Source organism: Neophocaena asiaeorientalis, unplaced genomic scaffold, assembly GCF_003031525.2.
Source record: "Neophocaena asiaeorientalis asiaeorientalis breed wild unplaced genomic scaffold, Neophocaena_asiaeorientalis_V1.1 scaffold848, whole genome shotgun sequence".
NCBI lineage: Eukaryota > Metazoa > Chordata > Mammalia > Artiodactyla > Phocoenidae > Neophocaena > Neophocaena asiaeorientalis.
The window spans coordinates 433,978-506,066 of record NW_020172362.1 but is presented as its reverse complement, the minus strand read 5'-3'; the positions used below and the strand labels follow the sequence as shown (position 1 = coordinate 506,066).

Sequence of the window (72,089 nt, the reverse complement as noted above, 5' to 3'; positions counted from 1 at the left end):
TCTTCTCCAATTGCACCCTGCTTTTTATTTTAAGTTCTTTAAGTTAAATACATACTTGGTTAGCCAAAGATTTTTCATAACACCTTTTCTAGGAAATCACTTTTTTCTCTGGCTAAGAGTTTTGCAACGTAACTTAATCTTAGGAAAACCAAACCAAACCAAACCAAACCAAACCAAAAAGAAAGAAAAAAAAAACAGTGCTGTGATGCAGCCGCCTGTGCAAATGCCATTGCCTTGAAAACTGACAAGGGCAATAGCCTAACATAAACCCTGTGAAGGGAAAAGGAGGTCGCCAAATCACCCGGCTTTGTAACTAGTAGAGCCAAGCCTCATTTACTGGTCTGTAAAATTCCACAGTGCTTGTCTGTAGACTCTGAAACTTCTTGGAGCTGTGAGGAGCCTTGACAATTATCTATGAGAAAACAGCCCCAAGAGAAGCAAGTTAGGACTGGAACCCACACTTTCTGACTTTTAGCCAGATGATTGTCTACAACAAATCATCTGACTTTTAGCCAGATGATTTGGATCTGGAAGGATCCAAAGATGAGGGTTTTAACTGAAGACAAGCAAGGGCAAATTAGGAAGTCGTGTCAAAAGTCAGAGCACACTGGCAGTGAGAATCACTGTTGAGTCCTTCTTATGTTCCAGGCACTGTTCTAGGTGCTTTACATGGTTGGAGAACTTCTATCACTGGGCAGTGAGTCAACTCACCAGGTTATGTTCCAATAACAACCCCAAATCTCAGTGACCTTATAACACAGTGGCTTATTTCTTGTGTGTTGTATGTTGGTTGTCATGGTTGAGGTTCTGTTCTACATGGCTTCTTCATTCAGGATCCAGCATGAATGAGATGACCCTATTTGAGATAGATCAACCTTGTGGCAGAAGAAAAGGGGTACAATGACCCTGAAAGCCTCTGCTCAGTCATGGCATATGTCATTCAAATTCCACATGTCAAAGCAAGTCGTAAGACCAAGCCTGATGCCAATGAAAGGAACACAGCAAGTCATGTGACAATGTGTGTGTGTGTGTGTACTTTTTTAACATGAAAGGCAGCAAAATATTTGAAACAATATTGCAATCTACCACAATGGAATCACCACTTCACATTTATTATCTCCTTTAATCTTTATAAAAAACCTGTGAGGTAGGTAAAAATATCATTTGATATTCAAAGTTTATACAACACTTAAGAGACAAAGCTGATATTGGAATCCAAGCAGTCTGGCTCAGGAGCCCACACTTAATCAATAGGCTTGCCACTTTTCATACTAAGATGTCTTTAATTCGAGAACCCTCTGACACGGTTCCCCTCTCCCCCTCTCCCTCTATCAACTAGTAAAGCCTGCCTAATGCCCCACGCAGAGACTTCAGCCATCTGTTATTTTTACCTGCATTGCCACATTCACTTATTTATTCAAAAAATAGATATGGAGCATCTGTGAACATGACATGATACAAAGCAGTAGGCAGAGAGTGGTTACAAAGATAAATCAGAAATAGATGATGGGCCCTATTCAAAGAAACCTACTCAGGATATATATAATTAAAATGCATGGAATACAGTAAGAAATCATCAGCACGTATGGACCTACTGCTAATTGCTGTGGGGACGTTACAAGAGATTTCTTCTGAGGAGGGAGGCCTAGAATAGGATGGGAGAGGGGCATTTACTTTGGCCTTTGAAGGAGGGGTTGGGTATGAAGATGTACATGGAGGGGAAGGAATGGGATGCAGGAAGATAGGGCCTGGGGGCTGCAGTGGGCAGCAGAGCCATTAGTTCAAGGCACACATTCAGCTGGGGCCTCAGAAGACTCTGTGTCCCGTCTCAGCAATACATACCCTGGCAAAAGTACAGAAGACCTTGTTACCCTATTTTAAACTGGTTCCAATACTGGGTCACACTGCCTATAGTGACCCAGAAGGAATATTTTTATAACTCCTGTGATTATCTTTGAATGGCACAATTATATTCCATTGTGTTTAATAAACATGAAAAGCATTATTATTATTATTTTTTTTTTGCGGTACACGGGCCTCTCACTGTTGTGGCCTCTCCCGATGAGGAGCACAGGCTCCGGATGCGCAGGCTCAGCGGCCATGGCTCACGGGCCCAGCCGCTCCGTGGCATGTGGGATCTTCCCGGACCAGGGCGCAAACCCGTGTCCCCTGCATTGGCAGGCAGACTCTCAACCACTGCGCCACCAGGGAAGCCTGAAAAGCATTAATTTGATAAACATTACCTTCTAAAATTAATCAAGCATTTAAAAATCGTGTTTTGGTTTTTCTTCATTTTAAAAAAATACACCAACAGCCTCAAAAAATGAAAGCAGATTTTATATCTTTCAGTGCCCAACAGGCTCTACAGTAAAAAGCCTGGTGGAAAGAAAGTTATATAATTTTGGCTGGGAAAATTGTTTTCATTCATTCAACCAACAAATATTTAATGAACACTTACTATAAACAAGCCTTGATTCTAGGTATTGGGGATGAATCGGTGAACAAGAGGCACAAATTTCTGCCCCCATGGAGTCTGCTGAATAAACAAAGATTAGTGAAAACCAAAAAACTAGATGCACATTTACGGAGGAACTGAACCTTGATTGTCAAGCTGACTAGTCTCGTTTTTCTTCTGAAGACTGTGGGGTGTCATCGAAAGTCTTCCACAAGGAAGAGAGAGGTACACAGCCTAGTCTCTGGTAGGAGCAAGGTGGTTTAGGCCAGAAGTATATAGAATGGGCTTTGGCACCAGATGACCCTAGCTTTGAAGTCTGGCCTGACTCTTCTTTTTTTTTTTTTCGGTATGCGGGCCTCTCACTGTCGTGGCCTCTCCCGTTGCGGAGCACAGGCTCTGGTCGCGCAGGCTTAGTGGCCATGGCTCACGGGCCCAGCCGCTCTGCAGCATGTGGGATCTTCCCGGACCGGGGCACGAACCCGTGTCCCCCGTGTCCCCTACATCGGCAGGCGGACTCTCAACCACTGCGCCACCAGGGAAGCCCATGGCCTGACTCTTAACAGCCGTGAAGTTTTGGGGAGATTGTTTAACCTCTCTGAGCTTTAATGGCCCCATCTGGAAAAGCAAAAATATAACCCCTAACTTGCAGGATTAAATAAGATGATAAATATAATGCACAGAACACAGACTGAGCTCTTAATCACTTTTTGTTGTAATTGTTATGGTTACATGGGAGATGAACTGGCTTGGGGTATGCATTTGAAATAATTGCAGGACATCCAAAGAGAGATGTTGAGTGGACAATCAGAAAGATGGGAGGCCTTACACAAGCCCCTAAATTAATAATGACAGTACATTCATGTCTATTTTGTGAGCATTTATTGTGCTAAACACTTAACAACAGTTAACTCAATGAGTTTCCCAGCAAGCCTATAAGGAAGACATGGTTGTCACCACTATTTTATGGTTGTTGTTTTTTTTTTTGTCACCACTATTTTAAAATGAAGAAACAGATTTCGTTTCTAAACTTAGCCCAGTCTACACAGCTGATGAGAGGCAGAACTTGAATTTGGGTCCCCTTGACTTAAACATTCAAAGTTTGGACTGGCAAATCCAGAGGTGGCACTTCATTTAGTTTAAGAATAGTTAACTCCCCTGCCCATCCACAAGGCTGGCCCTGATTCTCCTGCTGTGCTTTTTTTTTTTTTTTAATTATTATTTTTGGCTGTGTTTGGTCTTTGTTGCTGCACGCGGGCTTTCTCTAGTTGTGGCTACTCTTCGTTATGGTGCGCGGGCTTCTCATTGCGGTGGCTTCTCTTGTTGTGGAACATGGGCTGTAGGCACGCGGGCTTCAGTAGTTGCAGCATGCAGGCTCAGTAGTTGTGGCTCGCGGGCTCTAGAGCGCAGGCCCAGTAGCTGTGGCGCACAGGTTTAGTTGCTCCACGGCATCTTCCCGGACCAGGGATCGAACCCGTGTCCCCTGCATTGGCAGGCGGACTCTTAACCACTGCGCCACCAGGGAAGTCCCTCCTGCTGTACTTATGAAGGGAACCACCCTGCCCATCTGAAGAGCACCTTTTGTGGATTGGAGCAGATTTTGTGGTTCCACTCAGATACTTACAATCACTGACAGCTCTTTTGGCTCTGGAAAGGCACTATATCTTTCTCTAGTAATTTTGACCAAGCTCCTTGGGGCTGGGAGCCAATGCAGTGAAAATATACTATACTAGCCCAAGAAGTCAAGACCCAGGTTCAATCTGGGCCTTCACTATTTACTACCTGTGTGATTTGGGGAAAGACCCTTATCCTTTTTGAGCCTGTCTCTCTCCCTCATTTGCAAATCATATAATGACCCCAGGCTCAGATCAAAAAACAGAGAAAAATAAGGTGGTTTGCAGAAGGAATCACAAAGTAAATAGTGGCTGTTCCCTGTGACGTTTCTGTCCTACTGGTGGCCAACTGGAGGCATAGGGACAATCTAGGCTCTTAGCCCCCAGAAGATTTTGTCAGTCTTGAGCCACAGAATGCTCCCAAGGGAAACATCTCGCCTGACCCTTTAATTAGACTCCTTGAACTTGTGTACCATCTATTTCAACTCTTCTTTTGTTTCCCAAGGGCAGCTATATTGAGTCATTTTTCACTCAAGGAAAAGTGTCACATTCACAGTTCTGCCCCTTCTATTTTGATGTTAATTTTAGCATTACCTGTGCATATTACAGGTTTCTGATCCAAAACAAGCCCTACTTAGGATAGAATGGAGGCAGCTCTCTGACTGACTTAACAGTTTAATATCAAGCTTTGCCATTTCTCAGTGAACAGATTCTGGCAACAAAGTCTACCGTGGTGTTCTTTTCTAATAATTTTCTGTGTGAGGATCTGACAAATTGGCTTCCAAAATCCATGGCACAAAGGTGGCATCTGTCAGCTAGTATTTGGGAAGAATTTGATATGATCAGAAGAAAGCATGCGGCAAATTGTTCTCTGTATAAGTCAGGGAAGCATGACTTTGTTTCTCATTCTAAGTCAATCTCTTAAAAATATTAAGTCATTGCAGAGAGCAGAGACCTGCCTTTTCACGAACATCCACTCCTCACTTACACTGTCTCACAAGCAGGCATTTTCTTGTTTTTCTTTCCTTTTCCTTGAATGTACGATCTGGCCTGTCAAAGAAAACACCAAAATGCCAGAGCAGTCGAGCGAATAATCGGCATTTAGGCCGGGCTCTGCCACATTTTCTAGCCAGAAGGACGGCAGAGTTGAATGAGTGGGGTCTCTAGAATGTGGCTTTGTTCAGCAGGGCTGCCAAGCATTACTATTCCAGCCCTTAAGCCTGTGCCAGACTGTTAATGTCTTAATGCTTATTCAAGTGTCAGGGAGTGCTGGCAGATGTCAGGGAGAATGGGAGGCTGTCAATAAGGAAATTACTTACATTCACAGGGTGATTGCCGCAGTCTGTCAGGTAGCGTTTGGGAGGATGTCAAGCTGAAAACGAGGAAGCAGAGAAAAAAAGAAGGTGGCAGCAAACAGCATTGGGGGAGGGTCCTTTTTTTTTAATATAAATTGTTTCAAGATATTTTATTTGCCTTTTATTTCTAGAGCTAAACACCAGATACAGCAGTCATAGGTCAAGAAATAAACAAGCAGTTGTTTCCTATTTCTGAAGACCTTAAGGATTAAGCGTTGCATGGCTGGGGGCTTTTGTTTTTGACACACGACAAATAATTCAAGCTCTTGCCTGAGAAGGCCGCAAGAGTCAGTTCCCTGGTCATCAGGAAACACATATGGTTTTCCATACATTCTATATTTCATTAGGCAACGACTTACTCACTACCTGCTATGTGCCAGGCATGGTAGGTAACCCAACAGCTCCATGTACACAGAAATGTATCTAAAAACACATTCTTGAAATGCTGGGGAGGCAAAGCCTTCCTCTTTGCTGTGTGGTTTTCAGATTAAGAATTTGAATCAAGTAGAATCCCACCCATGTACCTTTGACAGCGCCTGCCTGTCTTCTTGCCTGTGTGGGGAGACTTGGGGAGTAGAGCTTTGGAGAAAGAGGCTTAAAGGCCATTTTGCCTTTAAAAGCTTCTCTTAGTTCCGGATTTGCTATGCTGATTCTATTTATTGCCTCCTTGTGCCTGTAAAGCTCTGTTCCTGTCTTACTGGTCTTTATAAAGATCAGTAAAGACCCCATCCCTCTGTGTATGTATATGTGTGTGCTTGGAAGTGGAGGAAGCAAAAATACTGATGTCCTTGGCCAATACAACAGTCTAATGATAAGGGGGGAAATGCACATGTGGTTATAAAACTTACCTTTTGTAAGTGAAAGGATGGGTCCCTCAGAAATACCCTGGAAACGTGAGACCCCTCTGATGTTTATCCCCGATAACGAGAAAACCACCATGGCATTTAAAGGGCATATGGCAATTCCATTCGTAGTTAATGGTGGCTTTTTAAGGGCTGTCTAGGCTTAACTTCCCACATCTGCTATTGTAACCTAGCTCCCTTTAATATCTTATCAATAGAAACTCTCCCAGAGGAATAGAAGAGAGGAAGTAAATCACATGTGTTAGTTGTCTTTGGACTACTTAAAGAAAAGCAAGTATTTTATTGATGGATACTCCAAGGTTGAAGGTGCCCAAGAATACAGGAGTCAAGGACAGGGAACTTCCTCCCACAGTACCTGAGTCAACTAAGCTCCTGAAAGATGCTGATGCAAGGACTGGACTCGATGGGGGCGAAACGGGCTGGGTGTAATGGGCTGAAAGCTGAAGTCTAGACTTAGCCTGGACAGAGAAGTGGCCCAATGGCTCCCATGGGCCCCTCCATGCCTGCCCTCCTGTCCCAACTGTTCAGATGACTCGGTGTGGAGTTTGGATTCTGGACAAGAATGTACTCAGTCCACATCATCATAGCCCCTCAGGAGCACCCCGACCCCTGCCACTCCAGCTGTGTACTCGTGGATTTCCAGGGCACATACCGCATACTTTCATGCCCTAGTGGTGGGTGAGGCCCCTGGCCTTTGGAAGTGTCCTCTGAACCTTTGAAGTGCTCTCCCCAAGGGGGCATCGGCAAATTTCTCTCTGAAAAATGTGGCATTACTTAACCCATCCCCCGAGGCATTCTTCCAGGGACACCTCACATTTCAGGAAAGAGTAATCATTTCTATCAGCTGAATTTACAACAGCTTTCCTTCTTTTCCTTGCTAAGTTGAAGCAGAGAGCATCAGGATGGATGCTCTGTGATCCGTATATCAGCTTTGAAACGTCTTTCCTCTTTAGTTCTACAGGTTCTTTATCCTCACCCCCTCCACCTTTACACACCCAAGTAAAGTCAGTCTAACCCCATCTCCTATATGCTGCAATATTAAGCTCTGGGTAAAAGAGCATATCAATCAGTCAATCAATCAATCAACCCAGGACTAAAGCTGAACGAAATACCTAAAAATACAGGAAAACATGCTATCAGCCGACCTAAGCAATATTAGGACAAAATTCTGGAGGTGTCAGTAAAACATTATCAAAGCACTAGGTTTCCTGTATGCATTTATTTTCCCATTTGGTTACTTACAATATACTGCTCGTTTTACTGAAACACTCGATTTTTAAAAACTTAAAATCCATAGCATTTTCAAAATATTTTCTTTTTCTCCCGTCTTTCTACTTTTATGATTCCTATTATTATAAATCTTTGTTCCTTTTATCCTGTTCTCTAACTGGATACTGGTCAGGGAGTAATGAGAAAAATGAAAATAACGAGGCCAACTAATTGTGTCATTAATTAAGTACTTACTAAGTACTGGGTTAATCTCTTCACATTGTCTCACTAAGATTTTAGGACAATCCACTACCCCTATGTTACAGGTGAGGATTGAAGCTTAGAAATGTTAAACATCTCAAGGTCTCAGGTTTTGTAATCCCAGCTCAAGGTCATTTCCATGGGAACCACCCTCAATTAGGACATATACCTCTTTAAATGTTCTTATAATCATATAATATCTTGTACCTTTCCTTCATACTTCTTATGAGAGTTTGTAATTTTACATTTATTTGTATAATTATTTGATTAAAGTATTTCTCCCCACTACACTCTGATTCTAGGATAGCAGAAGCCATGCCTATTTTTGCTATTACTGAGCCTGGTACATAGTAGGATTATAATACATACTGAATGAATAAATAATGAAATGACTTAATTAGTGAATAAATGAGTCTTTATCTAACCCCAGAATTTGAGAGTTTTAGATTAGGCAGCAAAATTGCTTTTTTTTATTAAGCAAAATTGCTTTTTAAATGAAGTCCTAGGTGACAGAATATGCAAAGTGCTATATAATATGCCACACTGAGAAGTACTAGCTCAATGGCCTAGGTGTGAATCCCAGCTCCACCACTTTCTAGCTGTTTGATCTTGGACAAGTTACTTAACTTCTCTGTGTCTATTTCCTCATTTGCAAAATGAACATAGTAATAAAACCCACCTCATACAGTTATGAGGATTAAATGAATGTGTGCATTGTGCTCATAGAACGGTGCAGAACAGTGCATGGTGCTTAGAACGTTCTGTGTATACATTAGATATTATCATTATTCAGGAGCTTACTTAGTACAGAAAAATAAAATGCCCCAGGCTAATTTCACTCAAAGACTCCCATGTGATAATGTTTATTCATTGGCTCAAACCCCCTGTTTTGGTCCTTCTTAGAGGAGGATCCTAAAGGTGTTCATCTTAAAGATGTGGCCCCAGGCTTTTCATCTCAAACAGAAAATACCCAACATGAGTTCATCTTGAGATTTTTACTAATCTTTCACCTTTTAAGTTCAGAAAGAAAATACTTAGTGAAATTATTTAAAAATTGTGAGCGTGTATTATAAATATCCCTTTAAAAATATCTAATGCTCTCCCAACTGGGCCCAAATCCTCTACAATCTTTTATCAATGATCATAGAATGAGGCAGAGTGATCAGGGGCCTGACCCAGAGTCCCACAGTCCCAAATTTCATCACAGCCCTGCCACCGATTAGCGGTCTGGTCCTGTGTAAGTCTGGTAACTGCTTCTTGTCATGTTTCCTCAACTAGAAAGTGGAGATGATATTTACTAGATGGTTGTGAGGGTTATATGAGATAAAGTTCTACAAGCCCTGGTAAGTCAGAAATGCTTAGTAAAAGTTTTCTTTTCTTTTTTTTTTAAAATTTTTTATTGAAGTATAGTTGACTTACAATGTTGTGTTAGTTTCAGGTGTACAGCAAAGTGATTCCATTTTATATATATATATATATAAAATATATATTTTACATATACTATATATATTCGTCTTCAAATTCTTTTTCCTTATAGGTTATTACAAAATATTGATTATAGTTCCCTGTGCTATACAGTAGGTCCTTGTTGGTTATCTATTTTACACTGGGTTGGCCAAAAAGTTCATTTGGGTTTTTCCATAAGATTTTACAGAAAAACCCAAACAAACTTTTTGGCCAAAAATATACAGTAGTGTGTATCTGTTACTCCCTTCTTATTTTCCAATAAACATCCCAACTAGGACCTGGACCAATACCCTGCTATCCTTTTGTGCCTTCTCTACTCACTTCTTAATGTTTCTCCAGTCTTCCTAGGACAACAGTCATCAGGTGGCCCTTCATCATATTTTCCATGTGCTCTCAAGGCTCAAAGTGACAGAAGTACTAGTTAAAAGAAAAATGAGACATTCAATGAAAACACCTGAATGGGAATTTGTCTTCAGGTCTGCTCTGACTGGCTACTTGGGTTTGAGCAAGTTATTTAACTTTTCTAGGTTTCCTGTTGCCCATCTGTGAAAACGAGACTAATTCTCCATGAAGCATATCCTGGAATTGCTTTTTCCTTCCTCTGCCCTATCTGTTTAGATCTGTGTCATAACAGCAGTAACAGTAGTACTGTTTTCAATTTACACTTGCCAGAATCTTTCATATTATTTGGTCACCATATCGAAATTCTGAGGTTTTTCCAGTTGGACACTATCACTCCATTTCCAGATAAGGAAAGTAAGCTAAGACAGGGAGAGGATATATGACTTGGCAAGGTCACAGAGATCCTAGAACACAGATGTATTTGACTGTGGTCTGTCAGACTTCTATGGTACATGGTATGCATTGCACTGGGCCAAGCGCTAGCAATAAAACAACAGTCCCATACGTTTTTGGAATAGAATACACACACAAAGATAACTGATATCTGAAGGTAATAGATGTTAAGAGCCAAATGAGTAAACCACAATTCCTTTTCATCTTATTGATTAGCCTGTGAAGAAAGAATCCCTTCTGTTCCTTAGGTGGAATTCCCCTATTGTTGTGTGACATAGCCCTATCTCTTGCGGATTCCATGAAGAGCTCCATGGGAGAAAGATTAATTTTACTTTATATTATTACTTCAATTTTATGAAAGCACTAGGCCTTGGGATGGGTATCTTTCAACAATGGTCTATTTGGACTTTAAATAGTGTATTTTTGATACATAATTTGAAATTCTGTAGCACAACAAAAATCAACGTTGGAAATTATCTTGATAATTTTCTTGTGAGTTTTTTCTTGAGCCCATGTTTTAGGTCTGATTCTATGAAAAGTATGCAGAGTTTCAGTTTCATTTTTAGTGAAATTGAGAAGCAATAGATTGACTTTGAAACTCCACAACAAGAATAAACACTAAAAGAATGTCTGGGATATTTTTTTCTATTAAATTTTTTCTATTAAAAAAATTACATTTTCTTAGGACTTTTGGTAGCACTTCTAAGGAATATTTAAAATTTTGAATGTATCATGTATTCCCACAATTCAAACATGGTGAAGCATGAAAAGGTGTCTTGAGAAGTTTCCTTCCTGTCTCTCCCTCTCACTGCCTTCCACTTATGTAGGTCCCATCTCTTCCCTCAAATAGCTAACCACTATCAGTTCCTTGTTTATCTGCCCAAAGATTTTTCTGTGTAAAAAATAATACAATACAAATATATATTCCTTCTTGTTTCCTTCTTTTATATACATTATAGCACATACTACATAATAATCTGTACCTTTTTTCACTAAACAGTGAAAAAATATGAACATTTCATATCAGTACATAGTTTCCTTATTATTGTTTATTATACTAGCTAAGTGCTTAATTCTGTGAATGTATCAAAACGTATTTATCCAGTTCTCTAATGATGGACAGTTAGTTGCTTCTAATATTTTACCTGAGGAAATGAATTACTTTGTTCATGTGTTACTTCACATACTGAGTGGAGTGTATCTACAGGATAATTTTCCTTAGCTCATATGGGTGGATCAAAAGATGTGTGAGCTTGTAATCCTCCATGACAGTGGATTTTTGCTAATTTGAGGAGTGAAAGAAAAAGATATCTCAGTATAGTTTTAATTTTGTCAGTATGAGTCAAAGTGAGCATTTTTCATTTGTGCAAAAGCCTTTTCAGGTACAAACTGTGTGTTCATATCCTTTGCTGGTTTTCTCCTGGACTGATGATGATTTTCATTCAGAACAAGTACAATAAATAAGTGTATATTCACTATTTCCTAACTTTGCTATGGGATAAGCATCTTTGTTAGGAGAAGGTGGCCATTCTTACCTCCTTTGTATCTGAAGCTATAGGTGGTTAGTTTCAGCAAGCCCCAACGAACCCTGCATCTTTTCTTTCTGTTTTTAAGATTTGGCCAAAGTTGAATTTGAACAAATGGAAACATAATTATCCCCAAAGTCCTTCTCTTTCTATTGCACTCCTCCACGTGGTTGAAATCTGCTCAATACACTTGAAAGAAACAACAATTTCAACTAAGACAAACTCCCAGTCTTTCTTCCTCTTAAGTCATTTTAAAATCATTTCACCCGTTCTTACAATAAGAACTGGAAGAACCGATGATGTGAAAAGAAAAAAACCAAACAAACACGGAACTGTCTACAACAGAATGAATCTAACACTATCACTAAATGATTGCTTGCTCTTTTTTTTCTCCTTAGAAGTTTGAAAACCAATTTTTTTTCAATCGATATACAGTTTTTAGAAACTTGGAAAAATAATGGCATGTTCTGATTTCTCTAAACATGCTGTAAAATTAACCTACTGGCTTCCTAGTACACCACATAGAAAACAAGGAAAAGCTGAAGTAAGAGAGGAGGATGAGGTGGCCTATGTGCTGAATATTCACTGATTGATTGATTGATTGATTGATTGAGCATGTATTATTGAGCAGTAATTAAGAGCCACCAGGCCTTCCACTGAACACTGCCAATATGTAAATAAGGAAGGTACGCCCCTTGCCTTCTCATCCTAAACCCGTCTCTCTTTACCCTGATTAAAATGAGAATCATCTGGAACAGCTTTACAACAATACCAGTGCCTGGGCCTGAGACAAGAAATGCTAGGGATGCAACTCAGGAACAAATATTTCTTAAAATTCCCCAGATGATTCTAAGTGAAGCCGGAGTTGAAAACCACTGGTCTAACCATATCCCCAGAGGTAGCTACGAAACCACAAAATATTTTGAAGAGGAAGTGGTCATGGAAATTTTGCTGTGATGTAATATGAACTACATAGCATCGACTTTGAAGCATTCTTGCCATGTTTAACTTAAAAATAAAGCTTTAAGACCCGCTTTCCAATTTATGGATAACTTAGAGGATAGAAGGACAAGTTAAATGGCACCTTGAGGAAAAATATCAGACAATTCCAGAAAGTGGTTCTTTCCCCAAGACAAATTGATTGGTTTCTTCACAAAAGGCAAGGTCAAGAAAAGCAGAAAATGGCTGGGAGTGGGGTGGGGACTGGTACAGATTAAAAGAGAATAAAGAAACAGCAACCAAATACAACACTGATTATATCCTGGTTCAAAGAATTCTTGGGGATAATGTTGAGGGACAATTTAAATTATATACTAGAAATTAGATGATATTAATTAATATTGCTGACTTTTCTTAGGAGTTTGGATATATCAATATTTATGCCAAGAATGTCCTTATATTTAAGAGATGCATACTGAAGTATTTAAGAGTGTCAGCAACTTTCAAATGGTTCTTCAACAACCCAAAATGGAATCACACATACAGATAAAAAAATATAGTCATATCTTTTTAAGAAGTTTGGAAGAGTCTGAGGTGTTACAGATGAAAGAGGCTGCTGAATAGTGATGATAATTATATTTAATTAACTACTTTTTATTGACTTCTCTGTTCTAGATACTGTACTAATGACTTTATACATATGGTATTATTTCATTTTTAAAGCAAGCATTATTTTTTTAATTTCACAAATGAAAAAACTGAAGGTTGAATAAACAATTTGTTCAAGTTCACACTGAGCCAGATTTGGAACCAAGCTCTTCCTGTTTCCACTGTGGGTGATCTTGATCTTTACGCAGCATTGCTCCGCCCCCAAACTGCATCATAACCACTTATGTGGTAAAGGAGAGTGCACGCGCTTTGTATTTACTTCCATTACAACACTTATTACAATGCAAGCAAACCCACCTAATGCTTATGTGTCTACTCTATAGACTCTGTCCTCCTTGTCATACAAAGACCATGATCTTTGGAGTCAGGCCCACCTGGATCCAAATCTTGGCTCTGTCATTTATTAGATGTCTGTTCTTAGGCAATTTTTAAAAATTTCTCTCAGTTTTGGTTTCCTCTTCTATGAATATGGACATAATATTAAGTGCCTTATAGGATTGTTATGCAGATTAAATAAATATCTAGAGAAAGCACTTACCACAGTCCTGGCATGTAGTAAATGCTCAGTAAATGACTCCCCTCTCCCCACCTTTTAAAAAATTTAATTTAGATGGCCACAAAGGACTTCTGCTTATACAGAGTAACCCCTGATGCTCCATGATTGCCAATGCTGGATCCTGCAATTGTATCCGTTACCTATCAACTTGGCATCAGGGACCATGGCTTTGAATCCCTAAAACCTACAACAGAACTCAACTAGTGTTGAACAAAATGTGTTTGTTAGTATTAAATTATCAGTATGATAGCCATTGTGACTTTATTAGATTGTGTCAGGTATTAAAAGTTCCCTCTAGGAACTTAAGATTAAGATATTTTCAATGGGTTTCTAAAATTCAGGCAGAAACAGCTATTTGTAATATATTTTGGGACTATTAAAGTTCAAATGGAACTTTCAGGTAAATGGAACAGTATGAGAAAAATCATAGAAATGGGAAAATGAAACATTTTTTTCCAGAGATAGGCAGTGAACTCAATTGGATTCCTATGTATATAAAAGCATAAATAAGAGGTAAGATTGTTGGGAGATTGGATTGACATATATACACTAATATGTATAAAATAGATAACTAATAAGAACCTGCTATATAAAAAAATAAATAAAATAAAATTTAAAAAGAGGTAAGATTGGAAAGTTTGGTTGAAAGCCTTCATGCTTCAAAATATAGCAAACCACCATCAGTTTTGGAGCAAGTGAACAACTCAAGTTCCTGAGATACCACATATCAGGGCTGGTCTAATCTAGAAGTATACTGTATGTGTATCTGTATGTGTCTTTTGGGGCAGATGCAGGAGTGGCAGTTAAGTAGGTGGTCATTTCTCTAATCTCTGAATGCAATGGGACTGGATATGGCAAGGGAAAACAAGGGAAATTTGGGGGGGGGGTGTACAAAAACAATAGGATATAGCCGCTGACTGGATATAGGCAACAAGCCTGGATAAAGAGGACAAGCTGGCCTTGAGGTCTCAAGCCTGAGTAACTGGGAAAATAAAGGTACCATGATCAGAAGTGAGAGAGTCGTAACGGTGAGCTGTTTCAAGGGATGTGAGAAATGTCCTAATGGAAAAGGTGAGTTTGCTAGACCTCTGCTTTCTTCTAATTAGTACCACCACAACCCACCGATAGAAGCAGGTCATCATAAAGCTGAAGACTTAAAACTTGAGATGAGACCTATCTCTCCTTAACTTAGGCAGCAAAACACCTAACATCCTATGAGCTGATACCTCGGCACAGAGCAAAGGAAAGGGCTTGAAAAGTCTCTCTTGGAGCCAGTAGGCACAGACTAGCTTAGAATAGCCCTAGCCTGAAGCTTATGGGTGTTTCCATAGGATCTGTATCTCCATCTGCTTTATGGACAGTCTGGTTGAGAAAAAGGATATAATTGGGGGAAAGTAAGTTTCAGGGAGCTACATTGTAGATTGAAGTATTTCACTCCGTTATTTATTCAATAGACATTGAACACCTACTAAATACCAAGTATTGTGAGTACTGTTGGCATTATAGATTGGGTCTTTGCTGGAGTGCATTTTTTAGTCTAATTATTCTATTAGCATTTGTATTCTAAATCTAATTCTAATAGTGAGCACATAAATGGATAAATAAGATAATTTTAGAGAGCGATAATATTCCCCTAAGGTTTTCTTGAAGTGCCTCTTCATTCTTAGAAATGACCTAGAACTTACCTGTCCTGCCAATACTCATGACTGACTCCGAATCCTTCAGGGCTTACTTAAGAGGAATCTTCCCTGACCCCTCTAAGCAGAGCCGCACAGCTCTTCTCCATCCCAGGACTGATCATCTTCTGTAGTGATTGGTTATTATTTATTCCCTTGTTTAATGTCTGTCTTGCCCACATGGATGTGTGTGCCCCAGGACGATAGGAATCTTGTCTATTTCGTTTTCTTTGGGTTTCCTTTTTCCAGGGCCTGGCCCACAGAAGGTCCTCAGTAAATATCTGTGGAATTAGGGTGAGCAACCATGCCAGTTTTCCAGGAGCTGAGGGTTTGCCCAAGACATAGGGTTTTCTGGGCTAAAACCAGGTTAGTCCCAGGCAAATTGAGGTGGTTGGTCACCCTATATGGAATGCATATCCATTGGATAAGAAATTAGTCCCCAAAATTTGTCACAGACCTTCCATCACTGAAGCTGAATGTCAAGTCTTATTAAACCAGACCCAGAGCAGAGGTATCACTATGCCATGGGACGTTTAGTTGCAGTTATTGCCTCTAATGTAGGCCGAGCCTTAGGGGGAAGCGAAAGCAGATCCCTAGGGACTCTTTCAAGCATCATAATCACTATAATCAGACAGACGTTGAACTCCAGGGAAAGATAGCCCATAACCATGACCATAGCCATGACCAAGTCAGTGGAGTTGGGTCAAGTCCATCACTTCTGGGCCATCTCAAGCCTCTTGGCCGGCTGCTGAGGTATCCAGATGGAACCAGTCTAAAAGCTGACAATGAAAAACAGTCTTAATATGAAGTAGCATTTGCCAGCTAGAAAACACCTCTGAAATCATATCTCCAATCCCCTCATTTTACAGTTGAGGAAACTAAGAATCTGAGATGTTAACTTCACCAACAGAGAGCCAAGTTCTATAGGATCCTTGTTATTTGTTCCTACACTGACTAGGGTCCCTTTGAAAGAATGGTCACTGCTTTCACTCTACAGGTGAGAAAATGAGTCCCTTCCATTGCTTGCTCTCAACAGGCTGTCCTGTTTTGCATTTTCTTCCTCATTTTGTGTGCTCTGGAGCAAGTTGTGCTAGCCTTTTTGCAAATGACTTATTTCAATATACTGGTTGGTTGTCCCTAAAATATCTGTCTAACAGGTTCAAACATTACCTCTTTGTTGAATCATGGGTTGGTTACTCCGAGATTTAGAGTAAAAAAATTCACCACTATGTAAATTGCAGAGAAAGAAAGAGAGAGAGAGAGAGGGAGGGAGGGAGGGATGGGGAGGAAGGAGGAAGGAAGGAAGGAGCAGGGGGAGGGAAATAAAGAAAAAGAAAAGAAGAGAAAATAAAAGGAAAGAAAGTCTAAAAACTCCAATATAAATTTGTGAAGCCTAATATAGGCACCTCATCAGGCTAGATGTTCCTGGATTTTATGTCACTGTGACATACTTTAAAGTCTTGGTTCTGGCAATATATATGGGTTTTTTGCTCACCAATGGAAAGGCACAGTCCAAAATTCACATTCATTTTTATTTTGTTGTATGTTCTGAATGAAAAAATGACAATTGTCTATCATTAGCCTTAATGCAAGAGCAGGGGCAGGGCTAACCAAAATTGCATCTATTTAGAAGTATTTTCAAAACAGTATGTTCTGGGCTTCCCTGGTGGCACAGTGGTTGAGAGTCCGCCTGCCGATGCAGGGGACACGGGTTCGTGCCCCGGTCCGGGAAGATCCCACATGCCGCGGAGCGGCTGGGCCCCGTGAGCCATGGCCGCTGAGCCTACGAATCCGGAGCCTGTGCTTCGCAGCGGGAGAGGCCACAGCAGTGAGAAGCACGCATACCGCAAAAAAAACAAAACAAAACAGTATGTCCTAGTTCAACTATTTTGGGTGGAAAAGTACAGCTTGTTAGTATCTTGGAAGTTAGAAAGTTTGGGCTCACAACTGCTTTTCGTAACAGCTGGTGTTTGACTTTTAACTTAGGAAGGCAGGGCATTTCAAAGAGAGTTTGTATGAGTTCTTACTGAAGACAATTGTTTTATTTGTCTGGGAAACTTCATCCAGACTAAGACATTTTATTTGAGCTTCCGTTATGAATTTCTTGCTGTGAGAGGTGTTAAATTCATACCTCTACAGAGAAGGCCTTGGTCTTTCTTAGGCTTATTTCCTTACATGCTTTTCCTTCAGAGATAATCTCTTTAAAGTCACAGAGCAACACAGTCTGGGCCAGAAAATTCCTATTTCTTCCAGTTCTTTTCAAACTTCCCCTCTACAGGCAACAGACATGTCTTTCCACCTCATTTACTCATCCAGACACATCTCATAAGCATACACCCTGACTCTCTCAACAGACCTGAAGTAAATGGACTATTCCACTAATAGGGATATATTTCCATATATTCAACCTCCATTTTCCTTTAGTTCTTTTTTTTTTAATTAATTAATTTATTTGTTTTTATTTTTGGCTGTGTTGGGTCTTCGTTGCTGTGCATGGGCTTTCTCTAGTTGTGGCGAGCAGGGGCTACTCTTAGTTGTGGTGTGTGGGCTTCTCATTGCGGTGGCTCCTCTTGTTGCCGAGCACGGGCTCTAGGTGTGCGGGCTTCAGTAGTTGTGGCACGCAGACTCAGTAGTTGTGGCTTGCGGGCTCTAGAGTGCAGGCCCAGTAGTTGTGGCTCATGAGCTTAGTTGCTCCGCGGCATGTGGGATCTTCCCGGACCGGGGCACAAACCCGTGTCCCCTGCATCGGCGGGCGGACTCTCAACCACTGCGCCACCAGGGAAGCCCAACATAATTTCTTGAATATAGTTTATGAAGTCTGATTAATAATCTAGACTATGGTTACTTTAATGATAAAGCAACCAAGAGTTTACTATCTTGACTATTAAATAAAATAAATGATATTAGCAATATTTAGAGAATTCTAATAAAAGCTATTAGCAACACCTAAAGAATTCTCCTTTATCATTTCATCAAGAAGCATTTAGTAGAGAATATTTGTCATAAATATTTGAAAACAAATTGTACTTCTATAACGTCAAAGTAGCTCCATAAATTTCAGCCCTGCAGGAATAATTAGGAAGCAAAATCATAGTTTTTGAAGTTTTGGGCTTATCATCCAGACTCTTTGACTTGTGTAACTTTGTTGTTATCTTGTTGGATGGCCTTAGAGAGATCATTTAATCTCTCTAGGATTCAATTTCCTCACCTCAAAAATGCCTTGGTTGGTGGCATTGGGGTGGGGAAAGATGAAAAGAGATGATCATTAATATTTCTCCCAGCTCTAAAATTTTATTATTCTATTATTCATTTTCTCCCTCCCACTCAGTGTTCTAGGACATAGATTGGTAATTAGTCAAAACTGAGGGGACCTTCTAGCAAAATAATCAGACTTAACATTGAAGGCTATAAGAATTTGAAACAGAAAAACCTTTTCTTAATTCATTATAAGATCAACTCACTCACAAGAAACCAGACAAAAACCGCTAGAAAGAGAAATGAGAACTAGAGAAATATATGTGTATTTACTATTCACTGTAAAGATTTTACAGGATAAAGAATATTTATCCAAAGAAACTCATGTTTATAATTGAATTTCCACTCAAAAGAATGATACATTGTATCAAAATAATGTGTTTAAGGTTATGAAATATTTCTTTGTCCGTGTAGAAAAAATAAGTCACTATGAATTATATAATCAGTGATGATAAGACTGTCTCAGAACCTTATGATCAGGCCAAGTACTATTATTTCTCAATATCAATATCCCTCCTGAGTTTATTACAACTAATTACTTTATAAGAGTAAGTAAAAATTGGCAAATGAGCAAAACAACGATGCTTATGAAGGAAAAATAATAAATTTGCTGTTCAACAGTTCTAGTCTAGTATAAATGAACATATGGTAACTTTGTACATCTTCTTAGGAGACGTTGAAAACCTACTACATCTGTTGTGGAATTTCCCATGCAGTTGTTACATTCTTTTGTACAACTTTAAGATCTGGTAGACAAAAAGTGACAGTGAAAGAGGATCACCTAGATGTGTGGAAGAAACTTCCCTGAAGTTATCTTTTCTAGTCAATTCCCTTCTATTTAGTGGTATCTTCTTAGCAAATCTAAATGAATGGCTCTCTGTAATATTTTTAGTGATCCCAAGAAAGGAAAATATATGCCTCTGTAATGACTACCATTAGAACTGATTGACCCTCACAGACTCAATATTCTCCCTAAATGAGACAATGATGTGAAAGAACACTGTAAATGATAACAATTGTTAGGAATTATTATTGAGGAGACCATTCCAAGGCTGACCCAATCATGTGTTTCATCACAAAAATTCCTCCTAAGTGGCAGGGTTCATTTTGTATTTATGAAGGGCCCGGGACTCGGAATCTTGAATATCTAAATTTTCATGTCTGTCGTTCATCATCCTTCTTTCAAGTTCCAGGGAAAGGTATGAATAGAGGTCAATGTCAAACACATACATGCTTTATTACTATGAAATTCCAACATGGCCTTCTCATAAGCTAGGTTGGCCCATGGGCAGAATCCCTTTTACTCAGGCTAGAATGAGGAAGAGGGTATGAAACCAAAGCATGCTAAAAAGCCAGGTAATATAAGGGGTTTTCTCTAAGGTCTAGAGCCAGGCTGGTCTAACTGACCTAACACCCCATCATACCATTGCAGCCATGTGGGAGAGAGAGTCCAAAGAGAGAGGATCCCAAGAAATGGAACCCAGATCCCAAGAAATGAGACCTCTGGCTCCAAAATATCTTTGTCTCTACCTAGCCACACCACTACGGTATTTCCTCCTCCTCTGTGAAAGGGGTGGGGCTGGGGGGGAGAATCATGTATTTTTTTTTCTTCCTCTTCCTTTAAATCTATTCTCTGTGCAAAAGCAATTGCTTTTTTCTTTCTTTTACATAAAATAAATAATTTGGTATCTGTGCAGTACTTAGGTATTATAGGGTTTATTTCTTACCTGTTTAAAAAAAATAATTGGGTTTGTGTGTTCCAGAGAAGCTGTGATTAGTTCAGAGATGCTAAAGGGCAAGTTAACCAGCTACAAAGTTATATTCACATACCTTGCTTAGGAATTGTTCAATGATTTTCTCAAAATTGCATCTGATCATTCTTCACGTTTTTGCTTTATGAAATTCTTGTAATCTTTTATTGAAATACACAAGAGGCAATATACATCGTACTTATAAAAAATAAGTTTGTCTTCCTTGGCTTAGAAAGTGAGAAGTTTGAGGCTGTGGTCTAGATTGGCTGTTGGTAACTAGTGTGACCAATGCCTTCATTTCCTGCCATTTATAAACTGGGGCTAAGATTCAGTATCCTTGGACTCTTCATCTTCATATTTCAGAGTGACACTAGAAACTAAATGAAAGAGAATACATGGAAGTGTTTTGGAGAGTTACTTGGCCATTTCACAAGGCCCTTTATGATCCAGAGAGAAGGAATTCAATATGAGAAAAAGCTGCTATTCAACTTGGAGCATCGTTAATGTTTTTCTTACCCTGAAGCCTTGATCCATTCCCTTATACTTTTCCCTCTTTAGTCCTAACTGGTGTTCTGGAGCCTCATTCCTCTTTGATAGGACAATTTTTAAATCTTTGAAGGCCATTATGCTTTGTGAGATTTTCACTTAAAGTTCTTGTGTCTTCAACTGCTGAGCTGGCACTCCACAACTACTAAGCCCATGCACCCTGGAGCCCAAACTCCCAGCAGAAGAAGCCACCGCAACAAGAAGCCCGCCCACCGCAGTGAAGAGTAGCCCCCACTCGCAGCAACTAGAGAAAAAAGCCCATGAGCAGCAATGAAAACCCAATGCAGCCAATAAATAATTAATTAATTAAATTAAAAAGTTCACACTGACCTTTAAAAAAAAGTCTACAACAATGTCTTTAAAAAAAAAATAAAGTTCTTGTGTCTTAAGATCATAAATCACAAATAATGTTAAACTTGCATCTGAGACATAATAAATGCTGCTTTGCAATGATAAGAACTAATCTCTGGTTTAAATACATATATCTACTAGTTTTAACAGCAATGAAAAGACTCTGGTTTAATTTTAATTTTTTTTTTTTTTTGCGGTATGTGGGCCTCTCACTGTTGTGGCCTCTTCCGTTGCGGAGCACAGGCTCCGGACATGCAGGCTCAGCGGCCATGGCTCATGGGCCCAGCTGCTCCGCGGCATGTGGGATCTTTCCGGACTGGGACACGAACCCGTGTCCCCTGCATCGGCAGGCGGGCTCTCAACCACTGCGCCACCAGGGAAGCCCAACTCTGGTTTAATTTAAATACACATATCTACTAGTTTTAACAGCAATATCTTGGACATATAAAATGACCAGGAGGTAGAGGATTTTTTTCAGACATTATTTCAAAAATCTTACAGTAATTAAATCCATTTTGTAGAGTGAGAAGACGGGAACATTGGAATCAGAGAGATATGGGTTTAATTCATGGCTTCTCCAGCTGAATGGCCTTGGCAGTTATTTACTTTCCTAAGCCTTATTCCCTTATCTCAGAAATGGAGAAAACAGTACCTATATCTCAGAGTTTTAGTGAGGATGAAAGAACATGTAAGCAAAAACTGTAACACAAATATGGTGAAATACTCAACAGTGAGTAAACGGAGTGAACAACATCAATATATGTCAACATGGGTGGATGATCAAAATCAAAAGTTGAGAGAAAACAGTGAGAAACAGAATGAGACAGATTGCACAATAGCATTTAGATAAGTATATTCTTGTGCTCACATAAAACAATACGCCATTGTTCATGAAAGGCGGATCGAAAAACTCACTAAATAGTGTGAAGGAGTAAGTGCCTCTGGGGTGGTGAAAAGGATCTTAGATGGGAAATGAAAGAAAGTGAAATAAAAGGAAGAACATTGGACATGGATCAGTCATGACAATTATTCTAATTTTGTGAACCTCAGGTCCAAGAGGAAAGGAGAAGAAAAATAATGTTCAGCACAAAGCTGGCCACATAGCAGAAGCTCAATACAAGTGGCTATTCTTATTACTGGAGTGAGGTCTTACTCAGCAGGGGTTTATGTGCATCAATTTGACCCGTATTACTGAGCTTACCAAGATTTACAGAGACAAGCGTTGAGCCAATGGAGTCAAAAGACCAAAAAGAAACTATGACAAGTAAAGAATGGACAGAATATATTTTCATGATAGAGAATACTTAATCCATACTCATAACAGCTTTTATTTACTGAGTGCTTACCATGTGCTAGGCATTAATTAATTAAGTAATCCAACCAACACGTACTTATATTGAATGTTTATTGTGTGTGAGACACCATTCTAGATGTTGAAAATACAGCAGGAAGACAACAACTACAATGACAACAACAGACCCGGCTCTTCTGGAGCTTATATTCCAGTGAGGAGAGGGAGGGAATGATCAATAAAATAGACAGTATGTTAAATGGTGGTATAAGGCCTATGGAGGAAACAACACAGCAGGGAAGGGAATGACGAGATGGAGTGGGGATGATGAGATGGCAGTTGTTAAGTAGGAAGGTCAGGGAAGGCTTCTCTAAGGGACACTGTTCCAAACTCATTTTGTGTATTATCTCTTCTAATCTTCTTCTGTGAAGAATTTGCTTTTCTAAACCACGACTGCTGTTTCTCAGATGAGTAAATGGGGGCCCAGAATCTGTCCATGTATTTTCTAAGGTTTGATCGCTGGCTAAGTGATAGAGACAGAGTTAACTCTGGAGCTGTCTCCGTATATATTATCTCTCATATAGGGAGATGGAAGGGGTCCTGGGGGATCGGCCAGAATGCAGAGCAGGAATGTGGTTTGGTAAAGCATTGAATGAACAGTCTCACGGTATCCATTTTATATTTTTGAGAAATAAATAAACATTTTTTGTTTTGGTGGGAAAAAAAACTTCAGAATGTAAAACTGGGCAAAATCTTCTGGGCTGGTGGGTGTAACCAGAGGTTACAAAGGATATGTCAAATATTTCCATTAAGAAATCATGATTTAGTCCAAGTCTTAATTTATTGCTACAGGACCAGGAACCTCAAGATTGTCAATGACTTGCCCAACCTCATACGGCTTGTTTGTTGCAGAACCAGGGTGGAAAACTGAGCTTGAAAGACTAGCCGACCAGCACAACCACAACAGCTGGGCTGGGCCGGGCCACCCAAGCCTTGGTGCTTTACTCTGAACAGCTGGACCCGCCAAGCCTTCTTGGTCTTAGGGCTCCTTCTTCAAACTGCAGAGAAGCTCAGATAGGTGAGAGTAGACAACGGAGTCACAGGAGACTCATTTACAGAAGAGAAGGAGGGAGTATAATTAGGCAAAGAGAAGTGAGAGGAGGTACAGATGAAGAAAATAAGGGGAGGAATCAGCTAAGAATAGGCAAGGTGAACTTCATGCTGTTTCCAACCCAGCAAGGAGGAGGTGGGAGGGAAGATGGAGCAGGGACAAAAAGAGTTCCTCTATCTCAGTAATCCTAATTATAGCCCTATAGGATAGGTATGAAGAGTGTTGTTTTACACATGGGAAAACTGAAGCTCAGAAAAGCTACTTTACTTACTCAAGGTCACATGGCAGGCAAGAGAGGCTCCTGATGATTTAAGATTTTGTTCTTTCCTTGCGTCTCTTCCTTCCCTTATTTGTTTTCATTGTTTCTTCCCTCCAGCCTCTTTTTTTTTTTTTTTTTTTTTTTTGTGGTACGCGGGCCTCTCACTGCTGTGGCCTCTCCCGTTGCGGAGCACAGGCTCCAGACGTGCGGGCTCAGCGGCCATGGCTCACGGGCCCAGCCGCTCCGCGGCATGTGGGATCTTCCCGGACCGGGGCACGAACCCGTGTCCCCTGCATCGGCAGGCGGGCTTTCAACCACTGCGCCACCAGGGAAGTCCCCAGCCTCTTTCTTTTCGTACAAATTTTTATTAGAAAAATAGTTTTACCGTTTTTCCTGAAATAGTTATCAAGTATCCAATGATAGAGCATGCGGTTACCATGACAGCACAGCCTTTACTGAGGTCAGACCTCCCCTCTTTGCCTCCAGAAACATATTTCACAGCAGTTTTCCTTTCTTTGTGGAACTTGTAACAGCCAGAATTTTACATTTTGTTTGGGTGACCATTTGCTTAACGTTTGTCCACCACTTAACTGTAAGGCTTCCTAATGGCAGGGACCAGCCTGGAGTGTGCCCCCAGCGTTTGGCACAAAGCCTAGCACTCAGGCTTTCTGTAAATATTTGCTGAGCGAATGTTCTTGTGGTTTCCCTCAGCTCTCTTCTGAAAATTAGAGGGACAGTAACCTCTAGCTCATAATTATGTTAATAGATACTGTATAACAGGTCGGGCCGGTATTTACAGGTAGCACACAGGTAAACGAACACACACAGGCATACACATGACTGCACCAACAGCCCCCGGCAGGTGCCCTCAGGAGGGAACGCACGCAGTCCGAGCGAGCCGAACCAGAGTAGTTAAACACGCCTGCGCCGGGCTCCGCCGGCCTCCGCCGGCCTCCGCAGCGTGGGAGGACAACCGGTAGCCGCGCCACTGGAGTCCCGGGCCCCAGGGGAGGCCTCGGCGGTGGCAGTAGTTTCAGTATAAACAAGGCACCCGACTGGTTGGGCGGAATTTTTTGCGCTCTTTTGCTTCCTCTCCTTTGGTTGCGTTGGTGGGCACGCGGAAAACAGCTGGGAAGCCGAGGACCCCGGGTCCATCTGCCGGTGGGTTGTTCCCTGGTCAGCAGTTCTCACGGGAGAAACCGGAGCCCGGCAGCGGGAACGCGCCACCCTGCTGCGCGCTGCGCTCTCGCAGGCGGCCCGGGAGCTGCGCGCGGAGCAGTCCGATCTCTTGACTGCTCCCCGGCTGCCAGTGCCCCTGGAGGCGGCGGGAGATTCTGGCCAGCGGGCGCTCGCTGGTGCAGAGCGTCCCGCAAAAGCGGGGGAAGTGGGGAGTCCTGCCTGGCCGCCGAGGGCGTCTGGGGCCGCCCCGGGAGCGGACACGGTGCCAGCAGGTGCGGGCCCCAGCTACTGGGGCCCGGGCGGGGACAGGCTTGGGTTTTGCTTTGCTTCTCTCGCCCCGATCCCGCAGCCAGGCCTTCTGTCTCGAGAGCTTGGTACAGTTTTTGAGGATTTGTCTGAGTTCTAGTCGCTTTCATCCCTCTTCAACCTTTCTTCCCTTCCTGTGCACAGCTAGGTTGTTTCCTTCTACTTCTTGGCTAGTTTTCGTGAGTGTGTGCGTGGGGGTGGGCAGTTGGGGGTCCTGCTTATTTTTGGTGACGGAGCCTTATAATCTAAGGTCTGACTCTCAGGAAGAGACAAGGGAACAGAGGTCACGTGCTCGCCACTGACGAGGTGATATTCTTTCCTTTCTCCGTTCAGCTGGTAACTTGGGACACAACGTGTCGCCTTGCTGTTGTCCTGAGCTCAGGTGAGTTGTCTCGGGTCACCTGGCCGGGCGATAATAACGTGAACTGTGGGTACCTGGGATCCTCCCGGGCTGCTAGCGGGGGGAGGCTCCTCTCTCTAGGGGAACCGTGGAAACAACTTCAGTGCTGAACAGGGCGGAACAGGGGGGCTGGAGTGTAAGTGTGTGTGTCTGTCTGGGATCCACTGGAGTATTGATTCCCACCTTACCCCAACCTGATCCGCGCAGCTCAGGCGAAAGCAGCGTAGTTAGGTCCTCTGACAGTGCGGGGGACGGCACAAGTGTAGTAAACCGCAGGAGGAGATCTCTAGGGAGCCACTTTCTCTTCTGAATGTAGATGTGTCCGTCTTCGCCGACGAATTCGGTGGGTATAGTGTGTATGGATGAATATGCACAGAAATTTGTGTATGTATGTTTGGGCAGAAGGCGTCTCCAAGGAGTTCTTCGTCAGCAGCACCATGTGACGATGGCCAGGGACCGCTGGTGTGCGTAGATCTATATTTAGACCTGGATGATCTCTAATGGCCGAGGGAGGGTCTCTGAACTGAGTGCATAAAGGGAAGAGTTCAGGGATCAGGGTTTTGCACTCTTGAATAATGTCTGGTACAGTCAGACTCAGATGGGGTGAATAATTTTTCTTTCCTCCCGAAAACAGTAGCTAGAGCTTGGCATGTGATAGCTGTGTCTTAGTTTAAAACATGGACCATGGTGATAAGCCTGTGCTAAGAAACAAGGAGGTTACAGTTAACCAGAGTATATGCCTGATTGGAGATTTGGAAGGAAAACAACTAGTCAGGTGAGGTTTAGAGCAAATGTAGAATTGACTTCTAAAAGGAAAGAAAAATTCTTGTCTGCCGAGATTTTCATAGCAGATTAAAAAGTGTGGCAGCTTGTTAAGTCCTATCATTAATGGTTAGTTTATGGGGGGGGCAGTTGTTGGGCCAAGGAGGACCTAGGGCACTTGACAGAAGTCAGGGTTCACAAGCGCTGCTCTGTTACGCCTTTCAAGCAGGTTTTCTGGAGAAGTGGAGAAGATCGGCTACTGATTAGCAAGTGTCTTGTTGGCATTCTTCCACGACATGTGGGTCAATCCTTTGTCTTCCTAGAGGTGGCAATATTTCTGGCTACTAAGTGTAGTACTTTTCAGTGGTCTAATGGAGTGTTAAATTCTTCGAATTAATTTCTCCCCTGGTGCATTTTCAGTCTTGCTCCATTTTATGCTCCATTAGACATTTAATCTGATTCCTGAGATCATTCTGTCTTTTGGAACAGAAAATCACCATAAACTATTTATATTTATTGTTTTTTTAATTTGTTATTCTTAGGCATATATTGTTAAATATTTTAAATTTTTATTATTTATGATAATCATTCACATTTCTTATATTATTACTAACATTACATTCTTACAGTCTAACTACTGGCTAATAAACTACAATAGACCAAAAAAAAAAAAATCAATTGAATAACACCTATCTAGGAAAAAGTAAGAAAATTGAAGGGGCAAAACTAGGTGGCTGTTTTATGTTGGTAAGTTACCTAATATGGCACCGGAAGTGGTGGGATCAACTTTATCAATCTCCAGAGGTGGCCTGGAAGAATTAGACTTTGGAGGAGCATTTGGATGACCCCAAAGAGAGTACCTGCTTGGACAGGAGATGAGAAAATTAGGGTATCCTCCCTTACTTGGGAGAAGAATCTGGAATCCCTGAAGCAGGGACTTAGAATCTTGATTCTGGTGCCACAAATAATAACATTAAGGTCTTAAAGAGACAAATTGTACTGTTGAAAATACTGCTTAAGATTGATGGGATTTTTGTCTTTAGTGGTTGAATATGGGTGTCACCCCCCCTTTAGTTGTCCTTTTTGGTTTTCGAGTTAAATCTATAAAAATTAGATTTGTGCAACCCTTGATTATCCTAGGATGACAGATGTAGCCTAGCGCTGTGGGCAGATTTCTGCCTTGGGAATAGAGCCTAGGGTTCTAATCAATCTGGAGCCCTAACAAGTCACTTACTCTCTCCCTATACCTGCAGGATCTGTGAAATTGACAAGGTATTGAACTAGATGATTTATGAGTCTCTTTTAGCTCTGTGTTAACTGATTTATCTTGCTGTACTATCACCTCGTTCATTTGCACCCTTTATTAGCTGTGGAACAATGAAGGCTGAAGAATGGTCTGCAGTTAGATGTTCAGCTACTTGGTGTGTGGAAATGAAGAGGAGAGTGAAATTTCTTTTTATTGGTGAAATTATGTAGAGATTTATTATCTGCTTAAGCTGTTTTTTGCTCTTGTTTTTCTCCTACAAGTATATTTTAAAATGCTATTTTCAAGAAGGTTGAGTCAGGAAAATTTTTTGGACTTTTTAAGTCAGTGTTACTATTTTGTCATTTTAAAACCAGTCTTTTGACCAATCATTTTTTCTTAGGTTTGTGTGTTTATTATTTCATGTCAAGGTACATTTATATCCGGAAGTCATTCAATTGATTCAAATTTTATTAGGAAGCCCTGATATGAAAATGAGTTTAACACAGGGAAAGTACAAATTAGTCTTGTAAGAAAGGAAAGCACTTTATAGAATGCTAGTATCCTTCTATTTATCTAAAAGGGAAGAATGGAGGGGGGTGTGGGATAAGGGTAATTTTTCAAGAACCTGCTGCCAAAAAAATAAAATTATCCCGGTAACCTTGTTCCACAATAAATTGTAAATAGAAAATTCTACTTGTTTACTGAATGTCCTCACTAAGTATGCTGAGGTGAACGGGGTTTAGAAACATAAACCCTTTTAGTAAAGGATGCGCATTTGATATTCTATAATTTAGCTTGAGATCTATCATGTATAAATGATTCAACTACTTATATCTGTGCTGTTCTAGGTAATGGCCAGTGCTGTTCCGTAAATAGCCACCTGGGGATATATGAACTTAAGTTGAACTAAATTAAACAAACAAAAATTGCCCTAGCCCCATTTAAGTGTTCGATAATAGCTATGTGTGGTGAATGGCTGCTGTATTGGACAGAAGAGGAACATTTCCAATATTCCAGAAAGTTCTTTTTTGACAACACTTAATTAGATAACGATGATTCTGATTTTCCAGAAGATCACTTTTATTCCTCTGGGAAAATGACAATTAATTCTCATCATAGACAGGCACCCAAGACATAAGGAAATACGACTGGCTTTATATGTTTTCAACTGTATATCATGAGCAATGCCACTTTCCAAAGTTCAATAATATTCCACGATCCCAAACACCAATTTCTCAAAATTTTCCCCCAGAACTCTAATTATCCATTGAATTTTTTAAACCAGCACCTACTGTTACTGCTAGAAAGCACTAATCCTTTCAAAGACAAGGCACGTGGAGCCATCTACTGTTAAGATCAGGAACTGCATGGCAGTTGTAGACGATTAAAAACATTGCAGGAAGAATGTCAACATGTGCTGTGATCGGTTCCTACAAAAAAAAAATTAGTAAAGATTTATTTCATAGAAAAGTTTTAAATGATTCTTCAGGCCCACTTGTAGTTGCCACGTACTGAATTGTTGTTTTGTGTCTTAATAAACTGCTGACAAGATATTCCCAAGACAAAAGATGACAAATTTTAGCTTTGTTTTTCTTTCAGGGAAACCAAAGATGGTAATTATTTGAGTCAGAATCCCTTTCCTCCATTAATTAGGAATTAGTGAAGAAAAATTTAAGTAGCATCTAGGACAAATCAAGCAAAATGCACATTCATTTTTTAATGTGGAATCCTATAATAAATCAGGAAATACCACCATTTCATCATTGTAGAGAGAAATAGGACCTTCTTTCCTCAAAAATACTGATTATTTCCCCTTGACCATGAAATCTACAAAGCATTTGGGGCTCAGTTCCGAAGAATGTACTTATCTGGGAGTTACTTACTTTTTGTTCACATGCCAAAGAAGTGAGTGGATTCTGAGTCGTCTACTCTGTTTTGTTTGTAATCTCAGCACAATACCTCTTTTTTCAAGGAGGTTAGCAGAGGTGTAGCATTTCTAGTGTCCAGGGATGCTGCTAGAAAGAAATGAGAAGATAATCTTTGAGACTTTTTTCAAGCTCAAAATAAGCATGTTTTATACAGTGTGGGAGACTTGACTTTTACTTTCCCCCAACTTGAATCCATAGTTAGAGAAACACTCTCTGAGCGTACAGTCAGCACCTGTATTCTGAGATCCAGCCGTGCCAAAAGGAGGCTAAAAGTACTTGAGATCCCAGCTGGAGTAAAGTTGAAATATGTGAACTCTTTCTCATTCCGATCTCTGGAGCCTTAAATGAAAAAAGGAAGAGGCTGCATCTCACCAAAGTGCAAAGTTCCTTTGGAATTTAGATGGGAATTTGGGAACCAGTCATTGCCGGATCTTAAATTAAGCCTCTCCTCCCTAAACAAATATGCTTTCAAAGTTCAACTGTGATAGGGAGGGCTTCCTCTACCTCGTTTGGACACATGCCCAGCATTTGAACAGAAGCGAAAGGATAGCAATCAATATAAAGACATTGGATTTATTAAATATTTCACTGAGGTGCTCTGTGATGAAATAGGGGCTGAAATAAACCTTTTTTATCTTGGACTCCTACCTTTGCTATCTCATTCTCCTGAGTGTAAAGGAAATGCTGACTTGACTTCCTGGCAGAGATTTACCAGACACCTAAAGCAGATGTTGAAGGATGGCTTTTGATTTAGTTCCCACACCCATCCTTTCCTGGCCCTCTTCCAATTTGAATTGTCACCTGAAACCACCTTAGACAGATGCACCTGCCTCCTCGTAAATAACCTTGTGCAGAAGCAGTCACTGATTCAAACACAGTCTGTTGTTTCAAAAAAGGCAGCTTTTCATCTGGTGCTTTAGTTGGTTTGAAACCATTAGGCATGCCTTTCAAATCCATTCATCCCTTAAATCACCTAGAGCTTGCTTCCTTGCTGCTGGATCAATGTCATGCTGAACTTTTGCAGGGTCCTTGGAAGGACATCATATATCTTTGTGACTGAATTAGCTGTTCCGGTAAGATATCTTGTCTGTCAACCAACTTTTCAGCTTCCCAAATTAAATTTAAGAAAGAACATTCATCTTGTATACGTGGGTTGGATATCTTTTACTTCCTCTTGGGAAGTTTTCCAGAAGAACCTGTAATCTATATGCTAATTTTGGCAGCTCAGAGCTTTCTTTTAGCCTGGGTCATTGTTTTTTTGTTTGTTTGGTTTTGGTTTTTTTTTAACAGTACGCGGGCCTTTCACTGTTGTGGCCTCTCCCGCTGCGGAGCACAGGCTCTGGACGCGCAGGCTCAGCGGCCATGGCTCACGGGCCCAGCCACTCCGCTGCATGTGGGATCTTCCCAGACCGGGGCACGAACCCGTGTCCCCTGCATCGGCAGGTGGACTCTCAACCACTGCGCCACCAGGAAAACCCTGGGTCATTGTTTTTAAAACCAAAATCTGTTTCCCATTGTCTCATTGCCTCCCCCTTATCCCAAAGTGCTCCCTCAATGTGTGTTGGGGAGCTATTTAAATACCTCTATGCAAACCGAAAGAAGTGTCTTTTTCATTCTCTTCAATGCCATTGGATCAGTACTACTAGAAAATATTTACATGTATTGGTTGATTTCTAAGGAGCCAGTCTTCAATGTGTTAAAACAAGGTTCCCTTCAGAGCCACTATGTTCTCTTTCTTTGAGGAAGTAGATAAATACGATCCAGGTTCTGTACAGGCCAGCACATGTGCTTCCTAATCTGGAGTCTGAACTCCCTGAAAGTATATACAAACCTGTTGGTCGATTTCTCTGGGGGCAGTGTGTGGAGACGTTGTGATCTTTTCCTAAAAAGTTAAGAGCTACTGGCCAAACAATATATTCTGAGTTTCCAGCAACTGGCTTACAAATGAAATTTTGCAAGGTGAGAATTGCTTGTGAGATTAACCTGTCCTCTGTCTTATCTTACTGGTAGTGATTTGAATAGAGTCAGCAGCTTTTTCAAGCATCTCATATAAATCTCACTTTTTCCAAAGGAGTTAGCTACTTTGAAGTTTGACTTAACAGCAAATTAAGGCCAGTACTTAATGCTGTCACATATTCTCATTTTGGAAATAGTCAGTTTTTCCTAAACTAGAGTTTTGATTAGCAGGTCCCCATAGCAGGTATATTGGGTTGGGCAAAATTTGTGCTAAAGAAGGATGGCGGACATTAGAGAAGTTGGTGTTGAGATTATGTTGGAAAGGGTAGAGAAGAGTAAATTGAGAGTTTACAGAACCCAACAGACAGAAAATAGTAATTGTGAGCTGTAAAGAGAAGATTTGCTGCAGGTAAGAAGTCAGAGCTACATTGAGATTAAAGAAAATAAATGGAAGCTGTGGGGTAGGAACCGCCTTACACTTAGCCCTTCTTCCACCAGGGAGGCTTTAGCAAATGGTTCCTGGAGTTAATAGTATCCGGGGCTAAATGCTTCTCTGGATTCTCATGTGCAGTACTTGGATATTCTATGAATTTGTTTTCTTAAACAAGAACCAAGCCAATATTTAATATTCTGAACTTCACTTTCTTTCATTCCAGAACTGAAGCAGGTAGAACTAAAGTCTTGGATGTCAAATTTGAGTAATGCTGAACAAACAGTGGTTCTTGATGTGGGTAATAAGAAGAAAGGTACTTGAGAGGAAAAAAAAATCTACTATGTTTATCTTCTTAGGCGCTTAAAAATCCACTTCACAAGCAGTACTCTCTGTGCCATTCTGCTGACCTTTCCCCTCGTTTATCAAATGCGTCTATTACACAAGGCAGTTGATCTTTCTGGAAAATGGTTAGACTGACCACTTGCTAGAGATTGTCCAGAAATTAGTTACATGTACCGTGATCCATGATCTCTCTTTTGGTCATTTGTCTCATCAGATCTTTTTTACTGGAAATCTGTAAAGTACGTACAAGCAAGTATTACTGTATTTCATTGAATCTAAAATGTCATCCATTGTAAGATGCTCTTTTATTTTATATATTGCTAAAAAAAGACTGTCAGTTAAACAGGTTTTCGTATCACTTAACTATTTATGTGCATCCCAGTTTCAAAGAAAATAAAATATGAAGAAGTGTATATTAGAATTTCTGAAGTCTGTCTAGATAGCACTATGCTTTGATTGCAAAGGTTAAATACTTTTGTTGATAGTGTTGATAGCTTAAATACTTTTGTTGATAGTGTTGCTTTTTAATAAGAGTAATTAATGACGTTCGTACATCTTTGGGGCAAGGATTTATGTAGAACGTGTAAGGCATGTAAATTTTTCTGATAGCGTGCAATTTGGGACAGACTGACAGGCTTATCATTTTATGGTTAAGCATTAAAAGTTCAAAGAAGACCATTTGCAGTATAACATGATGTAGTGTAATAAATTTTGAACCTGGAATCTGAAGACTAGGTTTGAAACCCTGCCTGTTTGTCCCTTATCCGATGTGTAACCCCAGCTGAGTAATGAAGTTTTTCTGAACCCGTGCTTATGCAGTCAAACAGAGTAAGGATCCCTGCCAAACAAGGTAGATATAATATCCAAAAAGGCATTTGTAGGCAGTAAACCTTACACAGACGGGAGCTGCTGACATTCTCAGAGCCTTGCTTACCGTGCATCTAGGCATTTCTCAGGGGAGCGGCCTTGAGCAAGAATCAGAGAAGTAAAGGACTGTGGACTGTGGAGACCTTTTCCAGCACACAGGATCCCATAGTATAAGGGGAGGAAGGTGGAGGCCTAAGGAGTTGACAGTATATGGCAAGGTGGGAAAATAGGACCATTGTGCATGTAACTAAGGGGCTGGGTCTCTTGGAGTGACTTAAATCTCAGCCATTGGTTGTTGCTCTACGCAAGTTCAACGGTCAAGTTCGTTTGTGGTCAGTCAGCTGATTGGCAACAGGCTTTGCGCTAATTAGAAGGCAGAAAACAACCTATGATAGATTCTCTTCTTAAATTTGATTTTTAAGTATAATAAACTATAACCTCAATTAACTTATCTCAGTTTGGTGTCCATTGCTATTTGTAGTATTTTCTTTTGGTGCCTGGTTGGAGGGGTTTTTTGTTGTTGTTGATATTTTGTGCCTCCTCAAAGAAATCCTGTGACACATTTCCAAGGAACAATACAAAGACCTTTTGCCATTGCTCTAAAAATGCTCTAACTTCGCTATAAAGAAAATTGGTAGTTTTGCTATCATCTAGAATTTCGGAAGGAGTGAGCAAAATTGGAAATAATTTTCCAGATGAAAAACATACCTAGGGGCAGGGGCTGAGTAAGTGACTTTCCGAAGTTTTCACAGCTCTTAAGCCCTAGATTAGGGCTTCATTAAATCTGGGTCCTTGTCCACTTTATGGGAGTAAATAATTATAAGTACAAATATTTGGTGGCTTTTGGTGCCGATTCTTTGAAAGGGAACTCTGAGTGACTTGTGACTATTTTGTGGCTGGTGCTTCCTATCAATCTACCAAAGGCAGCAGGGGTGCAAGATTCAGAGGAGTGCCGTGGGGCTCACGTGGTGCTGTAGCCACGTGGCTGTGTGGTCCTAGCCTGGTCACTTCACCTCACTGCCCAAGGTCTCAGTTTGCAAACTGATGGACAGAGGAGAGTGGACCTGATTGCCATGACGCTTGGGCCTTGGCTTCTTCTGTGACTGTTTTGCGGTCATAGCTAATCCCTTAGCACACATTCCCCACCCAGTTACAGGCTTTGAATCCTCACTCTTCATCCGGCCTTTTGGCAACCACTTTGGATTGATTGCCGTTAGGAAGTGAAATGAAATCTATTTTCCATCTTGGACCATTTGATTTCTATGGTCCTTTTGAACTTTTAACATTTTCTGATTTTTCTGAAATTCCCAAATCCTGGCCAACCTTCTCCCCAAAGCACTTAATATTAGGACGGTTTCTGTAGTACTGAGTAAGTGGAGAAATCAAGGAAAATTCATGGTTCTTGGCAGAAAAACAACTTCAAGGGCATGGATAGAGTGAGTTCCACTTGTCATCCTCGATACCAAGGATATTGTGTGGTTTTAACCATCTAAAGCTTTTCTTAAGCCAGAGGCAGGAAAGCCACATCCAGAGGGAAGGTTCCTTCCAGGCTGGAAGAAGTAACTTTCAGATGTTTCTCATCTCAGGTCCTGGCGTCCCGGTTTAAGGACATTTTGAGTTTCTCAGGGCAAAGGTAGACAGGCTCTTGTTTTTCTTCCCACCAGGGACGACCCATTTGCAAAGATGATATTACACATGAAACATACTCATAGAAAACTGGCAATTTGAAGAGGACAGAAACATACTTTGTCCGTTGCCTTATAAAATGTTAACAATGAGTTCTTCATCTAACCATGATTCCTATGTGTGAGGTCTTACCAGCTAAGTGGGGAGCATTTGTGTTAACATTTACATCCTCAGTTCCTGCTCCTTTGGCCATTATGACCATGTCCTGCCCAAGCGAGAGGGATGGCGATGATGACTCTGGTAGTGACAAGTCTCCCCAGACAGAGTGATTCTCAGTCCTCACTTGCTTCCCACTTGTAGCTATGTTTTGAAGTATAGTTGGTTTACAATATTGTATTAGTTTCAGGTGTACAGCAAAATGTTTCAGTTATACATATATGTATTCTTTGGATTCTTTTCCATTATAGGTTATTAGAAAATATTGTATATAGTTCCCTGTGCTATAGAGCAGGTCCTTGTTGTTTATCTATTTTGTATATAGTAGTGTGTATCTGTTAATCCCAAATTCCTAACTTATCGCCCCCGCCTCCGCTGCTGCTTTCCCCGTTGGTAAACCCAAAGCTTTGTTTTCTATGTCTGTGAGTCTGTTTCTGTTTTGTAAATAAATTCATTTGTATAATTTTTTTAAGATTCCACATATAAGTGATATCATATGATGTTTGTCTTTCCTTCTCTGTGCTGGATCCTTTTATGTTCTCCCTCAGCCTTGGTTTGTGGATGGGACAGAGCACAAAATACTGAAGCTTTTTTTTTTTTCTATTTCTCTTTCCGGATGCTTCTTTCCCTAAATGCCACTTTCACCTGCCAAGTCGCCTTATAATGGACGTTGTTTTTTCCCAGCACCCCACCCCTGGCCACCCCCTGCCCAGGCATGCGCACACATTGTGATGCTGTGGCCCCCATTAGTGGAAACCAGAACAGATGCACTTGGAGTAATGGATGTGCCTCCTCAGACAGGCCCCACGCCCCTCCCCCTTTCGGATACAGATATCTTTCAGCATCTTGAAAAGAGGGATTAGCCCAGGTTGTGTCCTCCTGCAGCCTCTGCACACCCTGTCCCTGTCAGTCCAAGCCCTGGAGTTTGGCTTCCCCTCATCGTTTGCCTCTGAAGCCCTCATGCTCTGCAGCTCCTGAATTGCCTCCATTGTCCAGACACGCTGCCAGAAACTGGAGTCTGCTTTTGGGGCTGGGAACTCTGTCCCTAGGAATCCAAGTAATAACTTAATAGCCTTTGGCCTCTACCAGGCATGCTCTGACAAGGGCTTTGTGAGTTGCAGAGCACACGGATGAAGGCAGTGCTCCCCGAATCAGGTGTTTGCTCAGCCTGTGTGTTTACTGAGAACTGACGCTTTATAGAGCTCTGCACCCCAAAAGAATTTGACACAAAGGGGGTGAAAATCAATAGCATCCGATCTTCCAGTGAAAGCTGGGGAGTCAGCATTAAATCTCTTGATATACGCGTGCATCTATAATCACACACACACACACACACACACACACACACACACACACACACACACATACTTTACTTCTAGGCCTCTTACAATTTCATTTTTTCAACTTCTGTTTTGGTTATCTCCTCATATGCCCAATGCTAGTCTGGTATTTAGTTCTTAAGTGTTACGTAATTCTTCCCATCCAACTTTCAAGGCCTACACATCTCTACCTTAGGATAATACTTGATTCAGGGGATTAAAGCAATTTAAAGCTCACTTCCCCTCCCTGACTTCATAACCGAATGTGAAGGAATGATATCTAAACACGGCAGCCAGAGACTTGAATTTAAGTCCAGATTGGAGCCTTTGATCCAAGTGTTTTATGGTATTTTATTGGATGACATTGTACTCAAAAATATACATACATGTGTTATCCAAAGAGCAATTTGCTTCTTGATGTGTTCTCAGATTGTATCAGAACCTAACCTATTTTAAAAATTGCCTGTTTCCTCGTGATTATGAAAGCCTAATGCCTATTAAAGTTTACTTTTCTTTTGCATATTACTGACACTGTTTTTTCCTTTTTTATTCATTTTAGGAAAGCATGCCTCAAACTCCTCCCTTTTCAGCAATGTTTGACAGCAGCGGTTACAACCGAAACCTCTATCAGTCTGCGGAGGACAGCTGTGGAGGGTTGTATTACCATGACAACAACCTCCTCTCCGGATCTCTGGAAGCACTCATCCAGCACTTAGTACCTAATGTGGATTACTATCCGGATGTAGGTATCCATGTGCCCCTGAAACACGTCCTCGGTATCCAGCAGAATTTACAATAGAATAGACAGGGACCCTAGATGCTGCAGAATTCTATCTGGATTACTAAGAATTTTTCTAATAAGAAATTGCATATTGATTATTGAGTGCTTTGAGATCAGATTGAACCTGGTTATGATATGTCTGTGTATCAGTTTTCCTTTCAGGGTTGGTATCACATTATAGTCAGTCAGAGACCATCTAAATGAAATACCTGTAAGGTTTGACTCATGCACATACCTTGGTCCTTAAATAGAAATGCCAGAGAACATTAGATGCTCCTAGAATGGTTAGTGCCTTTTTGTTTTCCAAAACTATGCTGAGAAAAGTGAAGTTACACAGGGAAACTTCACAGAAAAGAGAACAAGAGTTACATTCAAGATGCAATTCTTTATAGATTCGACATCAGATGACAGATTCACTTGTTTATGTTTTACTTTGAGAACTGACATTTGTATGGATAATCCTTTCTAATTTAAGGAATTCGTTTACATTTTCTCAGTCTTTACAGCAATTCCAAGAGGTTAGAGAGGAAGAAATTGAAATTCAGAATGTTGAGGAATTTGCACATGGTCTCACTCCTAGCATCAACATTCAAACCCAGGCTTTCTATTTCTGGGGCACGTGATGTTTCTTCCCCCTTCCCTTGTGCTACGGCTGCCCCTGTTGTGCAACAGCTGCTTGTTGATAAAGATTTCATGAAAATATCCAGGCGCTAGATTCGAATGTTTTTATAAATATAATAATGACCTTGGTGTGCAGAGGGTAGTTTGTGCTTGCCACTGTAGTTCACCTTAATGTTTCTTACTGAGTTATCTCTGTGTGTGTGAGGTTCGTTACGTAGCATTTTCAGATATGTTGCCACACAGGGAAAACTTCTAATCAAAAGTAAAAGGCATCCCTTGTTCAGCCCTGTAAGTGTTTATGAGCTACAAAAGGCACCGAAGGGGGAGAAAAACCCATGGAATTTTTCTTCTTATTGGGAGTATGAACGTATTATAACAAATAAGCTTTACTTCATTACTGGCTTCTGGGGAGACATTGTGGTTAAAGAAAAGTATATCGTGTGATATTATGTTTTATCAGATTGCTTAGCCTTTGAGCAAGTAAATAGATTACTTGAAAGTCTGTCTTTGAATGTTCTGACACAAGCACACAAATGCTCCAGTGTGTCATACTGGACCCACTGGAGATTTCTTGAGCTGATGTGGGTTGGGTGATTTTTTTGGTTTCCATTGAGTTACCATAATATTTGGACACAGAACAAGAATCTGTACAGGTGGTATATTTAAGTTAGATTGATCTCCCTGGGCTGAATTTCATTCTTCTTTACTAGACTGAGTTATATGTCCTGGTATCCTGGCTCCCAGAGGATGGATGTAAAACTGTACTGTGAATAATTTAGCAGCTAAACTTACCCTGTACTTCTGTTATTTTTAGTATGGTTTAAGGGAAAATACATATCACAAAGTAAAGGAGAAATCCATCTTAGGTTGTTTTACTACTAGTAAGCATCACTTTTGAAACTGTAGCATTTTAACTTTGTTAAAGAGAACTTAGTGCTATATGATGTATAATATATAGGAAAGATACTAGTTTCAGAGAGAATATAACCATGATGACTTTTTTTTCTCTTGCCACAGAGAACGTACATATTTACCTTCCTACTGAGTTCTCGGTTATTTATGCATCCGTATGAGCTAATGGCCAAAGTTTGCCACTTATGTGTTGAGCACCAGAGACTAAGTGATCCTAGTGGTGATAAGGTAATGATACCTTATTTGAACTTAACGTTTTTTTCCATTAAGTTTGGTAGCTTTATGGCTTAGATTTTGTGAAGTTGGTTTCCTTAAGTAACTATAGCTTCTCCCCAGGCTGAGGTCCATAAATGGTATCATGGCTATGCAGAGGGAATTGGAAAGGTATAAAGAACAAATATAAATCTAGTGCCATGGAAGATCCCTCCGTCCTGCCTTAAGTTGGTAGCACTTGACATTGACTTGGGAAAGGGGGACAAGAGTCTTCTTTAACCCCAAAGACTTTGCACTAGAAGTTTACCATTAACCCTGTTTGTAATTATTTATTTGATAGATATCACTGAATTTGATTTGCTTTTTCTCCCTAGAATCAGATAAGAAAAATTGCACCCAAAATTCTTCAACTCCTGACAGAATGGACAGAAACATTTCCTTATGATTTTCGGGATGAAAGAATGATGAGAAACTTAAAAGATCTGGCTCACCGAATAGCCAGTGGTGAGGAGGTTGGTAACCTGAATTTAGTACAATTACTGGAATTTCCAGGCAGGGTCTTGGTGAGAAGTGGTGCTAAATTATGCATCGGCATCTCTACTGCTTCTTTTCTGTTGTTGCCTTTGGGCAGGTCCTCTCCATAGCATACTGGTCTGTTTGGTGTGTCAAAGGGGGATGATTATACAATCCCACTTCAAAGGGATATGATCTAGAGTTTTATGTGAGTAATTTGGGGGTATGTTCATGTCAACTCAAGCACAGGATTCATGATGCAAGTGTGTTTTCATTTTATTTTATTTATAACTTTCTTCCTTCCAAAAAGATTTGACCCAGCAAGTTAGATTATAAATATCACATTAGGAGATATAAACACTAATACATGTAAAATAACATATTTATATATTAACAGGTAATGAGTAATATATTAATAAATCAGAAATAGAGAGTTTGTATCATGGAAGGGAGAAAACAAATGTGCTAATACTGAGAATCAGTAGAGTAGGACAAGATTGCTGTATTTTAACTGTAAGCTCCAGGTAAAAGGGAAATACAGTTGGTTATGTAATTTTCACTGTCAGAAAAGAAAAAGCATAGTAATCCTTCAAAGCATTAAATTAAATGAAAATTTTAAAAGATTTCCTGCAAGGACTTTGTGAATGAGATCATGGAAACTGCTCTGTATTGTGTTTATAACAAATGTTCCTTGATAAAAACTGAGGCCAAAAGATTATATATTAATTTATATATTAAATTAGCAAAAGTAATTCTTTAGGAGTGGAGAAGACAAAGAAAAAAGGATCCAAGTCTTGTGCTTGGAAGTTGATTCAAGGCTTAGCACCTAGACTTAGATGGAGATGGAAAGTAAGTCTGTTAGATAATCTTTCATAAATATCACTTCCCTCAATTGAGCTACCTAGCTGTGACAAATTCAAGGTTATCCTCTTTGAAGCAGGCCTGGAAGGCTGTTACTCTGTTTTGAGGCTTGTTGGGCAAGGATATCTTTGTAGTTTCTGTACTTAGGCACAGATACAGTGTTAGAAAAAGGTAGATGAAGCATTTGGCAAAGGCTGTGATGTCTTGTTTCATCCATCTTAAAATGCATTTTCCCATTATGAATAGCCTACCTGGAGAAATCATTCCTTCAGGGCTGTGCTGTCAAGATCATGGAACAAGACACCTATCTAGTCTGTCTACTTCTGGCGAAAACATTTTAATACTGTTTCCCCTAACTTTAAAAAAAATCAGACAAATTATATAAGATTAGCACTTGAAAAATACTCACTTGCTTCCCACATTATGTTTTCATGAAAATGGAATTAACCCTTTTACACTTCCCCTATGACATTATACTGAACACTGGTGCTCAAGAGAGCCATTACTTCTGCAAGCCTGAATGAGTGGTTCCCTGAGTCCTTCTGCAAATTATGACTATTCTAATCATTTTGCTAGTTTGCGTGTAACAGGTTCTAGCAAGGTAGGAATTGGTAGGTCCGTCACTCACAAAGGCAAAAGTTAAGCATCACAGTTTTGTAGTAAATCTTTTCTTAGAGGGGAAGCTATTGTGTTGCTTGACAGGGTCAATGCTGGCTCCGTGACCTAAGTTTATGGCAAGCTGCTCAAAAGATTAGTGGCATCGTAAGGGCTTTTTCTTGTGTGGAGGCTGAGCTCCGAGTCAGGCAGTGCTTCACTTCAGTTAAGTTCTGTGTCAGTACTTAACTTGATGTGGCAGTCAGCTTCCCTTCCTCCTGTTGCCTTTTTAAAAGGTAGAGATGACGACTTGTTTTTCCCAAAAGGAACACCTTAAAAATCTTTTTCAGATACAATGCCAAATGGATGGCTTTTTGTCCTTCTTGTCATGGGAGTCCATGAGGGGGGTCACTTCTATCTGTGTTGGCCAGATTGGTTCCGATCTCTTTTTAACAGGATCAAGCCACTCAAGAATTGGATGGAACCAAGCATGGGGACCAAATAGCCTTGTGCCTGGGCTTCCTATCAGCCATCCTGTGTTAATAACAAATCCTTGATAAACCTGAGATCTTCAGACGGTTTTGAGTGTGAAAAGAGATGAGAAGATAAGCCTAGGGCTTGAGTGGAGAGATGTCACCTGCCATGATCAGGTTGGGTTTTCCAGTGAGATTGTATTCCTTTAGTCACTTCTAGACAGTGTTCAGAATCGGGTCCACGTTTGGCAGTGGTTGATTTGAGTGCTTTGGCAAGTCCCCTGAAGTCTCTGCTCCTTCTTCATTTCTAAATCATAGAGGTAACCTCCCTGTAGTAATGTCCCCTTCAGCCCTAAAATTTTGTGGTGGATGCTCTTTTCCTCAGTTCTGTGCTTGGGAGGCCACTTATCTGCCATGTGCTTAAGTGTCTTTCCTTGCAGACACCGTCCCTGGCCTCCCCAGCCATGGTCATCCCCCATTCTTGGCTTTCACCAGCCTTTCCCTCAGAGCACTCTGTGATTAGTAATTACTTTCTTTATGACTTGTTTTTCCTCACTAGACTCCATGCTGTGCTCCTTTTGTTCAGATAGCATCCTTAACTTCCAGCCCAGTATCTGGTAGTTAATAGGCACTCAGGAGTGTTTGAATGAATGAACGAATGAGTGAACAAGCTAATCGGTTACTGGAATAGGAAAAAAATATTTCCCTCCGCTGAAAAGTTATCTCCCTCCATGGGAAGGAGTGTGCACTTGGGTTGGGACTTGCTGCTTCTTGCCTGGGACTTTAGGGATTTTCTTTGGCAGTCAGTGGATCCAGGTGTGCCCTCTATATAATTTAGTTGAGTTCTTCTGAATCTGCTAGGACAGTTCCACATAGTATAGCTTAATATGTTACCCGCCCCGCCCAAGGATTTGCCCAAAATGAAGAGGTTTATTAGGACTTGACAGCAAGCATCCCGAAATGAAGCTGATGATTCAATTACATGACAAATGACTATAGTAGGTACAGTGCAATTTTCTCTTCCTTACGGGACCTGTCTTTATTCTGTCTTTATCTGCCAGGTAATTACTGCCACTGGCATTTGAAGTTATAAAAAAGAATAAGTACGTACTTGGCAATCCATGATTCCGTAAAAGAGCATGCTTAACAACACGAAGGTTTGGTTTCTCGAATGGAATCAAATGGCAGCAGCAAACTTTTGAAAGAGGCCACACACATATCCTCTCTCTCTGTCTCACACACACACACACACACACACACACACACACACACACACACACGCACACACTCACGTTCTTTGTTATTCGAATAGCTTTTCCCCTATACCCTATTGCATACATATTCTCCTTATATTTTGCTGCGTTTTGCTCACTAGCTGAATCCTCCACTGTCCATTACTCTACCTCTTTCCCTAAAAAGCATTTTTTAAAGTGTAGAATAAGAGTCTTTCACCAGACAGGCTTTGCTGCATGTCAGAATCACCCAGGGAGCATTTATTATGACATTTGGGACAGAAGACTGAAGAAACCATTTTAAGTTCATCGATTTTTATGTAACTCAAGACTATGAATGTAGAAGAAGCAAGGGAAATAGGGATGCAGGTTTTATTTTATTTTTATTAATTTATTTTTATTGAGGTACAATTGACATGTAACATTCTGTTAGTTTTAGGTATATAACATAATGATTCAGTATTTGTGTGTATTGCAAAATGATCACCACAGTAAGTCTAGTTAACATGTCACCTTACATAATTAACAAAATTTTTTTCTTGTGATGAGAACTTTTAAGATCTACTCTCTCAGCAACTTTCAAATATTCAATACAATGTTATTAACTGTAGTCACCATCTTGTACATTACATCTCCATGACTGACTTATTTTATACCTGCAAGTTTCTACCTTTTGACCCTCCTCACCCATTTTCCTCACCCCCAGCAAGGGATTTAAAATAGCCCTCAATTTGGCCTTAACTGCTTCGAATTCCAAAGAAAGAGGCATTTTCTTTGAGTGACAACCATATTACCGAGTAGATACCATCTTCTTAACTGATAACCTTAATGCTGTGTGGAAGATAGGTTCCTTGAAGCCTCAATTTTTTAAACACTTAGGTATTTCATTAGTGACTTCAGGGTGGTCTGTGAATGTAGAGGGGAAAAAGGTCATCTAATGGACCAGTTTAAAGAACTCAGGAATATACATCAGACAAGTAGAGAAGAAGAAAAGAAAGAAGGTTGTGTGTGCCTTTTTGCCTTGACTATATGAGAATTGATCATTTCCTTCTATTTTTAATTTTCCTTGGCTTAAGTATGCAAATATCTATTCATTTAAAGTTTTATAATATGCTCTGGTAAACCAAATTACTTCCGTAAAAAAAGATGTTTCTTAGACTTGTAGCTAAGATGCCATTTAATTTTCAGATAATTAATCTCAGAAAATGATATCGTGGTACCTTTTTAAAAGGAGCTGATTAGTTAGTAAAGCATGGACATAGGGCTTTCATCTGTAAATTCACTAGGACTGTCCTCCTTTGGAGCTGTTAACCTAAGGACCACGTTAGCATTGAAGCAGCCTGTGTGCCTTTCTTTGATAACAGATGTCACAGTTTACCCAGAAGGATAAGTGTTAGTTTGGCAATTTTTGCCTGAAAAAGGAAGAATAAAAGAATACCCTAACTTATACATGTAACTCTACCTTAGGAATTGGTTGATTGTGGAGCTCTTTCTTGGACTTAACAACTGTTTTAAAAGTCAGGAGGTTGACATTTATCTGTAATACACGCATTGCTTTAAAACCAATTTCTCTTAAGTATTGTGGCGGTAGCCTGGTGTAGTAACAAACAAGGTGTCACCTGGTAGTAGCATTATGAGTAGAATTGCCATGTGGAAGAGTTTGGTGGTGAACATTAGCACTGACTCATGAATGCAGAAGAAATGGACATGAACCAACTGGAAGTCAGACACCAAAAAGGAATATCCACTGCTTTTTTTTGGTGGTAACTCATGTTCTATGTGGAAAGCAGGAAGGTGGTTGGGGGCTGAGTAGGAAGTGATGGTGTATTTCTGTTAAGTAGCTGTCTGTACCCTTAGACTAATGAGATTGGGAATGCTAGAAGGAGAAAAATCTAGACAGGGACCCTAAAGAAAAAGAATTAGGAAAAGGATGCTCTGACTTGAGATCAACACATTTTAACCTACTAAAAGAAAACCAGTACATTCCTATACCAGCCCAGAGAACATTAGTTATATGTGGTTCTTGTTATACTGGATTCCCTCAGTAGCTCATCTAAATCATCCTTGTGTTTTCATGGCCCAACTTGAATTGTACTCTCAAGAGCAGCCTGAGAAAAGAACTAAGTCTTACAGATCTGAAAAGACACCTTATGTGTATGTGTCTCTTTTAAACTGTTAGAGTGAAGCCAAATCCTCTAACTGCCCTCAACCAAGGTGGTTGTCCAACGTGAAGGTAAAAGCATTGAAGTACAGAGTCTCTGAGTTTGCGTAGTGGTGAAAACAGACAAGCAGAGCAAGGAGGTAATCCTTTGCTTGTTTCCTGGCAGACATATAGGAAGAATGTCCAGCAGATGATCCAGTGTCTAATCCGCAAACTTGCCGCGCTCAGCCAGTATGAGGAAGTCCTGGCAAAAATCAGCTCCACGTCAACAGATCGGCTCACACTTCTCAAGACCAAGCCACAGTCCATACAAAGGGACATTATTACTGTCTGCAGTGACCCTTACACGTTGGCCCAGCAGCTGACTCACATAGAGCTAGTAAGGCCATTGCCATCCTTGTCTTTTATAACCCACACTTGATTTGCTTTGACAACCAGACAGTGTGTTCGTCAGCGGTAATGTCAAGGGAGAGGTTAGAATAATCCAAATGGGAAATAATCTATGAAATAGCTGGAACGTGTTTTGTTTAGACATTTGAATATGACTATTTCTGATATTTTGGGAGTTCACTTTAAAATAAATACTAAGCAAGACTGACGAGCAAAGAGTTTATTGACCTTCCTCATGTTCCCCCTGTAGTTAATTTTTCCATAACTCGCTCAGCCTTTTACTCTCTAGTGTAGCACTGACCCAGGCAGAAAACTGCCTCTGCTCAGACCTGGAAGATGATGACAATTTTGAGGGTTAAAGGCTTATTTCACAAGCTACATTAAAAAATGAGGGTAGTGTTGAAAGTCAGTAGACAGAACGGAAAGACCATTTCTTCTCCTTTTGTTTAATACTGTTGACCTGCTGGGTTTGTGTTTCAGGAGAGGCTCAATTATATTGGCCCAGAAGAATTTGTTCAGGCATTTGTGCAGAAGGACCCTTTGGACAATGACAAGGTAATTGGTCTACCCAGAGGTCAGCCCTGAAATTGGCAATGGAATTCTTTAGTCTATGATAGTGGGTACAAGAGACAGAAATTGGAACAATTTTGTTTTAGGTTTTAAAAACTTTTTTTTTGTTTTTCATTAGCCGTACCTGATTCATTACATTTTTTCTTGAGCCTGGTCTCTAAGTGCCTTGACGATATTCTTACCCTACCACCAACTTTTAACCTCTCTTCCTCCTTATTGGGAAATTTAATAAGCAAGTAGGCGCGGGCATTTGTGGTGGTGAAGGTAGGAGATAGAAGGGTAATGGGTTTAGCAGATTAAGTCAGAAGGAAAATACGAAAGGATGCTCTGCTCATGGTTCAACAATAGCAGAGGCTATAAAGACAGGATGCACATCCAGTGTGCTGAGGATGGGTCTTTACTGCCTTGCTTCTTGTTTTAAGGTGAATCCCTCATGACAGGTTTGTTGCCTGATGCAGCCCATATGGAAAGAAACTGACACTAGGCATGGGCTGTAAAACCGGTATACACACACATAAGAAATTTTTCCCCCAGTGACCTCCAGGAAGTATTTCAAATCGTTAAGCAAACACTGCATCACCCACTAATGAAAGCCCCCCTTTGGGAGAAGGGGCAGCAGCTGTTTTCCGGCCCTTAGAATAGTTTTGCTCAGTACAGGAAGTCAAGATTAGGTTTTGCAATAGGAGGCTAGTGGACTTTTTTGAAATTTGTTTGTTTCATTTGGAAGGAAGGAAAGAGGGGTGTAATTAACCTGTTCAAGTTTGGCCTTGAACTCTGAGATGAGCTTAACTTCTTTTTGTTTTGGAACAATATGTCACTCACCCTATTAAAGACCAGGATGATGTAGGCTTCTGTTTATCTACCTTGGAAGATATTTACTTTCTTGCTACACAAAGTTCCAAAATTGTCTCCTAGACTTTATTTTAAGAGAAAATTTTCTAGTCTTCTGGGCTTTCAGCTTCTCCATGCTGTGCTGACAGCAATTGGTATTCATACCCCATTAATTAGTCAAGATTGTTTTAGAATGCAGCCAAGACCCTTTTTTTGTTTTTGAATTGTGCTTCTGAGGACAGTTCCCCCCAAGAGTAACTTAGCTTCCTGGGAGAGAAGGCACAAATCATGAATTCATCAGAATAGATTGTCATGAATGCAGCAGAATAGATTTCTAGACCTTCGGGTTTTCACTGGACTATACTAAGAGATTTGATATTTCTGTAAGGAGAGTCAAGAATGTTAGTGGTTCCCTCTGTCTCTCTTTCCCCTCCCAGCCCCCACTCTTATCCTAGAAAGCCTTCCTAATTCACACACTGAGAATAAAGGCCCACATCTGAATAAAAGGAGAGCTTAATACACTCTTTTTTTTCCTCCAACTCCTCTGCTCACTTTCCTTTCTCTGTAGAGTTGCTACAGTGAACGGAAGAAAACACGAAACTTAGAAGCTTACGTGGAATGGTTTAATCGTCTCAGCTACTTGGTTGCTACAGAAATCTGCATGGTGAGAAAATGAATTTTCTCTTCTAGCCCTCTATATTATCTTTTCATACTTATTTTACATCTGTTGGGTCTACATGTTGGATAACTGCCCTCTTTTTTCTCTTTCTATACAGCCTGTAAAGAAGAAGCACCGAGCAAGGATGATTGAGTATTTCATTGACGTAGCTCGGGAGTGTTTTAACATTGGCAACTTTAACTCCTTGATGGCAATAATCTGTGAGTGTTTTCTGAGAGATATGAGTCCTTTATTTTTATAGATCCTGTGAAATGTATCCACTGAAAATTTGTAGATAGTACAGTTTTGTTAATGAAAAGTGTATTGTTTAATCTAGACTTGTTTCAGAACATCCAGAATGCTTTAAATATCCAAATTGGTACAAGTATGTGTAATCTTTTTTAAGTATATAAGAGTTCATGGAATACATTTAGTCAGGTTTTCCTCATCTGAATATTTATGTATAACGGCTTACACGTGAGATATGTGCCTAAACTAAGGATTTTAGAAAGTGTTTGAGTAGCTTGTGTATCAAGCATTATAGAAATATATGATCTGGGACTAAATCAGATGATTCCATCGGCAAGACAAGAGGGCAGCCTGAGAAACTGGAACATTTTCTGACTACCCAAGTCACTGGTACTTATCATCCTCTGACCTTATTAGCCCAGCATATAAACTTTGCTCCTCCTCTGTATCGTGGGGATTTTCATGCTAGTGACTGTTCATTCTATAAACATAGGGCAGGGGGTAACACTGTGTCTTGGTTTTCCCAATTTATACCTGTTTTCTTGCCACAATTATGGTTAATGACTCTTTCGTTAAAAAATATTCTAATTTATATGATAAATGATATGTGATATGCTACACATTTTAGGTACTCAGTAAATATTTGAATATTTGCCTGACTCTTCAGAGTCAGGGTCAGTTTGAAGCCAGAGAATCTACCAAATTTAATTCAATAATTTTGATTCTAATAAATCCCTCTCACCAATTCTTTTTTCCATTAAAAAGATTCTTTTCCCCCTTTATCTCCCCCATAAAAATACTGGCTAAGCTTCAGGTCTCTGTCTGGCTTACTCCATGAAAATAGTGAACAGATGTTCATCTACATCAAAGACCTGAAAGATCCAAAGTCTAGGTAATAGAAGATTATTTAATTCCCTTCTTGTACTGTTAAGAAAATATCAAGGCAATCCATTTCACAGGAGAAAGTATTTGTAATACATCTAGCTAAAAAAGGACTTGTATTCAAAATCTATAAAGGACCCTACAAAGTAGACAAATAACCCAATGAAAAAAAGGGCAAAGGGGCTTCCCTGGTGGCGCAGTGGTTGAGAGTCCGCCTGCCGATGCAGGGGACACGGGTTCGTGCCCCAGTCCGGGAAGATCCCACATGCCGCGGAGCGGCTGGGCCCCATGAGCCATGGCCGCTGAGCCTGCGCGTCCGGAGCCTGTGCTCCACAACGGGAGAGGCCACAACAGTGAGAGGCCCGCATACCGCAAAAAAAAAAAAAAAAAAAAAAGGGCAAAATACTTGGACACTTCACAAAAGAAGATATACTGATGGCTCGTTAAGTATATGAAAAGATGCTCTACATCATTAGTCATCAGAGAAATACAAATTAAAATGAAAATCACAGTGAAATAGCATTTCACACATGGGAGTGACTGAAATTAAGAAGACTAGTTGAACCAAATATTGTGAGGATGTGGACCAAGTAGAATTCTCAGACATGGGTGGTGGTATGAGATGGGACCACTATTCTGGAAAATCGTTTGGCAGGTTTTTTGTATAAAGTTAACTTCCTTCCACTTAGTAATGAACACTTTTTCAGAACATAGGTTAGAATGACCTCTCTTATTTCTCTATTTCCACCTTCTTTTTCTCCCCCTCCATTTTAAATTGGAAGCTGGCATGAATATGAGCCCAGTCTCTCGACTGAAAAAAACTTGGGCCAAAGTGAAGACAGCCAAGTTTGACGTTCTTGAGGTACGTGGAGCTGTTGTTTTGCTGTTATGTAACATTTTGCGCCTGAATTATTTGGAATTTTTTATGTGGCATTAAAAGTAAGTTCTCGTAAACTTTCTGCAGGTGAGAAGTGTGTAGTTAATACTCTCCTCTCTTTTGTCTTCAGCATCAGATGGACCCTTCAAGCAATTTCTACAATTATCGAACAGCTCTTCGTGGGGCGGCACAAAGGTCTTTAACTGCTCATAGCAGCAGAGAGAAGGTATGGGTTTAAGGGAGTTTTATTCATAGTAGAGTTGCCATGTGTTGCACTGAAATGTGAACTACTGCACCGAGCTTCTTTTAGTTTAGATCTAAGAAAGCAAGGCCGCATGCTGTAGACATTTTTATCACTTGCCACAGAGGGAAGGGGAGTGCTAAAGGAAGGGTGGAAGGAGGAGAGGGAAAGGGAACTTGGTGGAGAAATTTGCGAATGTTATTATTGCATTATTTAAATGACTATTTTGTAATGTGTCATAGTTGCGTTTCAAGCAGTAAATATTAAGTCCTATGTTAAGATGACTAATAGCATTGGAGAGTAATTTGATTAAATGGAAAACAGACATTTACACTCTGCACAAGGTGGCTGACTTAATGTAACCTTTTCTCTTAAAGAATTAGCTTACCTCCCATGGTTAAGTCATTTATGTTCAGAAAGTAGGTTAGTTGCTGTAGCATTAGGCCTGCTGTTACTAATTGGATATGTGGGTGGCAGAAAAGGTACAGAGATGATGTCTGAGAGATGAATGATCCTCACTCTATCTGCCCCGCCCTTAAACAATTTCACATTATCTTGGATCAACTGTACTTCTGACTCAGAGGGTCCTTCATTGGCACATTTCATACATGGGAAGGATAAGTCATTTTGACATTTGGAGATCATGTTATTTGAAAAGTAAATACCTGGTTGCAGTAAATGGGCTGATGAAGGTTGCTTGATGAAAGCTATTTTCTGCTTAGATTCTATCCATCTTCTAACTTAAACTATGTCTTCAACAAATAAATGAAAATGAGGGTAAAAAATTTCAGGGCCTCTCAATCACTTCCCCCAAAAATCTTCAGCCACCATGATCTAAAATAAAAACAAACACAAAAAGAAACCCCAGCTTTTAAACATGCTAAATTCCTGCTCAACGAAATCCAAAATATCAGTTCTGATAATGTTTGCGAGATATTGTAAATACATCATTATTATTATTATTTTTGATAAAGAAACAAGGTCAGAGAAGGAATGAAGCAGAGATAACTATCTCGATTTAGCCTGAGGGAGTTTACCAGCTTTTAAAGTTTACCTGCCCGGGACTTCCCTGGTGGTCCAGTGGGTAAGAGTAAGACTCCGAGCTCCCAATGCAGGGGGCTCAGGTTCAATCCCTGGTTGGGGAACTAGATCCCGCATGCAGGCCGCAGCTAAGGGTTCACATGCTGCAGCTAAAAAATCCCGCATGCTGCAAGGAAGATCCCACGTGCCACAACTAAGACCCAGCGCAGCCAAAATATAAATAAAATTTAAAAAGAAGGTTAAAGCTCTCTGAGAAAGAACAAGGATGAGGAGAATGAAAAAGAAAAATATCAAGTTTATTTGCCCACATCCCAGTACTCCTGTGACTACTTTGAGAAAAATCGAATCAGAAGTTTTTCAAGCTTTGGGAAATGATCACATGCGTGGGAGGATCCCAGTACCCTGAAGTGTGAAGACCTGTGGGAGGCTGTCTGCAGCCTTTTCTTCACCTCTCCGTGTTGGAAGCAAGGCTTTCTCTGCAGGACCTCCGTGAGTTAGAGGGCCTCTGCCTTAGCGAGGAAGAGGCTGTAGAATCATCTCTCTTGGTCAGGAGCTGCAGTACTGGCCAAAGTAATTCTGAAGTCCAGCCCTCCCACAAAGATCTCACTGAACGTTGTACTCGTGGGACTCTAATAGCTTTTTCCAGTATTTACCCTTTCCATCATTTACTAAATTTTGTCTGCTTTAGTTTTGTTGTTTTTTTAACCAGTTTTGTGTGAGTGTATGGATTGTGTTCTGTAGTTCGTAAAACAAATGATCCCACCACCAATTTAAAGCAATACACCATTTCTTTTTCACAGGTGGTCTCAAAGGCTATAAATGAAAACATTTGGGGATAAAAATTCATCTTTTATTCAAGAGAATTGGGATTCTGTTTTCTTTTTTGAAGTGAGGGTAGACTCTCTTTATTCCTAAGTCAGTTCCTATTTTAAAGTCTTCCTGGCAGTGTAATAAAGTAATATAATCTTTGATATTCTTTGAATTATGTTTAGGTGGCCAATGTGGCACATCTCTAGGTACCATATAGAAAAAAATCTATCTTTCACATCAGGCCCATTAAATGATCTTTAGATTGCTGTTTTTTTCTGTGAGTCCTTGTGTCTCCTGGTTTTTAACCACTTCTCATACAAGTGCATGGTTTTCAGTCCTTTCACCAATTCCATTTCTGATCATCAGCATTCATTTCTAGTTGTGGAACTGATAATGCCTTTAGGGTATAGTTGCCAAGAATATTGTGAAAGGGAATTAGAGAACATTACTACTTGAGACGTTCTCCCACTAAAGCCTTCATTGAAAGACCTCTCAGAAAGCAAACTTTTGCTCCTGTAGTAGCCTGTACATCCACCTACACTCTGGAAATCCGAAGCCCTTATAGTCTCCCGATTTTTACAGTGGTAGATTTATGCAGGGGCTGCACATCTGAAGGGCACCATCCATGAGGAAATGACACGTTGAAGAAGACTGTGAGACTTCTGTCTGGCATATGGGCATAAGGAACAGCACAGGAATGATCATAAGGGAGATTGTTTCTATCGCTGTGTTCTTGGAAGAGTGGTTCAGACAATTAATAGTGGATCAATCCAGCAATCCCACTTCTGGGTATTTATCCAAGGAAAACAAAAACACTATATGTTTAGAAAAGATACATGTACCCCCTCGTTCATTGCAGCATTATTTACAAAGCCAAAGATAGAAACAACCTAAATGTCCATTGATGGATGAATGGATGAAGAAATTGTAGTGTGTGTGTGTGTCTGTATATTTATATATACACACATATATACACATATATATAATATATATACATACAAGCATATATACTACAGTTTCTTTATTCCATTATATATATGTATATGAAATGATTCATGTGATCAGCACCACATGAATCTCACAGCCCAGCACTACAGAACAGGGCACAGAAGTAAAGTTCTTGCTTAAAAGCTGTTACACTAGGCAGATACTGCATCCTGATAATAATTCAGTCCTCATTTTCCTTATGATGATACATCAGTAATACTTGTCCCCTTGTATGGGGCCCACTGGTTTGGAGGGAATGCTTAATTGAGGTCAAACCTGTGTTGTTGAATTTAATCCTCACCACAAGTCAGTGAGGTACTGTTCCCATTTTAAGGTGAGGAAACTAGGCTTTCTTAGGCGTATACCAGGGGTTGGCAAACTCTTTCTCTTAGGGGCCAGATCCTAAATATTTTAGGCATTGTAAACCATACGGGTTCTGTTGCAACTACTCAGCTCAGATGTGGTGGCGCAAGAGCAGACATAGACGGTACGCAGGTGGGCGGATGACTGTGCCTGTTTTCCAGTAAAGCTGTCTGGACACTGGAATTTTAACTTCATTTAATTTCATGCTCATGAAATATTATTCTTTCGATATTTTCCCAGCCATTTAAAAATGTAAAACGTGTGGCTTCTAGGCCATTCCAAAACAGGTGGTGAGGTGGGCTGGCCCTCGGGCCACAGGTGGCGGACTCCTGGCTTGTACGTCCAGTCAGTTGTGGAGCCAGATTTTAAACTGAGGTCTAGCAGAACCAAAGCCCAGCACCCCCCAGTGACAAGTGGTCTTGCAAAGAGGTGAAGTTCGGGTGTGCTTTTATCCTTGTTACCATGGCTGTTTAGTTCTAAAATAATAGAGATATAGTCAGTAATATTTGAAGGAGAAGGTAATGAGGGGATCTTTACGAATTCAGTGTAGAGACTTCCAGACAATAGCAAATGATTAAAAGTATATTCAAAAGGGCTGTCGAAATTGAAGATTCATTTTGGCTATTTTCAGAGATCAACGAAACAAAAAAAAAATCAAAGCCTATCTTTTTTTAAATGACTTTAGGGGAAAAATCTGAATTTCCCCCTAGAAGTGAAAATTGATACTTAATGTTTTTAAGTACAAGCCAAAATGTTTGTTCTCCAGACCTGTCATTCATCTAGTATAGGTGTACCACGTGAGTCATAAGCTTAGGGAACCTTCAAAAACCTGCTCTTGGGTAAACAACATAGGTCCACGATTTGCGTCTGCAGCATTATTTACATTGTAGCACATTTAGAATCTTCAAAAGCATGTTGGCGTTTGAGAGAAAGTGGAAGTTACAAAGTGGAAGAACAAAGCTTTGCTCTTTGTTCATTCTGGGCTTCGTAGAATTTAATTTTGAGTACTCTCTTAGAGATTATTATTTTATATTAATTAATTAAATACCACCATATCAAACCAAAGATGTGAGGCAGGAAAGTCTTACTAAAGAAGGCTCATTGTTTTTTAAACAGCCATTAATTTTAATTTGCACATTTATATTCCTCCTTCACCTGGGCCTGCCTCACAACATATTGTGCAAGGTACCACTTCGGTGATTTCCCATGAGAACAGGTGCTTACCTGCTATGTCACAAGAAGGCCAGGTTTACTCAACAGGAAGTTTGTAGCAACTATTACCAAAAACCCTGTGCCCTCACGTTATCTTGAGCAGTATCTTCAAGGGAAAAGAAAATGTTCCTCTAAGAAAAAGTTCATCTAAAATGTAGATGTCTAAATGATAAAAACAGCACAGATTCTCACAGAGAGATGGGTCACACATCTTAAGCTCTTAGTACCTGCAGTGGCAGGTATTCTATTAATATTTTGCTCTAACTAAATGAAGAGTAAGAGTTCTTTTAGATGTTTTTTCTTTGATTATAGCTAGAACTCTCAGATTTGATTATATGCTATTGCCCTGAGAAAAATGGGGGAAACTAGCAACAATGTGAAGCCAATCTGCCTCCCAGTGCCACCCGTCTTTGCTGCATTTTGGTTATTAACAGCATTTTTATGTTATGCAAAACTATATAAAGAAGGAAACTGCTCTCATGGGAGGCAAAGGAAACACTGTACCTGTCTTAATTAATTATAGCCTACTCTGTAATCCAGAGTCAATGCTGTTCATTAACTTCTTATATTGTTTGATGAGAGTCTAAATGTTTATTTGCCCAAAACAAACCAGAGCTTTTTGTTTTCTCTAGATTGTGATACCATTCTTCAGTCTTTTAATCAAAGATATTTATTTCCTCAATGAGGGGTGTGCCAACCGCCTTCCCAACGGCCATGTCAACTTTGAGGTAAGGCTGCAAGATTTGAGCCCAGAGAAGGACTAGCTTCTCCAGCAACTGTAGAGAGCCCAGGCCATCTAAGCTGCTTCTGAAGTTCTCGAGCCAAGTTTTCTCTTTCCCTACTAATTTGTAAGAAGATAACAATGCTGACTAGAATAAATTAGCTGCACCATTATTATAAATTATTATCCAGAGGTACTTGAGTAAATTTGGACCTCTACCTAGCAAATATCTATTGCTAATTTTTATTAAATTAAGAAAATTATGGAGTTCAGAAGATTAGAAGCCAGAGGAGAACATTAAATGGAGTGGTCTCATCCAAGCTCATGATTTTTGATAACTGCCTTTAACTTCAACTTTCATTTTATTCTTTTCTAGAAATTTTGGGAACTGGCCAAACAAGTGAGTGAATTCATGACATGGAAGCAAGTGGAGTGTCCATTTGAGAGGGACCGGAAGATCTTACAGTACTTGCTCACAGTACCGGTCTTTAGTGAAGATGGTGGGTAGCCTGTTCAGCCGGGGCCGCCACCAGCATCCACAGACCCTACGATCAGGAAGTCAGCATATAAATGCTGGGTGCCAGGTTCCTCATGTAGTATGAGGCCTGTCTTCTGACTTATTCCATCTTAAGAATTTTCTGTTGCATAGAAAACCGTACGATTTATCCCTAAAATATTTGAGTCAGGCACTCACCATTCACCGATAAGCAGTACGTGTCTGTGTTTAAACATTTTTTATAATATTAGATCTGCAGAGCTTTGGGCACAAATGGAAAGTTATTGAAGGATTATTTGCCCTTGTTTAGGCTTGCTTTAATGGAGAAAAAAGGTGTTTCATGATATGTTGACATTCAAGGTAATTTGAAGAACAAAACAATTGCTAGCCCCTGCTGTTTGTCAAAACAAACAGTGGAAAGTCTTAAACTGTTAAAACATTAGGGAATTTGAGGCAGAAACAGTGATTGTGTACAAAAAAAATTGACCAGAAGTTTAAAGTTTGTAAAAGACTTGGGGATTGATTATATTAATCTGTTATAACCTAATATTATAGAAATCAATAGCAGCATTAACTATTTCTCATAGTAGAATGGTAGTATTTGTGATAATGACTAAAGAACATTTTGAATTAATATGACCCATTCCAGAGGGGACTTGATTATTATTAGCCTCTACAAACAGAATTAATAACAAGCTTTTAAATCTTTGGAATTCTTTTTGACTTAATATTAAAGAGAAAAACATTAGAAGAGTGAAAAATTGGCCTAGAAAACCTGACTTTTTACCTGCTAAAATGTCTTTTAAAAAGCTAACAGGAAAGGCTCCCCTTCGCATCCCCCTTCTTTGTAAAGGACATAAATGTGAGTGTATGATCGCATCCTGTGGCTTGCCTTTTTAAGCTTTTTTTTGCCTCATAAATTGTCTTAGTTAACCAAGTGCCTTTTTTGGCCTAAGAGGCCCTTGGGGTTGTGTTGAGATGGTCAGTCAGGGACAAAGTGTGGTATTCTGTGTTCTTAAAGCTCCCCGGTTGTAATTTGATATTTTAAGGAGTGTGTTTTGCTGTAGGGTTTGGTTCAGGTTGAATGGGGGATGGATGGAGGTGGGTAATGTATCAGGAAAAGGCTTCAGCGTTAATGCATTCGTACTTTTGGTTGATTGTAGCTCTCTACTTGGCTTCCTATGAGAGTGAAGGACCTGAAAACCATATAGAGAAAGACAGATGGAAGTCCTTAAGGTGGGTCTCATTGCTTCTCATTGCTGTACAGATCTAATAAAGACGTTGCCCTTAAGTGAAGAAAGCCGCGAGCTTGTCACAGGGAGTCCCTGCCTGTGAGTTCCAAGTCCTCTCTGTAGCTTATCTCCTGTTAACTGAATCTTTGTGGCTTGGAATCCTCATTGCCATCCTTCAGTTTTATTGTCTTTTTTTTTTTTTTTTTTAGTACTGGCAGATATATAGTGACTCTGTTCTTCTTTCTCCCATTATTTTATGGAATGAGGAACTGAAATTACCCTGTGGTATGTTAAAAAGGGCACTGACACATTTTCTTCATCTAAAAGATAAGAAGTTCAGACTGTATTTCTGAATAGCTCTAACAGTAAAATCTTATTTCACCTGAGATCAAAGAGACCCAAGTACCAGCTGCTTCAGTAAATTGGAATGTGTCACTTATCGACTAGATCTTGCTCCCCTCTTTGGTTTGGGAGAGAGCTGGGACTTTAAATGTAATACAGAATCTCTTCAAATTTAAAAATGTTGTTAATCTGTAGTATTTTCAAACAAAACTAGGATAGGTAAGTTTGTATTTTAACCATCTGAGATGCTTTAATGGGCAAAAGTAGCCCAGGATATAGTATTACCATAACCAAAATTGCTGTATGTATATTTCTACTAAGAGACTCTGGGAACATGTGCCTCTTTTCTTTTTCTTTAATATTTATTTATTTATTTGGTTGCACTGGGTCTTAGTTGCGGCAGGAGTGCTCCTTAGTTGTGGCTCACGGGCTCCTTAGTTGTGGCATGTGAGCTCTTAGTTGCAGCATGCATGTGGGATCCAGTTCCCTGACCAAGGATCGAACCCAGGCCCCCCCGCATTGGGAGCGTGGAGTCTTATCCACTGTGCCACCAGGGAAGTCCCATGTGCCTTTTTGTACCAGGTAGACAAACCCATTTTCTTTTCTTCCCATAGTCACTTGGGAGCCTTCTTTAACTTGATCTTGGGCTAGGTTTTTGGCCATCTCCACTAATATATATTTAAGTGACTAGCACTTCCCTCAGAAAACCTGAAGGACTTCAATGCTTAATATTTTTCTGTCCTTCTTCAAAAATTCTTTTAAATTAATTTATTTTTTATTAAAGTATAGTTGATTTACAGTGTTTTAATTTCAGGTGTACAGCAAAGTGATTCAGTTATATATATATTCTTTTTTAGATTCTTTTCCCTTATAGGTTATTACAAAATATTGAGTATAGTTCTTTGTTGTTTGTCTACTTTATATATAGTAGTGTGTATATGTTATTCCCGAAATCCTAATTTATCCTTCCCCCCACCTTTCCTCTTTGGTAACCATAAGTTTGTTTTCTACGTCTGTGAATCTGTTTCTGTTTTGTAAATCAGTCCATTTGTATCATTTTTTTAGATTCCACATACAAGTGATACCATATGATGTTTGTCTTTGTCTGACTTACTTTAAACTATGTAAAATCAAACTTCAAACATGGGAAAGATGAAACTAGTATTAGGTGAGGATTTTCATCCTCATTCAGATCATTTGCCACCTTCCTTCTTATCTTATCTTCTTTATTACTCAGGTCCAGCCTCCTGGGCAGAGTTTAACACACGGGATGCTGGCTGCTGCTAGCTGCTGCTGCGTTCAAGCAGATCATCGAGGGGCTGGCCTTTGTTTTCAGGCATCTAGTGCCACAAAAAATCATGAAGTCCCTGCAAGCACTCTCCCTCAAGAGCAGACGGGGACCTTATTCCCCACAGCTGACAGACTGACTCAAATTTTGTGAGACTGTAATGTTCACTGAGGACACTTGAGGACGAATCCTCTAAAGATCCCAACTCTGCAATGATTCATCTCCTGGAATTTCCATGTGAATCACAGCTCTGCATCTGGATGGAGCTTTCTTTTGTGTGTGTGTGTGTGTTTTTTAATTTGGTTCAACATTTGCTGCTAATGGGACTTGCCCAGCTGAGTGCTGGCTCTTAGGAAGCCCATGTTTCTTTGTTAACTTAAAAGAAAAAGGGAGAAGAGGGAGGGGAAGCAAGCCCTCCATTTAGATCCCAAACTGCAGCTCAGTGGTATTGCCGGGAGGGGTCAGGCTGGCTGGATGCCAACTGCGGACTTTGTTTCCCTGAGCTCGGGCTGTGTTGTGAATTCCCCTCCTCCCTCTTCCTACAAGGTTTTGAGTTGGCTGCTGGTTAGCAAACTCCTTTTTACCCATATAAGTTATTTAATATAATAATGAAGCTAACACTGTGGTAGGAAAATAGCCACTAGAAAAAAAAGCAGAGTTTGTCATTGGACTGTGTAACATTCTAGAAGGACCTTCTGTTCTCTTTACCCTTCTGAGCTGTTTACAACTGACCACTGTGTTCTACAGATGTGTTTTTCAGTAGTGTTTTTGTTACTTAGTTTTCCATGATGCCTATTTTTTTTTCCTCTTGTAAATTTAAATTATCTGACTTTAAGGGTCTTGGGAAAAAACCCATGGCCTAATTACAGTTTAATTTTTTAAACAGACTTATTTTTCACTACCACCTTTCACAGTCTGTTGGCGACTAAACATGTGAACAGAGAACAGATTGGAAAAGATAACCCCCGCCCAGGAGAGCAGTGAACAAAACAAATGAAAAACATCTTGCTGTTGACTCAGAGGTCGAACTAATTGTGAAATAGTTCACCTTGTTAAACATCTAAATAAATCTGTAGTGGCTCTGCAAACAGCCATTATATTTATTTCCTCTAGGAGAAACTGTAGTAGTAAACTGTGCTAATGAAAAAAAAAAAGACATCATGTTCAAAACAGAGATGTATTTGCAAACTTAATGACATGGTTTCAGAAAAACAGAGCATGTCTGTATGCTGCACGCCATCTCAGCGGACCTAAAATGTCTCCAAGCTGTCCCTTTACAACCATCAATATATTTGACACTCTGCGGCCAGGAGTTGTGGTGTCTTTGTTTTCTTTAATGGATGGGATCAGTGGGGGGTATTGGGGGAGCTGCAGTCTCAGCTGTTCAACTCAAGTGACCGGCTGAAAATGTGTCTGTCCTTGGGGAAGTGGCCTTTAGGAGTATGTGCGTGGGCCTTTGATATTTTGAAACTCAATCATAGTAAACAGTTAATAAGCATCACTTGCCAGGCACTTCTAAGTGTTCGCCATGGATCGTCATCTTCGCTTTTTAGGCGTGGAAACAGGCATATTAATAATAATTTGTCCGCGGCCGTATAACTAATGAGAGACACAAAGATTTGAACTAGACCTTTAATTCCAGAGCCCAGCCTTGAGATCACACTGCCAAGCCTTCTGAGACTTCAGTATAACCTTCAAGCTTGCAAAGAACCTGGGGATCTCACTGACCTGCAGATGTGGATTCTGTAGGTCTGGGGTGGGACCCAGGCAATGCTGATGCTGCTGGTCCTGGAACCCTCGGAGCGAGGCTCCCTGCAGCACTGCTGCCTTGCCTTTCCCTGAACTCTGCACCTTGCATGTGTTGCCATGACAGCAACAATGTCCACCTTTCAGCCTTCTGTGTCTGGGGGTCTTCAAGTGATGGGCTGCTGGCCAAGTCTACCCCTTTTGTTTGAGCCACAAGGTGACAATTGTTGAAAAAAAATGGAAAGAAGAGTATTTCTTGATACGTGAAAATTACATGAAATGCAAATTTCCACGTCCATAAATGAAGTGTTTGGAACACAGACACATTCATTTGCTTACGCACTTTCTCATGGCTGCTTTCTGCTACAAATCAGTCTTGTAGTTGCAGCAGAGACTGGATGGCCCACGAAGCCTCAGATATTTACTCTCTGCCCTTTACAGAAAGAAAGTTTGCTGACCTCTACTCTCTAAGTGGTTGTTCTGAGCATTACAATGAGTTTGCAAAAATGCTCTAAGGTCTCTATTAAGGCATTAGATACATAAATGTGGCTACTGAGAAATATTTTCCTAAAGTGGTATTAGACTTAACAAATTAGGGATTCTTAGAGATTCTAAGGCTATTTAAACAAAAAGTCTTCACAGAAAGAGTTACCATTCTCATACCTGTCTCTTGTTTTCATGTCCAGATAAGCCAGTGGTTTAAACCAGGTACTAACCTATCTGTGGAAATCAGTCACCATTCTCCTCTGTGCACCGTCTGTGGGTTAGGGTCTAGGTGCGTAGATCATTTCTGTGGCCGGGTGGAAGCCTGGGTAAACACAAGCATAAGCAGCATCGTGTGATGTCAGCCCCCAGATGTGGATTCAGGAAGAGTTCTGTCCAGGTACGCCCTGAATTCCTAAGCAGCAGGCTCTGAGCTGAGGCCAGAGGGAGCCTCACAACAAGCTGGGTTGGGTGGGGAAGGCAGAGAGCTCCTTTCACAATTTGAAGTGTCCCTTGTCTGGGGACACAGGCCCGAGTTCCCCAGCTGTGGCCCACCTTTCATCTAACAAAACCATTGGAAAAGGGTTGACTTGCCTCTGTCTTTGAAGGTTGTCAGCTTTCCCTCTCCACTGGACCCGGCTCTGACACCCCTGCCATTTCCTCACCCGTCCTGTACCTTTAGCACGCTTCTGCTTCTCTCTGTACTTTCTTTTTCCAACTGCTGCCCATCTGCCTCCTGCACTTAGAATCCCAAGAAAGCGCAGCCCAGCACTGGAAGGTGAGTTGCTAAACTACACAGGAATGTTCAACTGTAGATGACTGACATGCTCTGCCTTCCACTTTGGTGCATTCTGTTTACCCTGTGGCCCGTCTCAACAAAAGCCTCTGCCTCTATTCCAAACGTGTCTTGATATGCTGATGGAGAGCACACAACCAAGGATAGAAAAGAGTGTTAGGCTAAATTGTTTTTGGAGCTAAGGGTACAAAGGAATTCCTGAATTTGCTTCCTGGAGAAAAATGTGCTTAGTGACCCGGAAACTAACTAAACATATCAAACTCAGAGATTCTGATGGTCTCTCTTTTAACTTTACCCTTAAGACATTTTAAAAGGAAAGACTTTTGTCAGACCTGGGATTCCAGAGTTTTAATAGAAAATGGGGGCACTTCCTGGATAAGTCAAGCCAAAATTATTTTCTGGGTTTGAATGGTTAGATAATTGCCTCAGTTCTCTGCTTCATGTAATCAAGATCACTTGACTCTACACAAGGCTAACAGAAGAGATGTTGTGGTTTGAGGTGTATGTATCCAAACCTTGAAGATTAAGGACCTGTCATTCAAAACTAGCAAATGAGGCCAGCTCCGTGCAAAATAGACCCTAATTCAAAATATGCCTTAATTCTGTACTTAGGCATCAACTCGTCTTAAAGGATGCATTTTTTTTTTCTTTACTTAATGCAATGAGGAAATTCCCAGGTAGCCAATTCCCTCTTTAGTGCTAGCAGCCTTCAACAGGCTTAAACCCCACTCCACAAGGCTAAAACCCTGCTTCATTTCTCTGAGATTCGATCTAATAAGAAATGAAACATCCCTATGTGTACTCACATTCTAGGCGGCACGAGGCAGGTGTCTTAGAATAGTTAGTTGTTAGCGTACTTAAGTTTAAACGTGCACAGCATCCAACATTTTAGGACTTCTAGGTAATGGCTTATGGAACACAATTTAGAGAATTAAAGAAGGAAACTAATATTTCTCAGAATAAGCAAGAAAATTATGTGTTCCTTGAAGAGTGCCAAACCATTGGGTTTTCTACCATGAAACCAAGTTTGCTTTCTTTCCCTCTTTCCACCTACGCTGCTTGGAGAAAATGAAAGTTAGCGTGAAATCATCTTTCTCTGGATGAATCACTGTGGGAAAGTCAGTTCAACAGAGTGTGTTGTTAACTTGGTTGAGACACAGCAGCTGGAGGACCATAGACATTGTTCATTTTTTTGCAATGTGATTATGGATCCTCGTAAGTGCAGGTGAGCCATGTGGGGAGTTCATGTGTGTTCAGTACATATATGCTGAACCCATGAGCAAGCCGGTTATCGGTCTTGGTATTGGAGCTTCACAGGTTTTTGCTTTATTGGAGTTGAATAAATCTCGTCCCCCTACAATACCTGGACTTTGGAAATGAGCGTAAATTCAAGTGATTCTGATCCATTCTCATGGGTGGTACTATCCTCAGAGATCAGCAAAGGAAATCCAAAGCACTGAGGGCTTTGTTTTTATTATGATTAGTAATTAGATTAACACACCTCTGTGTTTATTAGTATACAGCTAATAATCATGACAAGAACTCCATCTTTAAAAACAATATAAAAATCCATCATTAAAAGAAAAACTGGGGGCTTCCCTGGTGGCGCAGTGGTTGAGAGTCCTGCCGATGCGGGGGACGCGGGTTTGTGCCCTGAGGTCCGGGGGGATCCCGCGTGCCGCGGAGCATCTGGACGCGTGAGCCATGGCCACTGAGCCTGCGCGTCCGGAGCCTGTGCTCCGCGGTGGTGGGGGGCGCCACGGCGGTGGGAGGCCCGCGTGCCGCAAGGGGAAAAAAAAAAAAAAAAAAACCAATATAAAAATCCATCATTAAAAGAAAAACTGGAACTGACTGTTTAAGGTCATGGGATAAATCTGAAATACACTCTGTAAGGGTATTAGATAAAGAATGGGAGGATTGTGTGCTAAACCTCACCCTCCCTAGATTTCTGGGGCTTTGGGGGAAGTCTCCCCGCCTTTTAAACCTCAGTGTCCTCATCAGGAAGTAATGGGTCTGGACTAATTGACGAGGACTGGCCGGTCCGGATCTGAGAGTCTGTGGTTTGGGAAAGCACTTTCTCAGATTGCTGGACAGAAAGGTGAATTAGCAAGTAAATAACAGCATCCTGCATTTGTGCTTCAAACTTCCCTTCCTCCTGCTGGGCAATTTTGTGTTTTGTTTGTTGTGTTTGAAGAGGGAAGGGATAAGAGGCTAATTGCTATTTGATTGGAGACAAAGAAGCGATAAAGGCTCAGCTACCCCCTCCAATCCCGTGCCACACACTGGATAGAGTTCTTTATAGTAAAGAGAGATTGCTACCCAGACCAGAAACCAGAAAATACCCTCTGTGCAAAACCATTTGTATGATTTCAAAGGTGCTAGATGAAGAAAGCACAGCTTCCAAAGACTACAAAAATACTTTGTTGTGTAGAACACATCTTTGCCATGGCAGCTCTTGCAATTATGCTGGTTTATGTAGATAAAATCATATATAAAGTGCCTGTTCACACCTAGTCATTCACAGATGAATCACTATTTGGCTTAAAATATCAAGACCCAGACACGTGATGATCAGAGTCCCCTTCTGCATTTTGTCAAATTTCCTTTTTTGAAAATGATTGGGGACCTTCTCTGAAGACTGTCCAGACAGTGGTAAACTCCTGAATTTGACATACCTTTTACGGGAAGTCCTACATGGAAGGAAACCAGCAAGGGCATGGATCAGTCTTGTGAGGATGGATACCTTCTTTCCTTGGGCTACAAATACTCCATGAATTCTAATCCAGGAAGACCTCCCCAAAAGAGAAAAAATCAGAGAAGAAAAAGGCAAACAACTCAGAAGAGGGAGAAAACTGTAGAGGGATATGTAAATAAAAAATCTTTGGCAAGTGGGAGTTTAAGAAGAGGTGTGACATTAGCAGTGCTGGAAGCTTCTGTAATACTCAACATTTAAGATCTAATAAGAAAACAATGAAGTAAGAAATTCTGTTCTGTTGGGAAACTACAAGCTATTAGCTGTTAAAATAGGTATTAGGTAAATGGATAGAACTAGATAACTAGGAGGATTTTATTTTAATTAATTTATTTATTTTTGGCTGTGTCAGGTCTTTGTTGCTGCGCACGGGCTTTCTCTAGTTGCAGCGAGTGGCGGCTACTATTCATTGTGGAGTGCAGGCTTCTTCTCATTGGCTTCTCTTGTTGCGGAGCATGGGCTCTGGGGCCGCAGGCTTCAGTAGTTGTGGCGCGCAGCCTCAGTAGTTGTGGCGCACGGGTTTAATTGCTCCGCGGCAACATGGGATCTTCCCGGACCAGGGCTCAAACCCGTGTCCCTGGCATTGGCAGGCAGATTCTTAACCACTGTGCCACCAGCGAAGTCCCAGAGGATTATTTTTAATTACAGTACTTTCCTGAACCGACTCCATAAAATAAAGTTCATAAAATTCTGGAAAATAATAGGCATCACCAGCCCTTCTCCACGTATTCAAAAATGATCAAGGCCTTTGGGTAGGGCAGAGAAGAGCTAGCGGGGGGCTCGCTTTCTCAGCCAGTTTAAACTTAGATGAGAAATAAGGCTAACCCACAGGATTCTTAGGTGTCCCGACAGAGGCTCAGGATTTGTAAAATGCTTTTTTTTCCTTCAGAGTATTCTCTTGGCTTACAGATAAATCCAGCCCTGCTGCGATGGGATCCCTTAGCTCTGCCCTTAAATTTTATAAGGAGATGGGGGTGCAGGTCTATTACCAAGATAATCTTACAAATAGAACTTCCTCTATTCAGAGAGTTCAGAGTATGATACAAACAGTGCTTGGTTTTTCTCGTGTTAATTTTTCAGCCAGTCCTCTGTCAATCTGGAAAGAACCTGAGGGGAGTTTTACTCTGCCCTCATGGAAGGCATGAAGGAAGAGAGTTTTATTACCACCAGGATTGGCCACCTCTTTCAGCACAATTCCCAGGTGCTGTAGTATCTATAGGGTCTCTTTTCTTTGCCTTAACAAAGAGTCCTATCAATTATCCTTGCTTGGAATGGGCCTGGGCCCCAGGAGGTCAGCAGTCATGTGCCCTAGATGATAGGGGATGAATGGAGGAAACTCAGCCTTGTCAATAACAGACAACACTCTTCCCAGTAAGGCTGGCACAGTCCCAGCTCCCATCCTTCTACCTTCACATGGTCTGTGCCCTGGAGCTTCCCCTCACTCCTCTCTCCAAATCAAGATGTACATTTCTTCCAGGACTGTTGATTTAAAGTAGCAATTTGAAGGTTTAAATTTATCAATCTAACTCATATGATTGTGTGATTGACTGAGAATCATTTCATGTTCACTTTCTAGCTGGTGGAGTTTTAGGGCATATAGTAGAGAAAAATTTTTAAATTTAGGCAGCGAGGGGAGAAATGTGGACAAGAGAACCTTATAAAACCACAAAATAGAAGAGCTTTAAAGGTTTTAACAAGGGATTGATTCCTCTAGCCATCAAGCTGCTTGGTGAATGGCTTGGGACCAGAACCACCATCTAGGACGACTCCCTGGCACTAAGCAGCTTCCCTCCAGAGCAGGCCAGCCTGCGTGGGACTTTGCCCAGGTTCACACCATCAGCAACTTGTGGTGTTTTCAGCTATTCCAGCACTTTTGAATTCACAGATTCTCTACTTGTCAAGAAAAAAATGGAAAAATCTCATCTGAGATGTACCGAGTATGCTACACACCATGCTGAGTACTGACATAGTGGGGTGTGACTAAGACCCAGCGCCTATGTTGAAGGAGCTCACCTTCCGCTGAGGAAACCACCTTGCAGCGCAACAGGTGTTGGGAGTCCGTCCTGCCTTGATGTTCCCACAGAATCCTCTATTCTTTAGCTAATCGGCTTGGGAGATCAGAGAGCTTTTCCTGGCAGATGCAAACCTGAGATCTTATGAATGTTTGCCTGGGGAATTCCTACTGCATGTGTGTACAGGGCTGGGAAGCCATACATGGTTATATTATTTAGTTCTGTGCTGGAGTAGAGGAGGAGTGGGCACTGAAATCCAGCCCCAAGCTGCGTATGAACATATACGGAGGCTGCCTCCAACAGGAGGAAGGGGGACTTCATTGTAATTCATCCTCCCGGATAGGGTACCTTTTCCCACTTGACACAGAGACTCTTTTTTTTTTTTTTTTTTTTTTTTTTTTTTGCGGTACGCGGGTCTCTCACTGTTGTGGCCTCTTCCGTTGCGGAGCACAGGCTCCGGACGCGCAGGTTCAGCGGCCATGGCTCACGGGCCCAGCCGCTCCGCTGCATGTGGGATCCTCCCGGACCGGGGCACAAACCCGTGTCCCCTGCACCGGCAGGCGGACTCTCAACCACTGTGCCGCCAGGGAAGCCCGACACAGAGACTCTTGATATGCAGGGAGCAGCCTTCCTATAGGGCACAAACAAAATACACTATTCAAAGAACCACCTCGTGTTTGTTACGGCTGAGTTAGTGTTCAAGCTGAGGCTTGAGACGTAGTCAGGATCTAGAGGAGAGGTTGGAGATCTGTGCTGAGAAATTGCACTATAGCCAAAGGTCTATGTGAAACCACTGAGGGATTTTAGCAGTGAGGTGACAAGGTCAGAGGTGAATTTTAGCAAGAAAACACTGGCTGCTCAGCAGAGGATGAATTGGTGCTGAGGGGAGGGAGTGGGGAGGGGAGGGAGTGGGGAGGATGGAGAATTGGGGCTGCAGTAGGGGTGATCATAAGAATAACGTAGAGGGGCTTCCCTGGTGGCGCAGTGGTTGGGGGTCTGCCTGCCGATGCAGGGGACACGGGTTCATGCCCTGGTCCGGGAAGACCCCCCATGCGGCGGAGCGGCTGGGCCCGTGATCCATGGCCGCTGAGCCTGCGCTCCGCAACGGGAGAGGCCACAGCAGTGAGAGGCCCGCGTTCCGCAAAAAAAAAAAAAAGAAAAAGAAAAAAAAGAATAACGTAGAGGAACTGGATAGGAAATCCTTGTCTTAGACCAGGCAATAAGTTAGGAGGGTCTGAGCCGAAACAGGGAAGATAGAGAGGAGGAAATAGATTCATAAACTGTTAAGAAGGCAGAGATAAAAGCCCTGGGAGAAGACTCACAGTGTGGATGTCCTTGAGGATGAAGAGGAACTGAGGCTGGGGACAGCAGTCGTTTGTGTTATGGGCCAAATTGTTTCCCCCCTAAAAAGATGTGTTGGAATCCTGGCACCTAGAATTGGTACCTACGTGCAACTCCTAGTCTCAGTACTTCAGAATGTGACCGTATTTGGAGACAGGGTCTTCTCAGAGGTAATCAAGTTAAAGTGAGGTTATTAGCATGGGCCTTAAAACAATACAACTGGTATCCTTCAAAAGGGGGAAATGTGAAGACAAACATACACAGGGAGAACATCATGTAGAGATGGGGTTACACTGCCACTAGCCAAGGGACCACCAGAAGGTAGAAGAGAGGCCTCCCCTTGTGTCTTCAGAGGGATCATAGCCCTGCTGACACCTGTATCTCAGACTTCTGGCCTCCAGAGCCCAGAGAAAATACATTTCTGTTTAAGCCACTCAGTTTGTAGTACTTTGCTACAGCAGCCCTAGAAAACTGTCTCTTTTATGATTAAATTATGTGTTAGTTGGAGTCTGCCGTTAATTAAATCCCTCAAGTAAAGAGGAGGTTTATAAAGGTATTAGGTAAATACAGTTTACCTTGAACTCTGCAACTACAATCATTCCATTTTATTGCCAAACATCATTTTAAGGTTCCATACTTTATTACCTTCAAGTGCATCAATCTTAATCAACGTAAAATGAATAGGGAACTTGAAATGTTTACACAAATCAGTGAATGCTATTAAATACATATCACGAAAATTGATGTGATCCAGTCCTGAGTTCCAACCCATGGTGACATGGAATATGTGGGTGAAATGGCAGAGTCATAAAGGACTCTGGAGAAAATAATATAGCCCTCATTTTATAGATGCATATGCTAAGGTCCAGAGGATTTATGTGACCCGGAGCTAGTGAATTGATAAATTGGTGACAGGGCTAGAAGTTAAGATTTCCTCTCTTGACCTGTAGTCTATTCTTTCTCCTTATACTGCTGGTTCAATGCTGAATTTCTCTTTGAACTGAATTATCTGAGGCCACCCCAGGATTTTGAATGCTGGTGTGAAAAGTCAAATGATCTAGGACTCTCCATTTTGCAGTAGTTCAAGAAAAGAGATGTAATAAAAAATAAATAGCAGAGTATAAGGGAGCAAGCACAAAGTCCATGTAAAGAGAAAAAATTTTTTTGTTATCAAATCTATCTCGTTGGCTACTTCTCAGTTTCCTTTGCTGACTGCTTCTTAATCTCAAAACACTGGATTACCCCAGGGATCAGGGACTCCTTTATTTATCATCACTACATACGTCATTCAGTCTCATTGCTTTAAAACCCTCTGTCACCTGGTGACTGTTACCGGGTGACACCCCATCTGCAGTGCTACGCCTTCTTCTCAGAGATGGATTCACTTCGAAGCTTGCATAGCTTAACCTTTAGGGCCTCTCACTTGTACAACCCCTTCTAAGATGCTGTACCTAATTTTGAATTGAGTCTTGAATTGTTTGTCTTTTTTTTTTAATTGAAGTATAGTTGATTTACAGTGTTGTGTTAGTTTCAGGTGTACAGTAAAGTAATTCAGTTAGACACATATACGTATTCTTTTCCATTATACATTATTGTAAGATATTGAATATAGTTCCCTGTGCTATATGGTAGGTCCTTGTTGTTAATCTATTTTATACATAGTATTGTGTATCTGGGTTTTTTTTTGGGGGGGGGAGAGATACATCCTGTTTTTTTATATCTTTATTGGAGTATAATTCCTTTACAATGTTGTGTTAGTTTCAGGTGTACAGTAAAGTAATTCAGTTAGACACATATACGTATTCTTTTCCATTATACATTATTGTAAGATATTGAATATAGTTCCCTGTGCTATATGGTAGGTCCTTGTTGTTAATCTATTTTATACATAGTATTGTGTATCTGGGTTTTTTTTTGGGGGGGGGAGAGATACATACTGTTTTTTTTATATCTTTATTGGAGTATAATTCCTTTACAATGTTGTGTTAGTTTCTCTTGTACAACAAAGCGTATCAGCTATACATATACATATATCCCCATATCCCCTCCCTATTGCATCTCCCTCCCACCCTCCCTATCCCACCCCTCTAGGTGGTCACAAAGCACCGAGCTGACCTTCCTGTGCTATGAAGCAGCTTCCGACTAGCCATCCATTTTACATTTGGTAGTGTATATATTAATTCCCAGCTCCTAATTTATCCCTCCCCCTTGAATTCTTTGACTTAGAAAAACTTCCCCTAGAATTATATAACTCTTGGTTCCACATCCTAGGGTCCACCCCTTACTGTCCCCTGGGCCCCAAACTTGTACACTACACCTCCACTTGGATGGCTGTGTCCAAAAACCAAAAACAAAAAACCTCCTGATTTTCTCTTCAGCGGTAGTCATTGGTACTAGTCACCAAATATTTTCACCTCTCGGATTCCCAGACATGTGGTAGGGTTGCATTTCCCATCATCTCCTTTGAAGTTAGGCAGAGCTCTGTGGTGGCTTTGTCCAATTAAATGTGAGGGGAAGTGACTTCATTTCCCAGCAGGAGCTTGAGAAGCCAGAGTACAATTCACTAGGTTCCCTAGGTCCTCAGTCCCCCTGGGTCCCCAGATTAATAATCAGAGAAGAGCTCCCTGCCATGGCAGTAGACATGCACTATGAGTGACAGAGAGAATTTTGTGGGTTAATCGAGTGAAACTTGGGGGTCTGTTTGTTACCACAGCATAACCTGATGGATACACTTCCCCAATCTGTGCCTCTTCTCATTGTTCCACTCAATAAATACCATTCGATCTTCTGGGTTGCTCAGAACGAATCACTTGGCCTCACCCTGGACCCCTGTCTCTTTCACTGTATGTCAATAGTTCTGTAGACGGCACCGTCAAATACATCTAGAGACTGGATACTTCTCTCCACTTCCAGCATTTCCCCCGTCAAGATGCTATCATGTTTTATTGGATTGCTATCATGTTTTACTGGATTATTGCAACAGTCCCAAACCCTTGCCTTCCTATGGCCCCTATGCCACATACTAGCTAGGGTGGTTGGTTTAGAGCACGGTCCCCTTATGCCACCCATCCCATCATTCACATTCCTAAAGTGCTTTCACATTTCACTCAAAGTGAAATCCGAGGTCCTGTAAGAAAGACATAACCCTGCCTCTCCCTCACCATCTTCCCCCTTGTTCATTCAGATCGAGTCACGCTCACCTTGTTAGTCCTCACACACACTAAGACTTGTCCTAACCATCCCCTTGGCCTGGAGCAGTCTTCCCCAGACAGCTCATGGATAGCTCAGTCCCTCTTCTTCATCAGCTCGGCTCAGATGTCTCCTTCTCAGTGAGGCCTTCTGACTGATCCTCCCCTGTGATACTGTGCTTTAGAGTAAGAACTACATATTTGGTCTTCGTCCCTGTTTCTGGCACACAGCTCCTAAACTCTTAGGATTTCCTAAGTGACGAGAGTGATAAAGGCGTCTTTTGTTGTATTAATGAGGTGACTTTTGGACCAAACGTAAGGATAGGTGCTGGTTGCCCGGAGAATCAACCATGAACCAATCGTGGGATCAAAGGGTTGGATCTTTTAGTCCCACCCCCACCCCTTGACCCCAGGGAAGGGGAGAGGGCCTAGAAGTTGATTCAATCACCAATGGCCAATGATTTGATCAATCATGCCTATGAAATAAATCCTCCATAAAAACCCAAAAGAGGGTCTTCAGAGGACTTCTGGGCTGGTGAAGACGTGGAGATTCGGGAAGAGTGGAGTGCTTGAAGAGGGCATGGAAGCTCCCTGCCCTTTCCCTGTACCTTGCCCTTTGCATCTCTTCCATCTGGCTGTTCCCGAGTTATATCCTTTTATAACAAACTGGTGGTCTAGTAAGTAAATATGTCTCTGAGTTCTGTGAGCCACTCTAGCAAATTAATCAAACCCAAGGAGAAGGTTGTGGGAATTTTCAAAATATAGCCAACAGATCAGAAATACAGGTGACAGCCCGGACTTGCGATTGGCATCTGAAGAGGGGGAGGCAGGCAGCCTTGTAGGACTGTGCCCTTAGCCTGTGGGATCCGACTCAGAATTCAGCTGAATTGTAGGAGCCCCAGTTGGTGTTGGAGAATTGCTTGGTAAGAGTGGGAAAACCCCCTCCACACGCTGAATTGGTGACCAGAATTGCTTCCCCTAAAGCAGCAAGCCCCTCCCCAATGTGACCATTAGTTTGTAATAACGTGTATTGAACTTACTGCTGTATGTTAGGTTCTCTGTTAAACTCTTGATAGAGATAAACTCATTCAGTTACAGCTATCCTATGCAATAGAAACCATTCTTATTCTTACTGAAGGGGTAGAGAAGCTGTGGCATATAGATGTTAGAAACTTGTTTAATGTCACAAAAACTGAGCGCCACCGCTCAGATGTATCTGTGTCAGACTCTAAATTCATGTTCTTAATTGCTCTGTAATTTCACTCCATAGATTAGGAAAATTTTGAAGTCATAAGAACACTTGATTTTTGCCAAGTTTTCAGATAAGTATTCATTTTATTCTATTGGTGAACAAATTCAGGCCTTTCACAGCACAGAATTCAGAGCTCGCTGAACAATGGTGCCCACAGACTGTGGGTGGGTGTCAGTGCAGCCTGGATACAGGTTTGGAACGGAATGACAGCATTCTCACTCTGTCCTGGTCTGCCCTCATTTTTATCACTGACCAGCATGAAGACTGAAAAGGTCACAAAACCGATGTGGCATCAATATTCAAAACATTTTGTTTTGCTGCCATAAAACAATAATACAAACAAATCAGATGAAGCTTGACAGACTGTTAGGTTCCAAACTCACTCTTGTAAATTCAAGTGGAGAAGATGGGTCTTACAAAGTTCACGTAAAGGACTCTAGTGA

General features: G+C 40.9%; 1 protein-coding gene across 3 annotated transcripts; it reads left to right on the top strand.

The window, feature by feature from the left end:
- The first annotated feature begins 24,976 nt into the window (after window positions 1-24,976).
- Window positions 24,977-59,388, top strand: RASGEF1B (RasGEF domain family member 1B). Of its 3 annotated transcripts, none has more exons than XM_024767025.1 (15): window positions 24,977-25,106; window positions 25,764-25,812; window positions 37,085-37,267; window positions 38,945-39,067; window positions 39,427-39,564; window positions 45,053-45,265; window positions 45,757-45,831; window positions 47,246-47,341; window positions 47,454-47,556; window positions 49,249-49,328; window positions 49,474-49,569; window positions 54,630-54,725; window positions 55,095-55,218; window positions 56,378-56,450; window positions 58,026-59,388. In XM_024767025.1, the coding sequence occupies exons 3-15, from the start codon at window positions 37,091-37,093 to the stop codon at window positions 58,048-58,050; spliced, it is 1,419 nt and encodes a 472-aa protein (XP_024622793.1). In that variant the 5' UTR covers window positions 24,977-25,106; window positions 25,764-25,812; window positions 37,085-37,090; the 3' UTR covers window positions 58,051-59,388. The 3 variants fall into 3 exon arrangements, with proteins under 3 accessions (XP_024622793.1, XP_024622803.1, XP_024622810.1); XM_024767042.1 differs by having other exon boundaries at window positions 24,992-25,106; window positions 25,681-25,812; XM_024767035.1 differs by lacking the exon at window positions 25,764-25,812 and having other exon boundaries at window positions 24,987-25,106.
- The last annotated feature ends 12,701 nt before the right edge of the window (window positions 59,389-72,089 follow it).

Bases quoted from the DNA above. Each gene is read 5' to 3' on its own strand.
- RASGEF1B (XM_024767025.1), top strand. From the start codon at position 37,091: ATGCCTCAAACTCCTCCCTTTTCAGCAATGTTTGACAGCAGCGGTTAC. The intron at 37,268-38,944 runs GTAGGTATCCAT...CTCTTGCCACAG, and splicing joins ATGTGGATTACTATCCGGAT to AGAACGTACATATTTACCTT. The intron at 49,329-49,473 runs GTACGTGGAGCT...TTTTGTCTTCAG, and splicing joins CCAAGTTTGACGTTCTTGAG to CATCAGATGGACCCTTCAAG.